General features: G+C 47.6%; 1 protein-coding gene across 1 annotated transcript; it reads right to left on the bottom strand.

Annotated features, from left to right (window-relative positions):
• Positions 1–22,857: 22,857 nt before the first annotated feature.
• On the bottom strand, positions 22,858–59,889 carry LOC144163713 (uncharacterized). Its single transcript, XM_077694465.1, has 6 exons — positions 59,850–59,889; positions 58,642–58,747; positions 53,502–53,671; positions 37,620–37,775; positions 34,496–34,610; positions 22,858–23,190 (listed from the first exon to the last, which is right to left on the bottom strand). The coding sequence occupies exons 1-6, from the start codon at positions 59,887–59,889 to the stop codon at positions 23,127–23,129; spliced, it is 651 nt and encodes a 216-aa protein (XP_077550591.1). The 3' UTR covers positions 22,858–23,126.
• Between the last annotated feature and the right edge of the window lie 12,200 nt (positions 59,890–72,089).

The raw sequence follows: 72,089 nt of genomic DNA, 5'->3' as shown, positions 1-72,089 counted from the left end.
TGACGGGGCATGGCCCCAGAGAAGCCCGAACAATTGAAGGTCAGTTTCCGGCCTCAGCAAGAACAGAAAAACCAACCCCATTGTCTTGTTCACATAAACTGGGCACGTGCGAGTGACTTCCAGGATGTCAGTACCAACTTTAAATGACTGTGCTACCTCAATTTTTATGTTGGGTTATGCTGCTGCGCGTTAAAATCCAGTGCACGACAGCAACAGAATGCAGGCGACGGCTAATGGCCGCGTCTCAGAAGTTTTTAAAAGTCAAACGCTCCCATGGTGCAAGCGTAACGTTTAGACGTGGGCATTGCGCCTGCGTCGTGCTCGCCGAAATGGGTAGAAATGGAGGCGAAGATAGACTTTGTTGTTGGCAGAGGCCAAGCTGGATCAGTGTATTTCTCCAACGGGCGTGAGTTTCAGAATCTCGGATTGCAGATGTTGCCATCCAAAAATGTGTTTGCGGAAAACGCTGAAAAATTTCGACTGAAGGGTGAAAAAGTATAAAAAGTATGTGCGCTGCTGCATACAAAGCCAAGGAAGAAGCCGTGGAAAACATGCAGAAATCAGACGCAGGGACATGACCACCAGGAAACTTAATGTAGTTCTCAACATGTTCACAGCTGCAGCGCCATCGGCGTCATCAATTTTGTGTGCGCATTCATGTCCGTCCCAAAAGAGTCACCCACGAAAGGAGAAACGTCTTGTTACCCCCTCCTAAGTTTCGTAAGGGATAACAGTGAACTTTCATGCCACTTGGCAACCCTGGGTAGCAGCAGTGGCGGGCAGCCGTCACCCCGGCTCCAGCAAGAACGTTTGTTTTTTTAATGTAAACCTGTGCGACGAAGATTATAATGACTCACCCGGAGCACATGAAGCAACGAGGACCCCTGAAGAAGAACTAGTTTTGCCAAGGAGCCCCAGGAGTACATCAACCCAGCAACATAAACAAGTAAGGCGGCCACCAAGCCTTACGACCTAATTTGAAGCGATTACGGTACCAAACTGGCTTCCATCGAAAATTGTGCTTTCGAACTACGCATCGGAACTTAAGAAGAACTGAAAGACGCAAAAAACCGCATCGAAATCGACCAGGAATTTCACCAAAACGGGAAAAACGTACCGATAGCGTTTCTTTTCTTTATTTTTTTTTGCTTCTGGGCGCGGCCATCTTGAAGACCACAGTTGCCGGCACAGGTTTGCGCTCTCGCTAGGTCTGGTGGAGCGTGTGCTTTTACGTTTCCTGCGTGCTACCCGCATTCCTGGTGTCTGCGACGGAAGCGTTTCCCGGCACAGAGGCGGAGGTTTCTGTTTCTGAGCCGGTCAACTCCACGAGGTGGCTACAAGTGCAGGGTGTGTGTGTGTCTAACATCTCGACACTCCCGTGTTACAACAGGCCTGTGCACCGCGTCCAGGAATTCAGGTCCACTGCTGGCGTGACTGCGTATTGTCGCGGAACACAGTCATCGTGTGGAAGGAATCAGCGCTGGGAGACTGGTTGAACGCTGTGAAGCTGCCACCCGCACTGGTGACCGGACTCGATCGTCGCACGTGCCGGCACGGTCAACGAGCTCATCGGGCGGCGACCAGGGGAGCGCGATCGGACGCTGGCAACGTGCAACTGCGGCGCCCCCGCATCGCTGGGGCATAGTGAAACAGCCTGCACCGCCCACCGTTTCACTTAGCCGTCGCAACGGCATTTTGCGGGCATCGTCTGAATGTTCTCCCGCCACATCGTTGGCGCTACGCAATTCGGCAGCAGTGCACAAACCGGCCACATCGTAAACCCTTGACTCTGCTTTTGCAGGTGAGAAAAAGTATAAGTGATTTAATTTGGCTGTTGTTGTGCACTGCTGGCGAACAAAGCGTAAATTGTTTTTCCCGTGATGGGGAAAAATAGTGGCAAGGGTGCTTGCAAGGATGCTAACAAGGATACTGGCAGGGATGGTGAAAAGGAGGTGACAGATGTTAAAGAATTGCGGGACCTGCTAAAGATGTTTGAGGATTTTAAGAAGGATTTTCGCGCTGAGATGCGTGATCTTAAAGACGGTATATCTTTCTGCACTGATGTTTGCAATGACGTCAAGGACACTGCAGATATAAAGAACCTGAGGCTGGAAATGCAGGAGCTGCTCAGGCAGAACATAGAGCTGAGAGAGGAGAACAAAAGGCTATCCGAAAGATGTGATGAACTGGAGCAATATCAGCGCCTGAACAATATCGAGGTAAAGGGCGCGCCCGCGGAAAGCGACCCCGTGACCGTCCTGCAGAAAATAGGAGAGGCAGTGGGCGAGAGCATAGACGCTACTGACATCGATATATGTCACTGGGTTAGCACCCCAAAGCGGGGCGTGAAAAACATAGTTGTGCGTTTTGTTCGACGTAGCAAGCGAAATGACGTGCTGGCAAAGTGCAGAAAAAAGAGAGTGGACTGCTCTATCCTTGGATGCGCGCAAAAAACGCCGCTCTTTGTGAACGAACATCTGACCCAGAAAAACAAAGCTTTGCTCTCGGCTGCCATCCAAAAAAAGAAAGAAGTAGGGTGGAAATTTGCATGGACAACTAATGGAAGGGTGCTGGTGCGAAGGGACGAAGACTCGCCTGTGATTCACATAGCTCATGAAGAAAACCTGGCCCAAATCCGCAACTAAATTGGTCGCATGAAAATGGCAATTGCTATTAGATTTCGCTCTGATGGACTCGAATGACTCTTGCAAGTATTACACTGTCTCGGAATTCAACTCTAAAATATCATCAACAAAGAAGTCGTTCTCCATACTACATGTAAACTGTAGAAGTATAAGAAAAAAAGGTGATAACATCACCATTTTCTTGCAGTCAGTATCAATAGATTTTGATGTAATAGCTTTCCCTGAAACCTGGATTAGGGATAAAGCCAATGCACCTTATTTTCCGGGCTACCGTTTCGAACTTCTTTGTCGACAAAAAAAGAAAGGTGGAGGGCTCGCTATTTATTTTAAAGATAGTCTAAACTATGAATTAGTAGAAACGTTTTCTCTTATCAATGAAGACATTGAAATCTTGACGATGCGTTTTGGAAAGACCACAATCAGTCTGGTGTACAGACCACCGCACGGACATAAAACCAAGTTCCTACAGTTTTTAGACAACACGCTAGCATCGGTCACTTTCTGCAATGCTCCCTACATGATTATTGGCGACATAAATATCGATATGAAGTCCGTTGACCCGTACAGCCAAGAATTTCAGACAGTTCTATCAGCTTATGGGTTTACAAATCATATAACTTTGCCTACTAGGCTCTCCAATCTAAGTGCCACTCTCCTTGATATTTGTGCAACAAATATAAGCTCGGATAGCGTTACAAGCGGAATAATTTCGTATGAGTTACGTGACCACCTTCCGGTGTTCTGTGTTCTTCCATCAGCACCTAATCAAAGTAAAGTCCGAACTCGGACCCGCCTTGAACGCAAAAAGAATGCCGAGGCCCAGGAACACTTTTATAGATTAGTAGAAGCGCATGACTGGAGCTGCATTTATAGCCAATCCGATCCTGATGATGCATATGATAAGTTTCTCGGGTTCTTGTGTACAAGCTACACTGCAGCTTTCCCTTTACAGAGGCTCTCCCACCGAACCATTAAAAATTGCCGAAAGCCATGGATAACCACTAGTCTTTACGAGAGAATTAAATCTAAAAACAAGTTATTTCATGACTTTGTACGTTCACGAGAACCTGCAGCATTTCTGAAGTACAAAAAATACAGAAATACGCTCACGTCGGACCTGAAAAAGGCCAAGAAAGATTATTACCAAAAGACATTTGAAAGGATCTACGATAACCAACGCAAAATCTGGAAGGTAGTGAATGCTCTGACTGGCAAAAGTACAAGTAGTGAATGTATCCAAGAATTAACAGTAAACGATCAAGCTCTTGCAGGAAAGAGATTAGCCGATGCTTTCAACGCCCACTTTATAAATGCGGGCACGTACGAAAGACCTAGCATTAGCGCAGACAACGCGTTAACAGAGGGCCCCCGTGTGCCTGAGTCCATCTTTGTGCGACCAACAGACGCAGTTGAGGTTGCAAATTTAATCTGCTAGCTTAAAACCAATGTAGCATCTGGCATAGATGAAATAGGGCCCGCAGAGTTAAAACTGATATCACCATTAATATGCGAAGTTTTATCCTTCATTATTAACCTCACCTTGACCACAGGCATTTTTCCCAGACATTTAAAACTGGCCAAAGTCACTGCTATATTCAAAGGTGGTGACCGTAACAACCTGTCGAACTATCGTCCTATATCGGTGCTTCCAACTCTATCTAAAATATTCGAAGGCGTAATCCATGAGCGACTCACTTCTTTTTTTGACAAGCACCAAATAATAGCAACCAACCAATACGGCTTCCAAAAGCATAGGTCAACTGAGCAAGCTCTGGCATATATCAAGGAAAAGATAATCGTAAATATGGAAAACAGAAAATACATACTCGGTCTTTTCTTAGATATTCAAAAGGCATTTGATTCAATACATTTTGATTTGCTGTTAAAAAAATTATCTAGCTGTGGAATTCGTGGGATCGCATTACAAATTCTGGAAAACTACTTGCATGATCGATATCAAATAGTTGGCATCAATGACATATTATCTGCCGAAATGAAATTGAAACAGGGTGTCCCACAAGGATCCTTACTTGGCCCGTTATTATTTCTTGTGTACATAAATGATATTGTTAAAATACCAGGTTCTTCTGATATTATTATGTATGCAGATGACACGAATATTTTTTTCTCATCAAACAGTTTAACATTCCTGGAATCTATTGTAAACGAATATCTGGTACATCTTTCAAACTGGTTACAACAAAACAAGCTGCGATTAAATGCCACAAAAACCACCTATATAATTTTCCGCCCAATCAATAAGCCCTTAAACGAAGATATCAATCTCAAATACGAAGGTCATCTTATTGCACGGGTACATGAGCAAAAGTTCCTTGGTGTTTGGTTCCAAGAACAGTTAAACTGGTCAGTACACGTAAATAATTTAGTTGCGGCTCTGGCACGAACAGTTGGATGCCTTTATAAAATATCACACTTAGTACCGCTATGGCTAAAAATAAACATGTATTATTCTCTATTCTATTCAAAACTAACGTACGGAATCTTGGTGTGGGGAACAACCTCACGAAATAATTACAATAAGCTTGTTGTCCTGCAAAAAAAGATAGTACGGTGTTTCGAAAATTTTCAAGGGAAATTCCAAGACATGCCAACTTCACCTTTGTTTTCAAAACACTCAATACTTAGAGCTGACCAGCTGTATTACTTTAGACTCCTGCAGATGGTACACAAAAACAAGTTATATGTATATGGTGACGCAGAAAACCGTCATTACTGTGTACGGCGTCCAATAAGACGTACACCTAAAACTAGGACTAATAACGGCAAACAATCGGCCACTTATCAAGTACCACATGTCTTAAACATCCTAGCGGATATTTTAAATTTTAGCACCAGTGCAACCGTATTTAAGACTGAAACCAAGGTGATGTTTATAGAAAAGAAAGTGAGATATGACAATCACTAGGCGTGTCTCACTCTAAGGAATATAAACTGTACTGTGTGAAGACATGATTTTTTCATTGACATGAGGAACAATCAGTAAGGAAACATTTCGTGTTGTATTGTATCTGCTGGCAACAGGTATTGAAGAAAAAAGTTCAATGTATATTGTATAACTTGTGATTCTCATTATAGGAAATGTACGATTTTTTGTATTTTTCACGATTTACTTATTTTTTTTCTCTGTATTGCTGTATCTTATTGCTAAGCACGCATATTTGATTTGAACATGTCTTCTACTGTGAACACCTCTGTTGTGGACTCCAGAGGGTCAGGAGCCCTCGTCAGGCACTCAATGCCTTTAGCTCCTGCCCCTTCAGCAGGGATTGTAACAACGTCTGCTGAAAAATAAAGTCTTCTTCTTCTTCTTCTTCTTAACAGTTCTATTCCTGCGAATGAACGATGAACTCGGGGGGCCCTGAACTGCTGCGCTGTGGAAACCTTGCCATGAAAACTATCGCAATATTTTGCTTTTAAATGCTGGGCGTTGCAGTTTTCCAACACGTGTGAGGGCGTTGTGCGGGTGGGACAAAACACTCCTCAGTCTAATATTTTCATATCAACCACGGTGTGGCTACCGTTGTTCAAACATTGTGCACGCACACGAACAGGTTGCCAACGCCGTGTACGGACGTCGATAGAAGCTTCAATAAGCGCACCCGCAGAATGGTTAACCACACGGTGGAGAGGGTAGGCGGCGATTCCTGAAAAAAATTAATACTTACGTAAATTAAATGTCCAACTCCTCGCCACAACAACCCCCACAGGAACCTCCTCGAAGCGGTTGGCCAACTGTATGGACCCAGATGCGGTGGGCTCTGGGTGTGTCCACCAAATCAGGGGTAGCACCAAGACGCACATTGTAGCCAGCCCCACCCAAAGTACCCGGTTGGAACCTGCGTTAGGAAGCGCGCCACGCTATCTTGCGAACACACACTATACAACAAAGTGGAAATTTGAGCTGGTTGGTACATGTTGGAACCTGCGGAAGACGCGCAATATACTGGAGAGGCAAGGGCTATAAGACGAAGCGCTTCCTTCGACCTGTAGTCTTAATCCTTGTTCCACCCATTGCGCTGTTTCAGCAATTTTGAAGAGCATTTCGTCTTCGTTGGTGTCAGTGTTTATGAGGATGTTCTTTTATATTTCAGTTTTGTGGTGCACTGGGTCTGCAGTATGTGGCGGTTGCCGTGCACTGCGCTTTTCTACCACATTGAATAACTAGATTGACGGATAACTAATTGATTGTGTACGGTGAAACTGTACAACGGCTTCTTCCAAGTCTGCACGAAGAAAAAAAAGAGAGAGAGAGAATACTTTATTCCGATTGGAAAGAAAAGGGGTAACGGGGAGCGGCGGGGGAGGCTAAGAGCCACATCCTTCCGGGTGGCTTCTGGTGGCCTTCACGATGAAGTCCTCCAGGCTCCCCTGCTCCTCAAACGTAGTTGCGGTAGTCAGCCACTCTCTAATGTGGTGTGCCCTAATTGGCTCGGGGTTTGGGATGTCCCGCAGGAAGTGGGTTTGATCCTGCGGTACATTGCAGCGTGCACAGCAGGGAAGGTTGTGTCTTTATGGTTTTAGCGAAGGTGAAGTAGAGCTGCCGTGAAAAGCGTGTTTGTCGTCGCTTGTTTGTCGTCGCTTGTTTGAGGGTTACCCGTGTCCGTCTGGGGTGGAGGGGCGGCAAAACCCTCTTATCTGTTATCGGATAAGAGGCTTTTGCCGTCACCTCACCCCAAACCCAATAAATACGCCTTGAGCGTGAGGGTTGCTGGATTAGGGTCTTCGAATTGGTCACTGCTGTCGGGCGTCCGGGTAAGGTTTTCGCGGGCAAGCAAATCAAATTCTCGATTCCACGACATACCAGTGTGCCCAGAGATCCAGTACACGCTAAGTGGTCATTTCATGTCCGAAAAAAAATGGTATCGCGCTTCGATGGCTGGTATTTTAGACCAGAAGACAGCACGCTTTTTTCTTATCGGTGTAAATACTGGTGGTTCCATTAGCGTGGGTTTGATGAGCTGCGCCGAGGGCTGTGGCGAGAATTTCTACCTCCTGTACCATGTGGCAGCTGCGGACACCAGCGTTCGCTTCTCCTTGGGTGGTCACGTGGTCAAACGCACACGCGTTGCCGCACTTGGCCGCGCCTGTGAAAACATGATTATTGTCCGGGTACCTTGCGAGCTTTTTGCAAAAAATGGCTGGATCGTATGTATTTTTCGGTGGCTGGGGTGTTTTCTCACATCCACATGCCCTAGCATCGGAGGTATACCTGTACGTGCCGCAGAACTTTTTCTAGAATTGGGGTTTCGTAGGATCGGTTGCTCTGCCTTGGGTCATATCCCAATTCAATCATGATGAGGCATCCTGCTTTCGTGGATTCAAGCAGGCGTAACTAATTATATCGGTGAACTGCGATTAATTTTTCAACCTTGTAAACTCTTCCCGTAGCTTCCAGCCTTTTATTGCTACTGTTGATGGGAAGCCCTAATGTTAATTTTGTGGCTTCCTGGTCAGCGTATCAAGTCTATTTTCGAGAGTTTTAGTAAGATTAACTTAAAGGGGCACTGACACAAAAATTTTGCATCTAAGTTTTTTATTGCAATAATTAGCTAGTGACCTACTTATCACCTGTAGAAACCTCGTTTACTTCAGCGTGCGACGGTGATTTAATTAGAGGTATTTTCAGTGCGGCCAGTCGCAGCTTCGGTTTCAGCGGGTGCCACGAAACGATGGATCTTTTGTGAACAAAGCTGACCACGTGACCGCCGGACTCCGATCGGAGGAATATAAGAGAGCAGATCTGCCGTAGCACTGTCGAATCCGCGTCGCCGGCAGTTTCTACAAATGCCCCCACGTACTGATCTCGTGAGGCGCTTAATTATAAAGCGACCGTGGACGTGACGCAGGCGCTGCGAGTGTGAATGCTGCCGCGGCTAGAGAACGACGCGCGACAATAGAGAAAGTGGGTTGCAAGGCGCGCGCTCGGAGAAGCCGGCCGGTCTGCCTACAGGTCCGCCTACAGATGTGTTCGGCTTAGCACTGCGGCGGGTATTCGATTGCCGCTCTAGTAAGCGGTGCAGATAACAATTTTTAATGGAACCCGCTATCGCATCATTAACTCCTTTCTCATATAAGCTGCCATGGTTGGGACCTGAGTCCAATTTCGTGCAGCGGTAACAAGCTATCACTCAAGCTTCGTGGAGTCTGGTGCGATGAACCCTCTTGAAATTCGACAAGTTTTAATCATGTTGAGTGTGCCCTGTAGGCAGGGCCGTAGCCAAACATTTCTTTCGGGGGTGTTATTGGTTATTGTAAGGGACGATTTTTGACGAAAGGAATACTAAGCTCCGTAATAGGTTTATATACCCACATCCAAATCTAAATATGCAAGTGCGGTGTCAATGTTCATACTTGTCAACATTGTTGAACAAGGACAAAACAGTGCAAAAATGTGAGGCAGAAAATCAATACATAAGTGGTATTTGCGATGTTACTGTACAAAAAAACTTATGAATGCTTGGTTTTAAAACACTACATCCACTGATAAAAAAAAATCACTCCGTCGCCTGATGTCACCCGCGCCACTATAACGTCCTGCGGCATTTTAAGAAGTCAACCGGCAACAGTTAGGAAAGGTTCTACTATACATGTTCCCCGTTCCACTTGGAACGCACGTGGAGAAGGGCAAGGTAGGGCGCCTCAGTTCAAGCGTGTCTCTGCCGTGCGGCAGCGCTGGCATCGAGGCACCCGTAAAGCCCCAAAATAAAGGGACTTTATCCTCCCGGCCTGGAGCAGTGGAGCGTGGTAAATTTAAATTGACTTCATCAAACCTCCAGCGTGTTTACCAAGGAGGAGCGCGACGGGAGAGAAACAGCATGAGAGGTGACCGAGAAAATGAAGAGAGGCATTTACTTAGCAAATGATAGTTTTTCGTCGACATTTGCCAAGTAAATGCGATTTGCCACGAAAAGAGTACATACAGGGGCCAATTTTGTTCTTACCAGGTGCGAGCTCTGGCGTAATGGGAAATTCGTTCCCTTCTAAAGTGCTCTCGTGAAGCGTGAAATATTACACAGCCTCAGGCGACTTACAAATATTCGAAGGTTCGCCTTCTCAACATGAAATATGGGTAGCACCACTCCATCACTTGTAAACGTTCTGCGCATTAACGTAAAAAGAAATGTTGCGTAATTGAACCTTTAATTTGAAGGTTCAAATTTTCCCGCCATACTACAAAAAATGCTCCGGAGTGACACAAACAGGGGAAGTGGCAGGAACCATAGATTCTGCGTGCCCTCCTATAGCTGTAGCCTCTCACTATAGGCCTCGTGGGGTGGCGCCACTGCAACTGAACCAGTGGCGCCCCCTGTAGATCCGCGCCGCACCTTTTGCTCGTACCGCGCTTCGCCGGTCCGCATATCCCGTGTGCAGGGTCAGCGTGACTACGGGAAACGGGCGGTGCGTGAACTGTTCTGCGGTTTAGAACAAGTAGGAAGCCCTGAGAAATACTAAAAAAATAACAGCTACTTCACCTGCGGAAAAAAAAAAAAAAAAAACTAGAGGCCAGCAACGCCGTCTATGGCATCAACGCAGAAATTCACACCCAAACAGGACCCGCTATATAGACCTGCAACATGGTGTGATTCAAATGAATAGTTTAAAATGCAAGTGCGGCTGGAGGTAAGCAGAAAATATATAATATAAAGTTTAATCCGTCAGCATTTCTTGCTAATAACACACAATGGGAGATCGAAGTTAACGCGTCGCAATAGTGTAACGGTGAACCATTTGTCGAGTGAAATTAAAAATACATAAAGGAAAAAAGAATAACTACGAACTTGTTATATCGAAAAGTCTACTTGTTCACAACAATCACAGGATGATGAAGAACACGGAAATACAACCCGAACAACACAAAAAATTATTAAAACGTACCAAATGCCAAACGCCTTGCATGTGCACAAAAGGGCATGATTAGCGAAGTTAACAGATTTGTCGTATAATAGCGTAAATGTATGTTGTTTGTGTAAGAAAAACTAAAAATACCAATAGAGCTAGAAACGAACTAATGAAACAAAAAGAAAACCTATTCGCCGCGCTCACCTGTTTATTGATTCCAAAATAACACAAACCAAAAAAGCAAACAAAAACACGAAAGAAGATCAGCAAATCACCAGTCTGGCTGCAATTAAAAGCCTCAAGATGGGCAGAAGCGGCATAGGAATCCATAAACACGTACAAGTCTCTAAATTTCTCAAATTTAGTTGATATTTCACGTACATGATCCCTTATTTCATCAAAGCGCGTTTTCTTTCTTTTTTTTCTTTCGAGGAAGCTCCTGGAAGGCTGTCTGCCGCGGCTGGGGCTAACACACGACGACGGCTATTGTTTACATGAGTAGCCACGAGAGCCGAGCAGAAATTGACCCTGAAGTTGCCGCGTGCGTGGGGTAAGCCATCTGTGCATCCAACGTCGGACTCATTGCAGCAGATAAAACGCTTATTTACTTACATGTTAGCATGACGAGCGCTATTGAAACTGACAATCATCGAAATTAGTGTACACGTCACCCGAAAAAGGTACCCGCACGAATTCGCGACGTGAAATGCGGTTTTTCTGACGTTCCTGCGTGTCAGGGCAGCCACAAAAATGTAGAGTAACCATGTGCTCCGACAGACGCTGTTGACGAAGAAATGCTGGAACCAAGCGTTGAGGTTAATAAGATGCGTTAATAACATGCGCATAAAAAACAACATACTTTATTCTTGGGCGATGTCCCAGACTAGTTTTTGTAACTCTTGAGCCATCGGCAAACATCTTGAGCCATCTGCAAACATGAGCCATCGGTAGGCAGAATGGCTTATTTTTCGCCCGTAAAGGCGCCGTTCTGTGATACCTCAGCCGCTGGGGAGCCGCTGGGGGCAGCTGACCAGGCCGGTCCCGAACGAGCAAAATATGCCGCCGCGGCTGCCAGGAGGCGCTGCCTGTGCCGCTCAAGTAGCAGCGTACTAGCCCTATATTCGGGTACAAGTGAAGAACGGCAATAGCTCATGTAGTGTACCACTCCGCCGAAGCGACGGACCCAGATTTCAACCCGCACGCACGTTTTGAAACGAGATTTCGCTTGAAGGCCAGAATACATGTAGCGAATATCCGACGAAACGACGGCGAACAACGCCCAGTGACGCGCGTCCGCCGCCGATCTAGCCGGGTCAGAAAAGTTTGTCGGCGGCGGAGCGGCAGCGAGCGGCAAACCGAAGGAACCAATAAGGTATTCCGATTTTCCCTCCACGGAGTATGCCATGTACAGTCCGCTGCAGACTGCCGGTTTGGAAGAGTTTGATCGACGTACGCTTGTCCCGCACCTACTTGAGCTAAAAAAATGGATTGTAAATCTGAGATCGTTTGAGGAAAACGTTGTTGCAAGAAGTGAAGTCCGCGCTTTTCTGATAGCTCAACTACCCAACTACCTTGTGTCGCCGGGACAGGCACACGCGATAGCTTTTATTAGGTTAAAGGAGCCATGAAGACAAAATACAAGTTGGGTTTATTAGAAAGACTGCTTAGTCCCGATAACAATGATACCAATATCATCGCAATCTTCGAACATATAACGGAGATATTAAAGAAAACGTGTGAAGCAGTCGCGACCCCCTAGCCACTTTCCCGCAACTTTTCTGTGACGTCACAGAACCTTGTTTCTGCGATTGGCGGCCGCCTAACTGACCTGGCGCGACGACACATGACTGGACGTCTGTAATGGGGCCTCTAGTTCCATTTGACCGCATCACTTGAATGCTAACGTGCAGTTAACGCACTGAAAATTATGTTTTATTGTTGGCCCGTGTGACGTCATTCTTGCTCATAACACGTCACTGTGGCGCAAAATTTGAAAGTTTTTAAAAACTTCTTGCTTTTTTTCGTTAAAAAAACATCTTTTGTGGCTGTAATGAAGCTGAGTGAGATATTGAATCGTAGTTCTTTCAAATTAAACGAAGTTGTATTTTCTCTTCATGGCTCCTTTAAATAAAGGCGATCCGGCTGCATAACTTGTATTAAAGGGACACTGAAGTGAATTTGTCAAGCTCCCGTTTTTGCTTGCGCTGCGTAGACTGGCTCAAATTAGCACACTTTTCATCGTTTATCCGGTTGACAAATCGGTAATTATTTTACAAAGCGCGAAAGAAGAAAAACTACCATGCGCGGTTTGCGGCGGCCGCACCAACTAAAGCTGTGACGTTGGGAGGAGCGGGCACCGTGATTGGACGATGCCCAAGGTGAGCAACCAAACAAGTTTCGGTTTCGGTTTCGGTTCTGTAAAACACAACCGGTGGCGTTGTTGGATGGGCATTCTCAATAACTCAGTAATCATCGTACCGCGCTTCTGCCATGTTGTCAGCTGTAAAAATGCATAAAGATAAGCCTCCCAGGACGGCTTGGAATCGTAGCATTCACTAGCCGAGGCCTATGCAGTGCATGAACGCCCTCCGCGTCCCCGCAGACACTCAAATGCCATGCGCTTTCCCACATATTTGGAGCTTGCCTCACTCATGCCTGTATCGTAAAAAGCGTGTTCGCACCAGGCCAAGGGTCTGTTCATTCTGGCCTGTGCCCACTGCCCGCAAGCAGTCGGTGCTTATGGCAACAGCACGCCAACGAGAACTCGCTAGAGCGCCAGTGCCAGCCTGCGCGCGTTCTGTGAACTAGTTCGTGGAGCCATGAACATTGCGGCCCAAAAAATGGTGAACTCAATGTAGAAAACTTCGGCAGAAAACGAAAACGTTAACTTACAAAAAAAAAAGCACGTACCCGCGGGGACTCGAACTCGTGACTTGCAAAACACTTGCGGCGACATACCTAGCGCCCCACAGCACTCGGCCACGGAACGGGCTCCGGCGGCCTTGCTAATATCAGTTACATATATTACAACAAGTTTACACTTTTATTTAGTTTTGGCATTTCAAGCAGCTTAGGTGACTATTTGTTGTATTGCGCTCGTGCAGTAAGCGTCCCCCGAGTTTCCACAATAGCTCACTTCTAGCAATTGCATTTCGTAGACGGAAAAGCATTCGCAGATGCGTAGTCGTGCTGCTGACCGCTGTGCTTGTACGCCCAGCGCAAAAAAGTGCTTCCCGCGCCCTAGTTTTAAGTGCGAATGCACTTCTTAAGCGAGCCTGAAGCGTCCGCCGCCGTCCGCATAGCAACAGCTGCGGGTGCGCGCGCTCCTCGTCTTCCTTGGCAACGGGGGGAGATGGGCGCGCGCTGCCTGGCCGCTGACATGGCACATACCCACGTGGGGGATTGGCCAGGAATCTCCTCGTCTTCCTTGGCAACGGGGGGAGATGGGCGCGCGCTGCCTGGCCGCTGACATGGCACATACCCACGTGGGGGATTGGCCAGGAATCGGGCGTGAGAAGGGCTAATGTACCCGCTTAAAGGAGTACTGACAGGAAATTTCAAAGCTGAGATCCGCTCTAGCAATCAAGTACAACGACAACACAAATAGGTGTCTGTGAATAAATGCATCTTTCTTTCTTTGTAGTTGTGTGTGTGTGTGTGTGATCTCTCTTTCGCGAACATTACCGAATCGCGCAAATATGCATCTTTCTTTCTTTGTAGTTGTGTGTGTGTGTGAACTCTCTTTCGCGAACATTACCGAACTGCGCAAATTCAACTCGTGCATTCGCACTTTCACATTCTTCCCCTCGGGGAAATTCGGGGAATTTTTTAAGCTGTACGGCAAAAATATCAGTTGATTTTATTTCCTTAAACCTATATTGACTTCGCTGACTCTGCTCCCGCCTTCAAGAGGGCTTATATTTTCCTACTGGCGTACCAGTCAGCGAAGCGTCGCATGTGCGCTTGTGCAGCGCTTGTGTGAAGTGACCTTGACTTGGAGCTAGATACAGTGTACAAACTAACCAAGTAAAGAAAGGCTCATTGTTCCATTCACAAACGTGTCCTGGCTTCGTTTCAACTGAGCGAACGAATTGCAACGACCCGTCGGCGGCCGGCGGACGAAACGCTGGGCCGACTGACTCTGTCTGAAGGCCGGGGAGCCGTGCAGTAGCGCAGCCAATTGCGAGCTCGTCACACGAAAACGCCGCAGAAAATGGGCGAGCGTAAAGAGAGGAGGACAGCATTTTCGAATTAATTTTTCTACTAAATAAAATCGCGTAAACGCGCCCAGAGTGGTCGTAACATGGCCTGGGGACTCCGGACTACAATTAGCGCAAGTAATCCCGCAATGTTTACATATCACTTCAGTGTCCCTTTAACAGGCGATATCACTGCGAGGGCCTCAGATGCAGTAAAATACTAGAAGCAGCCAGCCATATGTATTCAGAAACGGGGTTGACATGCCCTCTGTTGCACCTAAGCGCCATCTGTAGAGATGAAGTGGAGGTAGAACGCCGGTTCCATGTTCTGGGAGTCGCTGGTTCGAATCTCCCCGAGGCGTTCTTTTTTTTACTGCCTTCAGCGCTCTTTAGGGCTGAAAACGAATATTTTAGCAGAAGAAGAGCCCCCACGTCACGCAGATTCGTCAAACGACGAACAACCAAGGCGAGTCAGTAGTATTAAATCTATGCCCAAGCGGGAAGCTCTTCAGTGGGCCTGTTTACTGAACGCCGCCGTCGACCTGGGCATGGAGGTTCAGTTAGCCATACCGAAAGCAACCCAGCGGCGGCGCGGAGGCGGACACCGTGTCTTCCCTCCATGCAGTTTAGCCGGACGAACATACAGCGTCCTGCGTCGGCATTTTCCGCCGCGCGAACTTTGTCGTGAAAGATCGCTCCATGTATTCTATCGTCTTGCCGCGTGAAGTGGAAACTCTGTTTCATCGTATGCGAATCGTGTTCAAAATTAACTGCTCACCATCCTGCGCATTCGGAGAGCCCGAGGAAGGTGTTTCCCATTAGATTGCTCATTCTGCTCCCGGACAAACTGACGTGAATTGTACCACAAACTACCAGTAGCGAACAATCGCATGGTGCATCTAGAGACTCTATTAGGTCCATGGCATGACGCTCGCCGTCAAAATAAGGTTGTCCGTGCTTTAAATGCAATACTTTACACTACAGTGTCAAAATAATAGCTGATATTGTATGCCTTTCACCGCGAATGTGTGAGGACGAACTGGGCACCATAAACCCACGAACTCTGTCCTAAACTTGTGATTTCTTTAGCCGGGTCTACGACACTTCGCTTTGTGAAACAGAGTAGCCGGGGGCATATACTGGCGTCCCACCTCTCCACTGCATAAACCAGTTAACACATCCGCCAACCCCAGCACCCCCAACAACATCGCTTTCTTTTTCATTCCTAGTTATTTTGCCGTGGCTGCAGAAATTTATAAGCAGATTAAGTGCGAGAAATATAGACACGATCTTCGTTAAAATACCGCATTTATTCGAATATAAGGCAAATTTTTTTTCCAAAATCCGTAGTCACAAAGTCCTTCGAAGCTCAGCATATATATATGTGGCAATTTTTTTAACTCCACAAACTGCACCTTCGCCTTATAATCGTGACCGCCTTGTGATCTAATGAATACGGTAGGAGAAATCCGCGCGCGTTAGGAGCGTCAGTCAGACAAAACGGTTTCACCCATTTTGTGCTCGTGATAGAGACGGTGATACTCACATTTATAATGCACATTGAAACCTGTAGTTCTGACGTTTTGTTCCTTTCCGTCGGAGTGCTCGCAGGCAGAATAGTCCTGTTGTTTGTTCATCGCTGAAGTTGCTCTTCTGGACTGTGCGATGAAAAGAACATGCAGTCCTTAAGCGGTGACCCCCTTGCATCAAAAATGTGCGAAAAAGGCCTTCAGTTTTACCTGTGGAGATACGTGCTTTCTCTTCTGTTCCAAGCGTCCCTCACTGCGGGTGACGATGGGGCTGCCTCGTACTCGTTCGGGGGGACAGACGACGAAGAAGTCGCTCAACCAGGCAATATGTATGGTGAATAAAACATCACAAAAGCATAAAAGGTGGGTATTCACACAAGTGAATTTCGAGGGAAAAAATGCAAAAACTACCCAGATGCAAGTCTGGAGGATATTTGGAGCGTTTGCAACAGGGGACAGTCTTGACAGGCCACTTGGCTGTAGGGTCCGCTGGCCTATCCGGCGCGTGTGCGTGTGCGCGTGAGAGTTCTAAATGCCTGTACAGGTCTCTGCTCGCCTCCTCCGCCCTACGTGCTATTTCCGGTGAACATGAGACACTACATCACTTCTTATTACATTGCCGTGGTTTTACAATGATCAGACGTCATCTTATCAGGCCATTACAACGAATCGGACTTCCTATCTCCATGCCCGTACTACTGTCGCTAGGGGGCGCATCACTGGGAAATTGTCACAGAGGGGTGGCTGCAGCCATTCATGAATATGTGTTCGAGAACAGGCATCTGCCCTGTTAGCCTTTATTATTACGGGTATGTTTTCTCAAATTCCGCCGCAACTTTCAAGTTTTAGCCAATTCTACCTCCTAATCTCGCGCTGCTACTGGATGCCAACGGATAGGTATCTACTTTTAAGTTGTGAGCGGGCGAATTAGCCCCCTCCTTGCTCATTCCTGGCAAATCCCCCGCGTGGGTATGCGCCATAAGACGTGGAACAACAACAACAGCGCGGGGCGTGGAGCATGTGCTCCGAAGCCTGCTGTGCTGGAATAAAGGAGCTCCATTCCTGCAGTTGGACGAGTCGGTCGTCTCTCTCGTGGGCTCCGAACATGTTGTCACAAGTGTTCAGACAAGTTTCGCAACCCAGATGTCCCCATCGTCCGTGTCGGCGCCTCGGCACTACAAGCGCCGGCCACGTTCTTCTCGGCGAATCCGGGAGAATGGCTTACGTGGATCGCCACATTCGAACACTACGTCTTCGCCTCTGACCTCGACTCACCGGGTGCGAGTGGTTCGAACGTTACTCTACGTCATGGGACCGCGGACGCGGATCTTGCTTATTTCGCTAGGACTATCGGCACCGCAGTCGCAACACATCGCCGCAGTCAAGCACACCGTGTCGCGTTATTTCGTCCACGCCATCAACGAGATCTACGAGAGTACACGCTACCACCGCCGAATGCAGCAGCCTGGCGACTCAGTCGACCCTTGAGCTTCAGAACCTGGCGAAGCGATACAGACGCAGCAAATCAGAGGTGGAAAGCTGCTTGGCTCGAGACAGATTTCTTGTTGGCTGGTTAGACGAATAACGTTCAGACCAGCTTTGCCGCAGCACGGAGAGAGAGAGAGAGAGAGAGAGAGAGAGAGAGAGAGAGAGAGAGAGAGAGAGAGAGAAACACGTTTTATTCCTGGCCAGCCTTAGTACAGAGGGTGGAGCCGCGGAAGCGCAGCTGTATAGGCCCGAGCCCTGTCGACCAGGGCGCACTGGGACTGGGCGTCCGAGCGGCGAGGAGCACGAAGCTGACATCAGATGAGGCGATCCATCAGGCTCGCTCGCACCGCCGAGACGGAATTTGTTCGCGCGTTAGAAGGAGGAAGAGGAATCACTTTATTGAGCCTTAGGCTGGTTTACGAAAACCTGAATGTTGACGCGGCTAATTAAGCCCAAGCATCGCTGCTCAGCGTTCGGATCCTCAATCGCGCAGCGTGAGTTCCTTGAGAGCTGCGCGTACTGCGGTAGCCAGCCTCAGCCTAGAGAGAGAGAGAATGGCAGCATCTCCACTTCGTGGATGACGGCGAGGGTGCGGAGTACGGGGACTCGAAATGACATCCGATTTGCGCCCCGACCTTCATTCGATTTGAGCCGTGAGTTGCGCCTTGATTATTCCCTAAATGAATTCCTGCAACTCACGGCTCAAATCGAATTTCGCTTGGTTTTCGCTTGATGGTGGTGTGTGCACGGATGGACGCGGACGGACATTGGGAGGTCCTAAGGTACTCCGCACCGTTACAGGCGCGGGAGTAAGCCCTTCGACTCCCGGGTACTAACCCCCGGTCGTAGCCCAATGGGTAAGACGAATGACACTAACTCTGTCCCAGCTGAAAATAACCATTTGCCGACCAAACGATCCAATTTGAAACACAATGGGTCTAAATCGTATCCAAATGGGTCCAAATGGAACCAAATGGGCCAAATTGAAAGCGCAATCGGTCCAATGAACGTAATGGAGCGATTTAAATTGGGCTCATTGGCCCGAATAAGATGGCCGGTTGGTCCAATTGGACCCATTGGCTCCAACCATAGAGTTAATACTACTGACTGCTCCAACATGATCACCAAATCAGAGAGCCATTTTGGATAGTATTTGGATAGTATTCAATTACAACAACCATTTGCTAAAAGTTGATTCTCTCTCTACCTTCTTTTGAAACCTTCAGAAATGTTCAAAACTTCAACCTTTACAGATTTATATTTATGAGGAAATTAATTTTGATATTACAATCAGCAATTCAAGATAAAGTTCTCAAGAAATATAACAAGCAAACAGTAAAGAAAACTTTCCGACACGAGTAGCAAAATTGTTTCGAAATAAAACCACGATCCAATCCAGTCGAACCCAATCCATAGACGTATAGTGGATAAGTGGTATTCAGCGTGGTGTCGGTGGTGTAGGCGTGTTGGTCGATTGCACACGCAGTCTTCTCTGACTGTACATTGCATCGGAAATGTAAGGTGGTCTGCAAGAGCGTCAGAAGTGCGACGATGATGTCGTACACCCATAGCAGTGTGTTTCAAGATGCATCTTCACATTGAACGCCGCTAAGCCTCGCACCGAAGGAAGAGAGTCTCTGTTTATGCGAGTAACCTTGCTGGTTCAGTTTTCCTTGCCATTTTCACTCCGCGTAGCATGAACGGAATTATTAAGAATTAATGTGACTGCCTAAATATATTTCAGGGCTGTTCATGTTACGACTGACGGGTTCACGACATCGCCGCGCAGCGCAGTTCGCCATGCATGGGACGTTGTTGAAAAAGTGAGCTCACGCCACTAAACATTTCAGTGTCTTGTTGTTGTAATGCGCGAAACTGCTGTTTATTATAAACTTAGCCTATTGTTCGCTTTTGCCACTCACTATGTGAAGGTCCAGCCAGCCTGCGGCGAGCGGAGCACGGCATGGACAATGACCTGTAAAAATAGCTTACCTTAAAACTGGCGGACCGCAGCTGACCAGCCCGCCGAGACAAGAACCATTTCATACCCTCCTCCGTCCCCATCTGTAGTGGTTTACAACAGCTTTGCCGGATATCCACTTCCGACCATTTGTTTCCCTTGGGCACATGTTGGGCATACTCTTCCCCCTCCCACGTGGCGCACGGGGACATTGAACCCCTTTGACCCCTCCCCCTACCCACTGTCGGTTTCAACAAAAGACACACCATTCCATCCGTCTGCAGTGTACGCAAATTGTGTGCAACTGGACGCGTTACAACCCCAACACCAAACACAAACAGGAGCCCACTTTCGCCTGAAACTAGATCCAGACGATAAAACGCACCCCAACAGCCGGACAAAAACCTTATTTTGTAAAACCAGACTGCGACGAGGGGGAAGCATGCACATGCGACCCATTCACCGTTGATTCTGAAGAAGAAACAGACTTGTTCCCCACCTTTGCAGTGCGCACAATGGTACTTGAGTCAGTTGATGTACGAAGTGCATCAGGCAATGATGGCATCAGCTCGGTGACACTCGTAAGCTTCCCAGAGAGAAAAAAATGGCAGCATCTCCACTCCGTGGATGATGGTGAGGGTGCGGAGTACGAAGACTCGAAATGACATCCAAGTTGCACCCTGAGTGACATCCGATTTTCGCCCCGACCGTCATTCGGTTTGAGCCGTGAGTTGCACCTTGATTATTCCCGAAATGAAACTGCAACTCACGGCACAAATAGAATTTCGCTTAATTTTCGCTTGATGGTGGTGTTCGCACGGATGGACGCGGACGGACATTGGGAGGTCCTAAGGCACTCCGCATCGTTACAGGCGAGGGAGTAAGACGTTTGACTCTCCGGTAGGAGGAGGAAAAACTTTGTTGTGAGCCTGGTGATGTGGGAGTGGCTGCTCAGTGCAGGAGACCATGGGACGACCTTGCTGTCTTAGCCCTGGACACCAGGAGTTGCTCTGCATCCAAGCCGGTGCTGGACTCTGCGGTACTAACTCGCGGTCGTAGCCCAATGGGTAAGACGACTGACGCTAACTGGTCTACCAGACAGAGGCTCGAATGCTGCCGGTGCCTGTGTAATTTTTTGCGATTGTAAATTCTACGCGCACGGACGCGAACGGACATTGTGCGGTCCTAAGGTACTCCGCACCTAAAGTTGTTAGGCAAGGTCAGCATGTTCTTGACGAGCTGCCCAATGCCTTACAATTGACCCGATACTGTTGCATGAATTTTTCCCAGATCGGGCTATATAGCCCGCTTACGCAGTGGCCTCATTTTGCTCCCTGTGCAAGCTGTTGGAAAGAATCGGGCTCACTAGATCCAAGCACATGTGGGGTACGTGAAGCCGAACTTGTTGGAGCTGGCCAGATGGTAGTACGAATAGGGCTCTGCACGCACAACGGTATACGCCCGATTTGAACGGCTCTTAGGCGTACACGCGGGCAGCTTTGGAAAAAAACTGTCCACCTATAGATACCTTTGTCGGCCTTTGACGCGGTTCGATACGGGATCTGCTTGAGGCTCTAGCGGAGAGTGATACATCCCCACTTACCCAGAAATTCGTTCGAGCATTCTTTCGCCGTGGCACCTTTGAGTTCTTGGCCTTCGCTGCAAGAGTCACCTTACGAAAGTACTCTGTGCTCATGGTGTGGGGCTTCCTCGAGCGGCCCTCATATTCCAAACCCTGGTCAACATCGCGGTGGCTGCGCGTGCAGGAAGGAAAATAACAGACCTATGCCAATGATGGGACATTCACGCGACTGCTACGCAAGCGGGCCTCAACACGCTTTCGGGACACCTAGATGCAATACCTGATCTGAGTGTAGGGCCCAAAGGTACCCCTCCCAAGCTCTTGTCTTGGGGCCACTGTGCACCCTTTTCCTAAATATATACATAACACCGTTCCGGTACTTGTGGGAGGCCATTCCCTAAAACATTCTGAAAGTGTTGTCACGCTGGTGTGTCTCGAACAGCATAGAGAGATGGACGCAGGAAGGTCGATGGTGAATTTACGCTAACGCACATTTATTGCACACACACGGAAAACTCTAAGTACACTAGCCACAAACAGCACAAAGCCGATCAACAATGTACCCCTAAGTAAGAATCACAACCGACAATCCAAACCAAACACAAAAATCTCTCGCACAGAACCCCAATCCTCTCACTTATAATATATTCCTCAAGTTCTAGTTACGGTCTCTACAATGTTAAATGCAATAAGTCTAAATATCTCCTATGATTAGACTGCTCGCCCCTACTTCCCTGCGTGTCCCAGTCTTCGGCGCTGACGTGGTGTACCCGTTGCGTGGTTGCCACGTGGTTGTAGCCATCTCGTCGTGGTGCTGGCATCGCTGCGCGCAGTCGTCGTGTGTACCTAAGTGGCCTTTGTGTGGCTGACCTTGCAGTAGCCGGTGCAGCAGGAAGCACTCCCTTTTCTGGGGACCGTCACTATTGCAGCTGGAGACGCCCGAGAGGATCCTTGTGTGGGGAGCGTCAGAGTACACAGGCCAACGGGTGCTCGACGCAGGCTCCCGATCGTCACCGCTGGGTTGCCAGTGCTAACATTGGGCATGCGACATTTATGCTGGGAACGACGTGCTGCCGACGTGCTCCAACCCAGACTTGAAGGGCGTTCTCAAGACCTGGCCCCGACCGTCTGTCTCTCCTCTCATCGGGCTCTCTCGGAGTGGCCCTTTGCAAAACGTTTTCCGTATTTGGCACTGACGCCGCTTTCTGTGGGGGCCCTTCATGACTGGACCTCTATTCGGTGCGAAATTCGTCTTCATTTTCTTTTCAAGGAGTTTCGGTGCATTCCCTCTAAAGGGAATTCCCCGTTGTGACATAACGAGCACCTCAAGACAATCAAGTAATCATATCGTGACGTACCCAGAGACACTAAAACTGTCTTGAAAGAAAATCATTTTTGTTAAGTGAACTTCTGCTAGCGTAAAAACTCAAAGAATACACAGGCGACGAAGCAGCAGTCAACAGAGGGGCGTGTGCAGGTGAGTGTGGGCGAATCAAATGCCGCGCCGTCTTCCCTAACGGTATTTATCTCTCGGCGTGATTGTTTCTCGAACCGTCGAATTAAATCGAGAGCGCTGAGGGATCATAGAAGAATATTCGATAACCTCTGATGTGCAAAATGACGAAACATGCGTTTCGCTTAGAACAGATAACAGCCTGGCGTGACCGAACTGAAAACAAAAACACAAGTAAACAAATACAATGCAGGGTTTCCGGAAATATGCAAGGATAGTCGCGAATACAATTTAACACAGATTCATCTGCTTATCACGAGTTATTTTTTAAATGTTTTATAAAGTAAAGAAACAAACAAAGAAACAATGTTTAATTAAAGAGTGTAAACAAAGCAAAGGAAAAAAATCAATTAAAAAGCGACGAAGAAACAAACAAACAAAAACAATGGTTTTCGAGCTGGCCGAAGCAGTTTCCTGAAAAGAGAAGAAGAAAGACTTACATTGCAGCGGTACAATCTCAGGTGCAATACAATGACAGCTACAATGACAAGGGCTGTGCCTAAATGAATTCATGCATCTTTGTTACCTACAGCCACTAGCTTCTGCACTTGGTGACACGCGCAACTCTAGTTACTTCAAATTTCAGCAGCAATGGGCTTCACACCGCATTGTTTCTGTTTGTGGAACAGGTGACAAAGGCGGCAATTTTTAATACAGATGAGGCACACAATTTGTCCACACGAATCTCTTTGCACGTAACAATGTCCTTAACCCCGACCGTCTTAAATTTCACACCTTCGCAACTTCTAAAGTTAAAAAAATTCAAATTGTTAAGGTTTCATGTTCTGAAGCTGTGCCTGGGGTGCGCTGTGGTGGAGAATAATTAGACCACCCCGCGAATCAAACGCGTGTCAAAATTTGAACCCCCCAAACGCTTCCACCTTCCACCTCCAACTGAAACAAACGGCTTTCACAGCCATAACGGTACCACCATCCTTTGAACTGGAAGCACGACCAAACCCTTGCAATGTTCACCCCCTTTCGGGGTCAACTTAAACTGGCTGAACTTTATTTTCGTTACCTCAACAGGCCCACGGAAAAGGAGCATTACATGGAGGGTGGCTAAGGCACATAAACGAAACCGTGGCATAGGGAATAAAAAATTCAAGGCATGAGTTTCAACGCATCATACAAGTTGTAGAACTTATAGGTGAGACAGCATTAAGGTGAATATCATACAACGTCGCATGAACTAGAATGAAGCCATGGCACGCAGTGTTGATTTGAACAGGTCGGGTCGCCTATTTGTACATGATAGTTAGGCAGATGATCCGAGAGTTTTACACAGGTTAAAAAATTAGTTTGCGAATGTTGTGGTTCTAGGGCGAGAATTTGATAGTTGCATTGAATTATTACTGCACCAAGAAGTTTGTGGGAGGGGGGTAATGTACTTACTGGGTGAGAGCTAATGATAGTATCTAGAGAACAAGGCCATTTCGGCGAGTTTTCGGTGGTGAGTGAGGAGAGAAAAGTTGGCGGGTTGTTTTCATTCTTTAAAACGTGTGATGGAAGAGAAGTCAGAATATGTTACCCTAACGGCGCAATTTCCAATGGGTGCTCGGTTCTCGATAAGGTAAGTTTGCTAAGGGTCCCAGATTGCTGAAGCGTACTCTAAGTTGGGGCGGACGATCGTGGTATAAGCCTGTAATTTGAGTGGCTGAGGGGCGTGTTTTAGGGTGCATTGGAGGAAGTAAAAAGATTTCTGAGCTAACCATGAAATGTGATCGATATGAGTAGACCACGAAGGTCACTGGTAAGGTGAATGCCGAAATTCTTGTATGTGTTAGCAGCTGTATGATTAAGCCTATGGCTGTATGTGAGTGGTTGGTTACGCCTGTGGAAAGAAAATACTTTGCTTTAGTGACATTGAGAGACATTTTCCCCATTTTTGCACAATTTTACTACTACTAAAAGGTCTGCTTGTAATTTCGTTTGATCATCAGTGCTATTAGTGTGCAAGACACAATCATCGGGGAATAGGTGGATATTGGTGACAATATTGCATGGGAGGTCACTGATATGTATCAAAAAAGGGAAGGCCCCAGGATTGTGCCTTCTGGCACACCTGAAAGGATGGGGTGTGAGTCGAAGGACGCGTTTTTAGCTAATAGGAACGGTTTTCTGTTTGTAAGAAAGTCGCGAATACATGCTAACACATCACGGTTGAGATTAAGGTGTACAGGTTTGGCCACTAAGTGGTTATGTCAAACCTTATGAAACGCCTTTCCCAAAATCTATGAGTATGGCATGGGTTTGTGTATTGTCGAGTTTGACGTAAAGATCATTTATGAACTCGGCAAGTTGAGTTTCACACGATGCACAGTGTTGTGCGCTTGTTCATCACTACCATTATACTCGGGAACAAGTTAAGAACTGCAATAGCTCATGTACGGTATCATTCCGCCTAAGCGATGGACCCGTATATCAAAGGCCGCTGGCGTTTTGAAAGAAGAATGCTATGAATGCGTGATATCGTCTGCTTTTTCTCCCGTCGTTTGCTTGTAGTCGTTGCAGTGCTTTATAAGCATATTAAGTACAAAAAATCACGGAAACAGCTCGCGCCATGCGCAAAATATTTCCAGTAACGCACTACTTGTGGCGCGCGGAGTAACATCCTGCTGCGGTGATGAGACACAGGGGAAACTTTCCTTGCCGTTCTTAAGTTGTAACCGAATATAGCGTTCGCAGTGCGGCACACAAGGTACTATAACATGTAACTACACAGCACAAGAACAGGAACTGCTCCGACATGCCACAATGCCTAACCCCGCTGCTGTTCGTTTTGCAGGTACTTCCTGGAATTTCACCGCTAGCACGAGAATACGGATCAAGTTATCGCCACAACACCGACCCAACCACAGTATCTACCGTGCATCTCGGACCGGCAACGCCTGCCTTTCAACCGAAAGATGGCCCCAACGTCAGTACTCCCTTGATGCTGAAAGGATTGACGCCGCCGCCACCTACATCGACATCAATGTTGCCGCTTGGTGTAAAAGCGCGCGCATCTGGATCGACACTTCGTGGGCTCAGCAGCTGCTCCGACATGCCACAAAGCCTAACCCCGCTACTGTTCGTTCTGCAGGTGCGTACATACGAACACTTATTTACGAAGAAATCTAGCAATCTATGTTTATTGCAACTGGCGAGCTTACAGTGTCTTGCCGCCTTGTTTAGCCACTGTGTAAATAACGCCAGATTACTTATTCTGCTATCCGGAGACGCGGAAGAAAATCCCGGTCCCATCACACGAAGTGCATCTAATGACCCTAGTTCAACCGAACCTACAATTCAGGAACTGTTAAGTTAGAAGCCGACGAGGATTCAATTATTTCTGAATTAGAAGCTATCAACAGCCGCTTAGCCTCTACAGAAGACAGACTTAATCATTTAATCACTCGCATTGCAAAAACAGAGAATGAATGTTCTTCCATTCCAATAATTCGAACCGCCGTTGCAAACTTAATTTCAACTACTACGAAAACCACCGAAGCCATAAAAAATAACGGTGACGGAATCAATGTCGCAACAATTTACTTTTCTATGACATCGAAGAGAAGGAATGAGATAAATGGATTGACAGTGAGAAAGCCGTGATCAAACTACGTGAGACCAATCTTAATGTAACCATCGACCCCAAGGAAATAGCAAGGGCACACCATCTGGGTAAAATCATCCCCGGGAAAACCCGTCCCATAATTGTTAATTTTACATTTGTCAAGACTTGGGAAACTGTGTTGTCCAACGCCGTCAAACTAAAGGCACACATTACAGCATCGCAGAAGGCTTCTCTACCAACACCCGCTGTGTTCGAAGGGAACTCGTTCGATTGGCTCGCGAGCGGGGTGCAGTCTTCAAACTAAAATACAAAAAGCTTGTAATTGGGTCCAAAACGTATCGCTATGACGCAACACACAAAAAGGTTGAAGAATTCTCGTCACCTAGCTAGGCCGGAATATTGCAAGATCTTCATCCCCGGTACCACGACCCCACGACACCAAACGTCGTGCCACAAACAGCAATTTTAACAGAAGCTCATTCTCTGTCTTTTACACTAACATTCGTAGTATCATTCAAAAACGCAAAGCCCTTGCCGACCTAATTCAAACACCAGAATGTGACAGTCATACTTACAGAAGCCTGGCTATCACCAACTATAGATGACTACGAAATTTTTCCGTATTCACCAGACTTCCTTATCTATCGACGTGACCGTATACTACAACTAGGGGGTGGTGTAATGATAGGAATTAAAGCATGCGTCCGTCACAGTAAAATCAAAATTAACACACTTCTAGGGAGGCTCTGGCTATCATGCGAATGCCCGCAAGTTCTTATAATCTTAGGCGTGTGTTACCGGCCACCAAAGCAGGACTTGGATTTCGTTAGATCTCTTAACGATACTCTAAACGATCTGCACAAAAAGTATCACCATGCAGCTTTTATAGTATTTGGAGACTTTAATTCCGCAAATATAAATTGGACTAATGACTGCCAAACTAGCCCGAGGGAATGCAGCGAATTTAATATTTGCATTGAGCTAACACAAATTGAGCTAACACAAATTAACGGCTAACGCAAATGATCGACCATGCTACAAGGGAAACTGAACAAACAGCTAACATATTACATCTCATCCTCATGTCCGACCCCAGTAGCCTTCAATCCCTTCACTACCTTTTTTTCATTTTATTACCCTAAAGGCCCTTGCGGGCATAACATAGAGGGGGGGAACAAGAGATTTGCACAATGCACTCTAAGCAGCAGGAAGTACATTCACTAAAACGGTTAGAAAAAGTACACAGAAGAATACAATAAACAGGTAAAACCTTATACAAAAACAAGCGGAAGTATTACAACTCTCATTAACAGAACAAATGTCAGAGTAAATACACGGGGTAGGTCCGATCAAGAGTAGGACCCAGGCAACAAACGGGAATAGTCTATTTTTTATTGCACACACTGAAACAGTTGAACAATTTCCTCGGTGAATTTTTCGTGGTTAGTAATTGTGGCAATACGCTCTGGGAGGGCATTTCATTCACTAATGGCTAAGGGAAGAAAAGGGCGGTGCAGGTCGGTACGCGAAAAATTCAGACTGCACTTTGTTATGGTGGTGTACACGTGCGGAAATATGTTGGGCTGGTTTTATTCTTGAGGCAGTGAAGTTGTTAGGGTGATGGTAGAGCTGATGAAAAAATGTAAGCCTGGAAATTTTGCGTCTTGTTTTCAGAGATTGAAGATCAAGATTCCTTTTTATCAATATAATGCTTGAATGGGGCGTGTATTTTCCTGATATGAAGAGGGCGCTCTTGTTTTGCAACGATTCTATTTTTGTGGCCAAGTACGATTGATATGAATTCCAGATTATTCCAGCGTATTCAACTTTTGATCTTATAAAGGAGGTACATGAGACCAGTTTGGTATCTTTATTGGCTTGACTTAAGGAACGACGAAGAAAACCAAGTTTCTTGTAAGTGTCACCTAAAATTGAATCTATATGAACTTTCCAAGACAGGTTGCTTGTGAGGTGGACTCCCAAGTACAGTCGAACACGGATATATCGAACTCCAAGGGGATCGCGAAATAGTTCGATATATGAAAAATTCGATATAAAAATATGGGCTCGGAGACCTCACCTGTGGCGGACGACCGCTTACCGATCGGCGCATTCATGAATGACAACTAATTCAGCACTAACGACGCAACAGGATGCTTTATTTGCGTTAAAAAGAAAATGCTGATCGTGGCCTGCTTCTTCGTCCTGTATATGGAATTAAAGACGCTGGTCTCGACCTTCTCGGGGATATCCAGGTGCGACAGCCCAGTTACTTCCATGTCGCAACAACTACGTCGAATGAAGCTGAACGCAGCCGCCAGTTCACCGGTGGGGTACGATCGTGTAGCCGCATCCTTGTCCGATCTTCGCCACCCGAGCTATCAGCCTGAGTTCCTGCTACCGCAGCTACGATATCCTTGTCACCCGCGCTTGATACAGCCTAAGAAAATGCTGTCAGCGTTCACGAAGTTGCCGGCAGACACTCCGGCTGGAACAGCAGCCGGGAAAAGGGACTACAGCTCGCGAAACGTGTCGTCAATGCCCTCTTCTTCGTTGTCGCCGTCTTCGCAAGCTTCCGAAAATTCAGCCGTCACGAAGCCTGCCCTCCGGAAGCAGTTGGCCAAGCTCTGCTTTACACTGTTCCAGGCACCCGTCATCATGTGTATGGCCCCCTGCTGGTACCCACGGTACCCAAGCGGAAGTTCGTCAAAAGCCTATCGAGGAGTCGCCTCCTGTACCCAAGCTTGAACGACTTAGCCGAGCGGTCGAGCGGCTGCAGCCTGGCTGTTGTGTTCGGAGGCAGAAACTTGAGCTCGATGTTGTCGAGCTCGCAGGTGGTTTGGTTGGCCGAGCAGTTATCCATGAGAAGGCAAGCGTAACTCTCCGAGGCCCCGACTTCGGTCCCTGTCGGGTTTCGGCGAAGGCACTAAGCGACCGCGGAAATCGGGGGTGCAGCGCCCGCCGAAGAGCACCTTTCAGCTCGCGCGGCGTTCGATATACAAAATGTCGGGGAAAAATACCGTTCGATATAAACGTACGAATTCCTATACTTTTACACTGAATTTTCAAGGGGATAATTCTTGAGTTCGATATAGACAATAATTCGATATACCCGTGTTCGATATATCCGTGTTCGACTGTATTTAAACGAATTGACAGGTTCAAAAGTCACGATATTCAGTGTATAAGCAAATGAAACAACTTCTTTGCGTGTGGTGAAGCGCATGAGTTTAGTTTTTTTAACATTAATGTTCATTTTGCAGTCGGAACACCACTTTTGCAAATTGCACAAGTCGGTTTGAAGTTTAGCACAACTAGAATGGTTCGATACACGCCGATAAATTACACAATCATCTGCGAATAACCTAAGAGAAGAATTAATGCCAGCACGGATGTCATTTATGTAAATTAATAGGAGAGTGGGACCAAGCGCAGACCCCTGAGGGACCCTTGATTTAACTAGCTGAAATCTATATCTATCATCTATATCTATATCTATTATCTATATCTATATCTATATCTATTACAATATCTAAATCTATATCTAAATCTATATCTAAATCTATATCTATTACTATCATCTATAGTAACTGCCTGTTGCCTATAACGAAGATATTCCTTAACCCACCTAATAAAATTGCGTTCTATTTTAATATTTTACATTTTATGAATGAGGAGATTATGGGGGACACGATCGAATGATTTTTCGAAATCGATGAATATGGCATCCGTCTGCTCAAGGTGATGAAGGGAGTCATGAATATCAGTTGTAAGATAAAACAGCTGGGTTTCACAAGAGCGCCCGTTCTGAAATCCGTGCTGTTTCGGGTATAGAATGTTGTAATTTGTCACGTATTTCATTATTTCGGACGATAGGATATGCTCAACAAGCTTGCATACTAGGGAAGTAAAAGATATTGTCCTGTAGTAACAGAATTAATTTCTATCCCCCGATTTGAAGATTGGTACCACATACGCTAGTTTCCAATCCTTAGCTATTACACCAGTATCAAGAGACTGTTGCAGATAAGTGCTAGGATTAGTGCGGAGAACTCTTTTGTAACTTTGAGTAGTTTAGTGCTTATGCAATCAGGACTGGGACTTGAATATGTTGGCAATCGCTCGATCGCTTTTATAAGTCCTTCGGAGGTAACTAGAATACAAGGCATGCTGTGCGGAAGACTAGTGAATAGGCTTTCAGAAGGTATCGGACTCTCGTCCACAAAAACACTGCAAAAATAAGGGTTGAAGGTATTTGACACCTCTAGACAATTCGAGGGAGATTCGGAGACAAGCTGAGGCGTTTCTTTTGAAGGTGGCGGAGAAAGGACTTTCCAAAATTTTTTAGGGTTCGTTTTCATAAAATTTGGTAAGTCGACATTGAAAAATCTGTCTTTGGCCTCTCGATAAGTTTTTTGCGCACTTTTGCATAATCAAGATAATCGCTCAAGTCCTTGTATTTTTTGCGGCGCCTGGCCTTGACGTACAAGCGCTTCTTTTTATTCAAACATCGCTTTATATGTCTAGAAAACCAAGGCCTATCAGTAGTTTCAAGAAGACATTTTTTGGGGACATATTTTTTCTGTACCGATCTCAGCTTATCTCGGAACAGCAGCCACTTTTCATGTACCGAACACGCTTTATATGTTTGAGAGAAAGATGTCAGAAACTGTTCCAAGCCTCCGTTTATGTCCGCGAAATTGCTTTTAGCAAAGTGGGTACACGAAGTTCTTCCGGGGTACCTTCTTTCTTGTAATTGACCTAAACAAACAATGAACAATGCGATGGTCACTGATGCATTCTAGTACATGCACATCAGCTTGATCAGGGTGTGCAGTTAGAAGAAGATCAAGAATAACATCTGCACGTGTTGGGGAAGTCACCAGCTGGGTTAATTTGAAAAACGATAAGAAATCCAAGAAGGCAGTACGTACGTGCGCTGGCCTTATGTTATCAGTTGATGCGTTGGACCAGTTCAACAATGGAAAATTAAAGTCACCGGCTAAGATGATTAGAGAGTTCCTATACGTATTCTGAATTCCGACGAAAATGTCGTGTAGTTCGTCGATCAAATCTGCAGGTGAGTCAGGCGGGCTGTAACATGCTCCAATAATTATATTGTTGCGCTCGGTAGGTAAACAGCAACCCATAATGTTTCAAGAACGCTGTCCACATGAATCAGCCGCACAGGAATATGTTTTTCCGTCACTATCAAAACCCCTCATCCCCGCCTACCATCACGATCCCTACGAAAAATAGAAAAAGATTTGGAAATTTCTATTTCGCCACTGTCGATCTGCGATGTGAGCCATGTTTCCGTCCCAACAATGACGTCTACATTGCAGGTATGAATAAAAGCAGTTAGTTCATCCTGCTTGTTCATAATGCTGAGAAAGTTTGCCAATGCCAATATCAGTGAAAGATTCGGGTCAGTGTCTTGAGGTTTAAGTGTCTTGAGAATTAAGTGACCACAGAGTAATTCTAGCCTCGTTTTCCCTAATGTTGAAAATGCAAAAAGCCAGCCCCAAACAAATTAAATTGTGTGACCGCGAAAACTACGAAGCATTTAACACTGAACTTGAAGAAATGTATACAGTATAAAAACACGGATTCTATAGCCGTTCCGTGGAAACAAACTGGGAAATGTTTCGCGACAAAGTAAATGAAATAGCGAGCAAATTCATCCCGTCAATTACGATGAAAAATAAAAAGTATGCGCAACAGTTTAAGACTGCTATAAAAAACTAAACAGTAAAAGAAAATGTCATTTCAGTAAAGTCAAAGAAAGAAATAGAGCGGAAATTTGGCAAGCTTATCATTGTGCTGATAAAGAAGAGAATAAGGCCATTCACACTGCTAAAAAAGCGTTTTATCGAACAACACTTCCCAACATGCTTAAAATAAACCAGAAGCAGTTCTGGAAAACCATTAATCCATCCGTTGTTCCCCAGGTTGCCTCATCAGACAGCTCTGGCGAACAACTCAGCGATAGCAAAGCTGCCAACTTATTCAACGACGCTTTTTGCGCAGTATTTACCAAAAAACAACACGGCTCTTTTCCACCCACTAGTGACACAGCTCAAGGTGAACTCATGCCACCCATAACAATAGCTGTGAATGGAATAATATGCATCATCAATAATATGAAACTTTCATCAGCTGCTGGTTTCGACGAAATCACCAGTAAAATATTGAAAAACACAAAATAAATAACAAGTGATATTCTAGCATTGCTATTTAGGCAATCCCTTTCCTCTGCGTACCTCCCCATTGACTGGAAAATCAGAAAAATCACCCCAGTTTTCAAAAGCGGCCATAGAGCATGCCCATTCAATTATTGACCCATATCATTAACGAACGTCCCATCAAAAATAATGGAACATATCGTATTCACGAACATCATCAAACACCTTGAACGAAACCATTACTTACACCCTGCGCAACATGGATTTAGAAAAGGCCTATCGTGTGAAACTCAAAATGTCGCATTCAACACGATCTTCACGTCAACCTCGACAACAATACACAAACAGATGCCATATTCCTAGATTTTAAAAAGGCGTTCAATAAGGTTTCACATCCCCACTTAATGGTCAAATTTGTACAGCTTAATCTGGACCCTGACGTGTTAGCAAGGCTTAGCGACTTCCTTATCAACAGAAAAGAGTTCGTGTTAACAAGTCCTCACACACACACTACGTTCTTTCAGGTGTACCACAAGGCAGAGACCTGGGCCTTCTCCTCTTTTTGATATATATCAATGACCTCCTATGCAATATTGTAAGCCAAATCCGCCTATTTGCAGATGGTTGTGCCTTCCACACTAAAATCAATAGCACTGAAGACCAAACAAAATTACAAGCACACCTTTTATAAGTAGAAAAATGGTGCAAAATTGGAAAATGTCTCTCAATGTTACTAAATGCAAAGTCGTCTCCACAAGCGTACCCAACCACTCACTTACAACTATACGCTGAACTCAATCCTACGAGCAGCTAACACATCCAAGTAGTTGGGCATTCACCTGACCAGTGACCTTTCATGGTCTACTCATATCGCTCACATTTCATCATTCGCTTGAAAATCCCTTGGCTACCTACAGCGCACCCTAAAACACGCCCCTCCGCATCTCAAATTACAGGATTATACCACGCTCGTCCGCCCCAAATTAGAGTACGGTTTAGCATACTGGGACCCTTACCAAACCTACCTCATCGATCAACTGGAAACAATTGAAAATCGCGCCGTTAGGTTTACATATTCTGTCATCTCTTTATTCACAAGTGTCACAGAATTAAAACAACGCGCCAACCTTCCTCTCCTTAGTTACCGCTGTAAACTTGCCAAAATGGCCCTATTTCAATGGAAAAGATGCTACAGCGCGAAATAAAACACGGACACAGAAAGACGACGGGGCGAGCGCTGGACACGGACACGGGACGGGACGAGCGCTCGTGCCGTCGTCTTTCTGTGTCCGTGTTTTATTTCGCGCTGTAGCATCTTTTACAATAAACTACCAACTCGCCCAACAGTACACTTTGGCCCTATTTCATAGATACTATCATTCCCCCTCACCCAGTAAGTACAGCCCCCCCCCCCCCCCGCCAACAAACTTCTTGCCGCAGTATTAATTCAATGCAGCTATCATAGCCTCGCCCTAGAACCACTACATTCGCAAACTCATTTTTTATAACCTGTGCAAAACTTTGGAATAATCTGCCTACGTTATACAAACAAGCAACACTGAACTTTTCAAATTACCACTGCTTGCCATGACTTCATTCTACTTTATAAGAAATTATGCTATATTGATCTTGGTGCTATGTTTTCTATGAATTCTGCAACTTGTATATTGATTTGCAACTCATGCCCTGTATATTTTTCTTTCATTCACTGTACTACTGTTTCTTTTTTATATGTGCATTACCCAGCCCTCATGTAATGCCCCTTTTCCATTGGGCATTTGAGGTAAAATAAACGAATAAATAAACAAATAAATAACTAAGTCAATAAATAAATAAATAAATAAATAAATAAATAAATAAATAAATAAATAAATAAATAAATAAATAAATAACTGGCTAAATAAATAAACAAATAAATACGAGCTTGCCTTCTTCCACACTCCCGCCCCTGGCCCCCAAAAGGCTGTCAACTTACACGGCGCACTCTCTGCTCCACTGGTTTTCCCAGGGGGTGAGCGTGCTCTCCGCTGCACAGCGGGCTTCCGGAGCCCCCAACGACATCTGGGTTGGAAGATCTTCCTTGCCCGACGCTGCAGTGAGATGAGGCAAGGGGAATCCCAGTGAGACACTCGCCTTGAAATACACCAGGTCTTGGCAGCTTTCAGCAAAAGGTGAAAATTTGGAGTTCCCTACTCTCGAAAAATGGTAAGAACGTGCTGCCTATGCCACTAGTGGATTCATTCGCGTACAAGGGCAGACAAGAAACCATTGAACGCTCCTAAAAAGCGTGACTTGTCGCTCATCCATACCGCTGCCTGGCTGCCGAAACAGCAAGCCTCGGTTCACTGGCGATTGTAATTTGTAGAACACCACGTGCCTCCTCAACCACATCAGACAATTCGTTGTGAAATATGGAATCTCCTTCAAATTCTCTCCAGTAAATCCACGTCCAATTGCTGCTTCGCCCTGACTGAGGACAAGCAGATGTTTCACAATGCTCCACAAGTCAGAGTAGCTTGAATTGAACTTAAAGAGGTCCGGTTAGAATTCTTTCAGCCAATGGTTGTCTTGTCAGACTGTCAAAGTTCATGGTTCAGCTCGTGTACGAGCTGCGTGTACTCAGCCAACAGAGTGCCTCGAAGGTGATCACCACTTCTAGCCACACTGACGAGCGTGTCCAACACTTTTGTGAAAACAGGATGGTCTGGCTATGAACACATCTGTCTGGGATCCAGTAAAGAAAGGCCCATAAACAATTCAAGGGGCTTCTCTCTAGATCTTCGTATGTGGCATTGATCAAAGGTGTTTACATTCCACCCGGAACTAAAACACAATTTTTGCGAACTATGGTCGGGGGTGTAGAGATAGCAAAGGGGACCTACTCGGTGAGTTTGCAGAATGGAATAACCTACGCATAATGAATACCTTCTTCTCCAAATGGGAGAGCCGGAAGTGGACATGGAGAAGCCCGAATGGGGACTATAAAAATGAAATAGACTTGTTATTATGCGATAACCCTGGCGTCGTGAAGGATGTGGAAGAGCTCGGAAGAGTAAGGTGTAGTGGCCACCGTATGGTGAGATCTCGAATTAGGCTAGATTTGAGGAGGGAACGTAACAAGCCTGTACGAAAGAAGCCGAATAATGAGCTAACAGTAGGACGTAAAGTAGAAGAATTCAGGATCGCGCTGCAGAACCGATAGTTAGCTCTTACCGAGGAAGGAGAGTTTACAACACAGGAAGCCAGCGACAACCTTGCACGCATTGTCACGGAGTGTGCAGTAGAAGTCGGGGGCACTATGGACAGACAGGATACTGGTAAACTTTCACAGGAGACGAAAGATCTAATCAGGAAACGGCAAACCATGACAATCTCTACCGCAGCTGACAGAATAGAACTAGCGGAGCTCTCGAAGTTAATCAATAAGCGTAAGACAGCTGACATACGGAAGTATAATATGGAGAGGATCGAATACGCTGTAAAGAACGGTGGTAGCCTGAAAGCAGTGAAGAGGCGTCTTGGCGTGGGGAAAAATCAGATGTATGCAGTTAAAGACAAGCAAAGCAATGTCATCACAAATTGGGATAAAATAGTCACAGTAGCCGAGGAGTTCTATAGGGATCTTTACTGTAGCCGGGACGTCCAGGATAATGCCGAACGAGAAAGTAGTTCAGAGGAGATAGACATCCCACTAGTAACGGCAGAAGAAGTAAGGAAGGCTTTGAAAGAAATAAAAGGGGGCAACGCACCTGGTGAGGATATGCTAACAGCAGACCTCTTGAAGGATCGCGGAGAAATTGTACTTCAAAAACTGGGAAACCTGCATGCGCAATGCCTAATGACCGGAAGTGTACTGGAATCTTGGAAGAACGCGAACATTATCCTAATCCATAAGAAATGCGACATGAAGGACTTGAAAAATTACTGGCCGATCAGCTTACTGTCAGTCGTCTACAAGGAGCTTACCAAGGTAATCGGTAACATAATTTCTGAAACCTTAGATTTCAGTCAACCTAAAGAACAAGGAGGGTTCCATAAAGGCTATTCAACAATGGACCCTATTCGCACGATCAATCAGGTGATAGAGAAGTGCGCTGAGTATACTGAACCCGTATGTATAGCCTTCACAGATTATGAGAAAGCATTTGACTCGGCCGAAACCTTAGCAGTCATTCTGGTATTACAAAACCCGGGAGTAGGTGAGCATTATGTAAGAATACTAGAGGAGAGCTGTAAAATACCTATAAGGGAGGGCGTCAGACAAGGAGACACAATCTCTTCCATGTATTCACAGCATGTTTACAAGAAGTATTCAGAACAAACTCGGGTCCGGTGCTCAGCAGCTGAACGCCGTAGCCACTGAGCCACATCAGCGGGTCAAGACGGTCAAGGGCTTGTTAGAAATGCAAGGGTATTCAACGGCTTCAAGGACCTGTTTCAACGACCGTAGTTCTTGGTGTTGAGAGTTTCAGAGACCTTGAGGGATTTAAAAATACTGGCCACAGTTTGCTAGGCTCCAGAGTACGCATACGGGATTCAGAACAAGAGAACCGGTTTCTTGTGGTCGACCTCTCATACCAGTGCTTGAACTTTAATCAATGCAGTGCTTCTTACAAAGGGTGCAGGAAAATTCACCAAGCAAGCAGTGCGCATTGCAGTAGTCTAGGTTAGATTACAAAGTGTTGTCCAACACCCCACCACACCATCACAGGTAGCTACAACTATGCATGCGAGCCGCTTTGCTATAGTTTACGGGTGGGGGGGGGTGGTATACTGTAAAGTATGTGCCGGAGACGAGTGTTGGGCTTTGAGGCCTTGTTTATACTTGTATGTGCACACTTTTTGAGTAGACGGCAGCATGATGTCACAAAATAGAACGAAGTGTGCCATTAGGCTCGACGTTAGGAAACCCGAGCGTTGAGCCTAACTGCATTCCCTGTGACGTTGCACATCAAGCTGCAAGTACCGGTTCACGATGCTGGGCCTAACGTTGTACGACCGTCAAATACGTCTTTGCGGAAGCGGGAAATTACAGAGCCCTCTGGCACGGTGACGCTCGCAGACGCTAAAGGCAAGCGAGAGGAAGAGGAGGCACTCACACGAAGGGCTGAGAGCCATGGGATTCGCCGTGGCGGCGACCGACAGGTGCGCTGGCTCCGAGGGGAAGGAGAAGTGGTAGCAGGTGGCTCGGAGTGACTGCTCTCCTCCAAGCTCTGCGACACCTCCTGGCAGATGTCTTCGGTTTGAGAGCAGCCCTGGGAACAGGTAAAAAGTGCCTTTTGTAGCAAGCATGGCGCAGCCAGAAGGGCAGCAAGGAGCAGGTGTAACACCACTTCACAGCATTACGGTGCCTCTCTCGGTGCCAGCCCCTGCCTATTGGGTTTTATCGGCATTGTACCGAGGAGCAGAACCTACTCAACCATGAACGCCGTCCTTGCACTATATCTGGAGGCACACACTATGCGGAGTTATCCACCTTCGGCCGCAGCAAACACGCCGCTATCCCCGTTCAAAGGTCAAACCTGCCGCGCAGATTCTGGGAAATCAGATAAAAGGCCTTGCTTCGTGACCGGTAAACGGCAGTGTTCAACGGACTCGATGCGGCATTCTGTAAAACAAGGAGTTTGCCTCAATTTTTTCCATCGAACAGTGGTTGCGGTAAGTGCAAAGCGGAATATGGCTCGGTATTCACCCGTCCCAATTGGCGTATCCATTATCCCCGCCAACTTCTTGATCTCATCTGCCCATCTAACTTTCTGCCGCCCCCTGCAACGCTTGCCTTCTCTATGAATCCGTTGGTAGCAGAGTGGATCGCTAGAGAAAGCAAGCGTTGCAGGGGGCGGCAGAAAGTTAGATGGGCAGATGAGATCAAGAAGTTTGTGGGGATAAATTGGTCGCGTAAGCCCAAGACCTGGATAATTTGAGATTAATGGGAGAGGCCTTTGCCCTGCAGTGGGCATAGATAGGCTGGTGATGATGATGATTCGCCCGTCACGGGCTTTCGAAAATCGACGAACGTACGTGGAAACCAACGGAACGAGAGCGGAACCGATATTCTGCTCTTACCAAGGAAGCAGAGCTTACGACACAGGAAGCCAGCGACAATCTTACACGCATTATCACGGAGTGTGCAGTAGAAGTAGGGGGCACGATGGCTAGACAGGATGCTGGGAAACTTTCCCAGGAAACAAGAGATATAATTAGGAAACGGCAAACCATGAAAATCTCCACCACAGCTGACAGAATAGAACTAGCAGAGCTTTCGAAGTAATCAATAAGCATAAGACAGCTGACATACGAAAGTATAATATGGAGAGGGTCGAATATGCTGCAAAGAACGAAGGCAGCGTGAAAGCAGTGAAATAGTGTCTTGGCGTTGGGAAAAATCAGATGTATGCACTTAAAGGCAAACAAGACAGTGCCATCACAAATAGGGATAAAATAGTCACAGTAGCCCAGCAGTTACATAGAGATCTGTAGAGCAGCCGGGACATCCAGGATAATGTCGAAGGAAAACGTATTTGAGAGGAGAGAGACATTCCACCAGTAACGACAGTAGAAGTAAGGAAGGCTTTGAAAGAAATGAAAGGGGGCAAAGCACCTATTGAGGATCAGATAACAGCAGACCTCTTGAAGGATGGCGGGGAAATTGTACTCGAAAAAGTGGCAAACCTGTACAATGACCGTGATTGTGCCGGAATCTTTACAGGTATAATGACAGCGGCCTAATGACCGTTGGAAGAACGCGAACATCATCCTAATCCATAATAAAGTAGACATAAAGGACTTAAAAAATTAGAGGCCGATGAGCTTGCTGTCAGTCGTCTACAACGTACTTAACAAGGTAATCGCTAACGTAATTTCCACCACCTTAGATTTCCGTAAACCTAAAGAACAAGCCGGGTTTCCTAAAGGGTATTCAACAATGGACCGTATCCCCACGATCAGTGAGGTGATAGAGAAGTGAGCGGAGTATACTGAACCCCTATATACAGCCTTCATTCATTCATTCATTCATTCATCTTTATTAGATTATGAGAAAGCATTTGACTTGGTCGAAACCTGAGCAGTCATTCAGGCATTACGGAACCAGTGTGTAGATGAGCATTATGTATGAATACTGGAGGATATTTGCAATGGGTCCACAGCTACCTCATCATCCATAGGGAGAAGTAAAATACCTGTAAGGAAGGGCGTCAGACAAGGAGACAATCTCTCCAATGTTATTCACAGGATGTTTACAAGGAGTATTCAGAACATTGGATTGGGAACAAGTGGGAGAAAGGGTTAATGGAGAATACCCCAGTAACCTCAAATTTGCTGATGACGTTGCCTTGCTAAGTAACTCGGGGGACGAATTGCAAAACATGCTTTCCGCACCGGGCGAACAGAGTAGAACCGTGGGCCTGAAAATTAATAAGCAGAAAACTAAAGTAATGATCAATAACCTCGGGACAGCACAGCGGTTTGAGATAGGTGGCGAGGCAGTGAAAGTGGTAAGCGAATATATCTACTTAGGCCAAGTTGTGACCCCGGATCCCAACCATGAGGCACATATAACCCGAAAGATAAAAATCGAGTGGAGTGCATACGGCAGGCATTTTCAGATAATGAATGGCAGCGTAGACTGTCCCTGAAGCAGAAAGTGCATGACAGCTGCATTTTACCGGTACTCACCTACGCGGCAGAAACTTGGAGGCTCACTAAGAGGGTTCAACTTAAATTGCGGATGACTCAGCGGCAAAGGAACGGAAAATGATAGGTGTAACATTAAGGGACAAGAAGAGAGCGGAGTGGGTCAGGGAACAAACGTGTCTTAAGGACATATTAGTAGAAATTAAGAAGAAATGAAACTGCGCAGGGCATGTAATGCGAATGCAAGATAACCGTTGGTAATAAAGGGTAACAGAGTGGATCCCTAGAGAAGGCAAGCGCTGTAGGGGGCGGCAGAAAGTTAGATGGGCAGATGAGATTGAGAAGTTTACGGGTATAAATTGGTCGCAGTTTACACAGGACAGCGTTAATTGGAGATTAATGGGAGAGGTCTTTGCCCTGCAGGGGGCGTAGATAGGCTGGTGATAACGATGAAGCTAGAATCGTCAAAAATGGTCGAATAAATTGAAGCTCACCTCCAGTACACGATCACCGTTCATGCGAATAATAATAACCCAAGCAACGAAAGGATTTGGCCTACGCCGCGGTGACGTCTGAGGGCCACGACGAAAGGAATGACTAGTGTATAACAGAAGAGAACATTGTACGTGTCAATGGTCTTTGCTTTACAGTGCCGCCCAAAACGGTTTTTCACTGCTAGAGTCCGGCTACTTCCCTCTCCCCTGTGATTCTTTCTCAGTGTGGGGAGAAGCAAGGCCTAACCCCCACTCTGCTGAAGCTCCCACTTTGCACCAATAGTGCAAGCTGCACCATTTATGCCTGCTTCCGGTTTGAGACACTACAAAGTTTTGCTTCCCTTTGTTCAATTTCTAATGATTATGGCACAGCGTCCGGCAACGGCAAACAACACCAAATTCGACACATATAAATCGCCTGTGGCCGTATGGCTAAGCCAAAATCACTTGCATAGCCACTCATAGTTTTGATGAACCCGAAACTAAATTGCCTTGGTGAAACGGAAAATGCGATGTTTCAGCCAAGTTTGGCCGCACAGGGCATCATGGCGGTTATTTCTCGCGGATTCCTCCGGGCGCTGTCGCACAGGACGGCGTTGATAAACACGTTGGGGACAGCAGGGCTGATGTGGTGCAGGATGGCGCTGATAAACTAGTTTGGAGCTTCATGGCGCAAATATCGTAGCTGCTCGTCTGTTCGCCTTGCGGCCCGCCTCTCCTGCTGTCCGCTTGGCGCAGCTGGGATGGCGGAAGCGTCCCTTGCTGCGCAACCGGCTATCACTCCTGCGGTGGACTGACCTCAAAATTGACTCAAACAGTTAGCGCTGGTGGGAAGTGCTCTCCCTCAAAGGTAGACCATTGGACGGCAGCACGGCTCGGCCGCTCTTGGCCTTTGGTGCATTGGCCGTCGCTCCTTACGGCACGCACCCTGCCTATTTGCGCATGCCTCGACTGCATTAGTTCCTTGTCTAGACCGTCCGTTGTGTCTCCGGGTATTTTCCTCCTTTCGTCGACATGCGCCGTTAAGATCTTCGAACAAGCAGCAATGCCTCCCGATAGGCTGGATACCTGCAATGCATTGCGACCAACGTGAGCCCCCTTCTCTGACCTTGGCAAGTGTCACGTCAGCATACGATGCCGGGCTGGGCACACGCCGACTGGTGTTACTCCAGGGTAAGGTGCGTAGTGCAGTATTGTTTTTGTCGTCACAAACATTTGGGCTACAAAAGTTATCGCTCCCATTTGGAGTAGCAGACGTATACGCACCGCGAAAACCGTGGCTTGCGCGAACTTTTGCTGGGCAGTTTCTCCGCATTTCGGTGCTGTGCGAGAGTAATGAGAATAACAACAGCGCCTTATTAGAAAGTTTTAGCGTATTGTACGGAGGAGTACGTTAACAAAAAGCGTACATCATTTCCTTCCGTTCCTGCACTACGCATGCTCATGATAGAAATAGCCTAGGTTCTGTCCTTCCGTTCTTGTACTGCGCATGCTGATGATTGATTGTAGGGTTTAACGTGCCCACACAACGCAGGCGATGAGGCGCGCCGTAGTGGAGGGCTCCGGATTAATTTTGACCACCGGGGGAATCTTTAACGTGCGTCGAAATCTCGTACACACGGGCGTTCTTGCTTTTCGCCTCCATCAGAAAAGCAGCCATCGCGGCTGGGAATCGAACCCGCGACCTCGCGCTTAGCAGCAGAACGCCTTAGCCACTGAGCCACCCCGTGCACTGCGCATGCGTCATAGGCTACGTTATTATTGCGCGTAGCTTACGTTCGTGATACGTACGCTATTTCCGCAAAACAGCGAGCTTACGTTGTGGGGCTTGCGTGCCTCTCTCACTAGATCACGGAGAGCGAGACCCGCTGCAAATAGCAACACGGCGACAAAAGTGGCGAAAGCGCAGACCTTTCGATTTTCGCCAGGTGACGACGTGAATCTTTTGAGAGGAGTTTTAAGCACAAATCGTTTTAAGGCCCCATCGAAGTGGCAAACGATTTCCGCATGCATACAGGTGGCGTCAAAGAAACAGTTCTAGCTGTTACGACTGGTCAACCGCGGATCTGCGAAATGTAGAACGTGGATAATACAGTTAGACGGATTTCGCGATGCGCACGAATCTTCTGATGGATCGGCTTGGTGTCTAATGCTTTATGTACCCACCCGTGAAGCGCTTCCTCTTTGCTCTTGCAGATGGCGCCACCACAGTGAACGAACGTTTACGAAGCGCGGAAGATCCCTTTTACTAAAACTCCTTTCGCGTATCGCGCCGCTGCGTTCCGCTATTCGCTTACCTTATGTGTACGGTAACGCCCTTACGCTAAACTGCGGTAGGGTGGCGTAAGAGCAGGTAGCAAGCACACATGCCTGACCGCATTATTCTGCTACACAGAGGAAAGCAGCTTTATGACGGTAAGTAAATGAGCATGGGGCGTTTGGTGCATGAAGAGTGGTCTAGCGATGGAATGGCGAACTTTCGTAGTTCGTATATTTGGCGGACGACTCCCTGACAACGCTTGATGGCGCTACAGTCTTCCACGGTACCAATGTCAGACACCTGGAAATGACCCAGGATGTTGTGGTGTCACCTGGGTTCAGCCAGCCGTCTGGTGGCGCCGCCCGTGACGGGGATACAGAGTGGCGTGCCTGAATAACGGACTTGTTGTTGTGACGCTCACGGCTGCGGTGGTGCCTGTTCTGGCCCCGACGAACACAGCGTCAGGGTCAACCGAAACACAACATGGTGTCAGAAGTTGGCGAACAGACGCCTTCACTTATCCTTACCGCGGCAGAAGAAGAAATCATAGCCGACGAGCAACAGACTCCTGAATGAAAGTGGCTCGGGATTTCGCTTCGGCAACCCGACGCGTTCGACTTCACCAACGCTGCGTCTTGGCCAGCGTGTAAAAAACGTTACGAGGACTACGCGGCGGTCTTCGCAATATGCCACGCCTCTGTCGAAGTGCAAGTGCGCTCACTTTTACACTATATGGGCCCCGAAAGTCGTCGCCTGCTCGACACTTTCTGCGCACGAGCTGCTCTCCTACGAGACCGAGCACGCTAAGTACATGGATGTCACGGTATACAATTACGCGGCCCCTGTCAAGGTGGACCCCGGTGCTGAAGTTTCGGCAGTGCCAGCTGATTTCCCTGCAGTTCCCCTTCAGCTCGACAAAATGGACAGCGTGTTGACAGGTGCACGTTGGCAGCCGCTTCATGTACTGGGATCGTTCGTCGCCCAGCTCTTGTGGTGCAGTCTATGTGGTGCAGTCACTCACAACTACACTACTGGGTTTCCTCGCGCTGCAGGCACTAGAGGTCGTCAAATGTCTTGGTGACGTAGCGACCCCCGCTTCGAACCATTATGCGGAACTGTTTAAGGGCCTCGGCACGCTAAAAGATGACTACCAAATCAGACTCAAACCTGACGCCGTACCAGTTTCACTCAGTGCACCTAGACGCGTCCCTATCCAACTGGAAAGGGTGGTTTGAGAGGAACGTGACATAATGGAGGCTGAAGGAGGCATTCGTCGGATAGATGTGCCAACACCTTGGTGTGCGGGACTCGTAGCAGTTTCAAAAGCTTCAGGTGGTTACCGACTTTGCGTCGACCTGACTCGTCTGAATGTGGTTGTGCTTCGAGAACACCACATATTGCCCACTGTCGAGCAAGTGCTTGGTCTGATAGGCGACGCAAGTTTTTTCTATGCTAGACGCTACAGCCGGGTTTCACCAGGTAAAGCTTGCTCCTGAGTCTGAAGAGTTGACATTTGTAACGCCTTTTGGTCGATGCTGTTTTTGCCACCTGTCGTTCGGTCTAACATCGGCTCCAGAATATGTTCAGAAGCAGATGGCAAGGATCCTAGAGGGTCAAGAAAATGTCGCAAATATGATTGACGACATCCTTGTCTTCGGTCGCGACAAGAAAGAGCACAATGCCCGTTTGGAGCAAGTCCTTTGTCGTCTCTCCAAAGCCGGAGTAACTCTAAACTAAGACAAGTGCTGCTTCGGTGCGTCCGAAGTGCCTTTCCAAAGGGTGATTGTCTCAGCTAATGACATCAGACGAGATCCAGAAAAGTTCGAGGTTATCAAGAATGTTGAAGCACCCGAGGACATTGCCGAACTTCGCCCACTTCTCGGGATAGTTAACCACCTAGCAAGGTTCCTCCCTAACAGCGCAGAAATTACGACACCCCTGTGTGCTCTTTTGAGCAAGAAAACGGCCTGGTCCTGGCACCACGAACAAGAGTCAGCCTTCAGCAAGATCAAACAACTGCTGGTATCAGATAGGTGTATGGCTATGTATCACCCCTCCTACGCCACCTGGCAATGTACAGTGAAACCTCGATATATCAAACAGCGCGGTGCCCGCGAAATAGTTCGATATAACCAGAATTCGATATATAGAATTACGTACAAAACGCGTCATGAACTGGTACAAATCAATAAATGAACGAATTGTGCAGTAAATACTGACTTGGTGCTTCAAAGTATTTGTTCTTTTGGCTTAAAGTACTGCAGCAGGGTAGCCTGGCGTGTTATACACGACTTTCTCAACGTAGTTCAAACGTTGCACAAGCGACAGGCCGGTGCCTTCTATAGCGCTGCTGTAGCGGTGCGGTAGGGCCAAAACCGCTGAAGCCTCGGTCGAAGTCGGCAGCGGGGCACTATCAGCACTTGCGAGTACAACCTCCGCAGCGTCTTCGTTTGTGCGCTCAGTAGTAACCTAGCTCCGCTAGGATCTCCACATCCGTCAACTTCGCCGTCGTTCCGGTGCTGTCGTCACCGCCAACAAAGTCATCAATGCACATGCTTCGTGGCTCAGCACCAACAAAGCGCTCCAGCTGGCCCCAGGTTTCTTCAAGCTCGCATTCTTCTTTTGCACCGTCCAATTCTGCTTCGGTGCAACCGATGCGCCGCAGTCGGGAACGCCCATCGCGCCACCGCTATCCTCGAGGGTACGGCGGGATAGCTCGCCGCCTGTCAACAGAGCGCGAGCGGTCTGGGCAGTCTGGGGTGGCGGAGTTCGATATACCCATTTCATGTCCGTCGCAGTTCGAAATAAAAAATTAAAAATGCAGGTGATTTTCCGCGTGATATAGAAAGTGTTCGATATAGGCAATAATTCGATATTCCCGTGTTCGATATATCGAGGTTTGACTGTATCACCCCTCCTACACCACCACGATTTCGGCGGATGCCAGTTATTTCGGATTCGGAGCGGTCTGACTTCAAACGCAACATTAAGAAGAACGTCGACCGGTGGCTTTTGCTTCTCGCTTCATGACGGTCACGGAACAGAGGTATAGTCACACAGAGGAAGCTCTGGCGGCGACATGGGCAATCCGCAGGCTCGATGAGTTCGAACGTGATAAACTTTGCCATGGAAACGGATCATTAACCACTAGTCACTCTGGTTAGCAAAATAGAACTGAATATGCTCCCTCCTCGTGTTCAAAGACTGCGCCTCATGTTCATGCACTGCCAGTTCAGCATGCAGTATGTCCCAGGCAAACTACTAGTAACTGCCGATGCTCTCTCAAGGATACCATCGAAGGTTTCTGCTCCCCTTTACATGGTCGAGTTGTGCGCAACCGAAGCTGTGAGCAACGCATCCTCAAATTTGCTATTGCATCCGGACGACGTCAAGAGAGCCTGGCGAGTGCACATCTCTTATTTCTTTTGCCCAACGTGATTGGCCTCATAAGAAGCTGCCCTTACATTTGACGAGTAGGCTGCGGTAGCTGACGAGATCAGTCTGTGACGGGCTTCTGCTCAAAGGTGCATGCATCGTAGTTCCTATTTCCTTGAGAACAGTAGTCCTGCATGTGTTGCATGACGCCAATCAAGGTATAAACCGGTGGAAAGCGAAAGCTAGGGATTTGGTGTGGTGGCCGGGGATATTTAAAGACATTGAGTATGGCAGCCCGATGCGAACAGTGTGCATGGAGTCGTTTTAATCTAGCGGAGCTACTTATTTTCACACCCTTATCGAGCCCCCATGGGAGGTTCTGGCCATGGATTTCTTCCACAGCAAAAGACAAACGTTTTTGCTCGTCGTGAATTAATACTCCCGCTTCCCTCAGGTTATTACCTTACGGTCGTCTACAGCTTCTGCAGTCGTCGCAGTGCTCAAAAGCATATTTCCTCGACATGGTATCCCAGGAGTTGTGAGATATATAATGGGCCGCCATTTTCCTCCCATGAGCTCAAGAGGTTTTCCGACTCCTATGGTTTCACCCTTGTGACCAGCAGCCCCCATTTTCCTCTGTCAACCGGAGAGGCTGAAAGGATGGTCCGCACGGTGAAGGAACTGCTTGGCAAATCGAGTAACCCACATATAGCTTTACTCAGCTACAGAGATACCCTGGGAGTGAATGGTTTCAGCCCGGATCAACTCCTAATGGGGAGGCAACTCAACCCGCTTACCGAAGACGAAACAGTTGCTGCAACCGTCCTGACCTGCTAGAGACACAGTGGCCACAAGTAATGCGTCTTACAAGACGAAAAGTGAGTGCAACTTTAACTAGCACCATCAAGCTAGGCCGCTGCCTCTGCTGGAGACTGGAGAATGAGTGTGGGTTCGACCTGAAGGAGTTCGAGCTACAGTGTTAAGTGAGGGCAAACGACCTCGCTGTTATATTGTAGAGACTGATCAAGTTTCAGTCCTGCAGCGTAATCAGCGAAACCTGTCGGGACCCTGGAATTCCTACGGACACAACGCAGGGTGCGTCTTCTGAAAATCCGAAGGCGGACATACCGGACACTGCACCACACGTAGTACCAGACGTCGGCAGTGACCATCGCGACGATGGTGTTATGAGAACACGTAGTGGCCACCGTGTAGTTCCACCAGCCCGTCTGAACTTGTAAAGCTACACAAGTTCTTGAAGGAAGGAGGTGTTGTGGTGCCACCTGGGTTCAGCCAGCCGTCTGGTGGCGCCGCCCTTGACGTGGAGCGGAGAGGCGTGCCCGAATAAAGGACTAGTTGTTGTGACGCTGACGGCTACGATGGTGACTGCTTTTGCCCCGACGAACACAGCGCCAGGGTCAACCCAAACACAACACCAGAGAGCACGTGCGATGAGATGATTTTAATCAAGTGCAAAACCCAGCGAACACAAAAAGCGTTCACTTTCACCGCCCCATTGGGTGACAAAACAAAATGAGGTATCCTCAGGTCTTCGCACTTCCAGATACCCTTGCGTAAGTGATGAAGCCACGTGATCAAGAGCTTTAAGGGAGTGATAAAGGCACAAACTGAGAGCCTCACTAGATCGCTCTTCACGCATTGATTGGCACATACTCCTGGGTTTACTATCATAAAGCCTTTGGCTGTGCATTGAGCAGTTTGTCACATTGTGTTGTGCACCATACGCCTAAGCACAGCTACTACAGAGGCTGTTCCCTCCCACGGGCCAAGAGAGAGAGAGAGAGAGAGATGAAACGTTTATTATTAGGAAAAAAGCACGTGGCGCGATTGCCTTTAGGGGTGGTGCCCTCCTTCCAGGGCCCCAGACTCTTCTGCTCCTCTCCGGGCTCGAAGAATTAAGTCCTTCTGAATCCCAAAGTCGGAGCTGGCCAGAGCTGCCTCCCATAGCGCGACCGTATTTGTGGAATTGTTTCTTGAAGGCCAGATGATAGGGCAGGCCCATGTTGCGCGAAATAAGTTGGAAGGGTTTCCGCATTTATTGCATGCTTCTGTGTGTGTTTGAGGGAACATTTTGGATAGCCGGGATTTGTTAGGATAAGTGTTCGTCTGGATTTGCCTCAGCGTTTGAGCTTCTGCGCCTGAGAGGTTCTTGTCCGGGTTGGGGAAAAGGGCTCGTTCACCTCTTTGGATAGTGAGGCGTTCGCCAAAGCCACTTGGGAGGGGCTGCAGAAGGCTAGGACTGTTAGCAGCGCGGTTTGTAAGATCGCGCGCAGCCTGGTCGGCCCTCTCGTTTTACTCCAGCTCCTCGTGTCCCGGAGTCCAGACAATGCGGTGGAATTGATTCGACATTTTCGACTCTAATTTTTTAAGTCGCTTGTGAATTCTTCCATTTATAAGGTTTTGCGTGGCCTTTTTGGAATCTGTGACTATTTGGAGGCTTTGGTTCTTATGCTGCCAATACCTGATTGCCAGGAGGAGAGCACAAGTTTCGGCTTCGTCGGCAGTGGTATATTTTAACGTGAGGCAATCCTTGATGGCTCCTTCGTGATCAATTATAACTATGGAGGCATTTTTCCCGCTGTAGAAAGCAGCGTCGGTGTAGATGACATTTTTTTTTGTTTTCAAGTTGTTTCCGTAGGAAGGCTACTCGTGCTATTCTTCTCTCTTTGTGCAGGCAGGGGTCCATGTTTCGAGGTAGGGGGAGCACTTTCAGTCGTGTTCGTACTTCTCTGCTCATGTCCACTTTGTCAATAATCGAGTGTACGTCCGCGGGGGACCCCACTCTTTGCAGGATAGCCCTGCCAGCTTTTGTTTTTTCCAGGCGTTGTTTTTGCGAGATGAAAAGTGCCTCTCTGATTTCTTCAAAGGTGTTGGATACACCCAAGCTCATCAGCTTTTCATTTGATGTATAGTTTGGGAGACCGAGGGCTGCTTTGTAAGCCGTGCGGAGTATGACATTGGCTTGATCAGTCTCTTGTCTGTTAAGGCAGTGGTAAGGCAAGCTATATGCCAGGCGGCTGACTACCAAGGCCTGCATAATGCGCAGAGTTTCTTCTTCCTTGAGGCCGGCTCTGTTTTTAGTTATTCGTCTCACTATTCTTGCAATTTGCACAGTTGACTTCTTTATCCTTTCTATGGTGAAGTTTGCCTTGCCATTACTTTGTATAAACATCCCTTGGACTCGTATTTGATCTTTTTCGGGTATTGTGTAATCTCCAAGCTTAATGTTTATTGGCCCTGGGCTTACATAGCGGGTGCCGTGGATTCGGATAACTTCGGATTTTTCTGGTGCGCATTGTAACCCATTTTATGCAGCCAGGTTTTCCACCAAATTTGTAGCCTCTTGAAGTACCTCTTCTTTTGCAGCCAGTGATCCTTTAGTAGCCCAGATTGTTATATCGTCGGCGTAAAGGGTAAAGCCTATGTTGGGAATGGTTTGCAGTTTTTTTGCGATTTTGATCATGGTAATGTTAAAAAGCAGGGGAGAGATTACGGAGCCCTGCGGCGTCCCTTTGTTGGGCATAGGAAAGGGATTGGATCGAATGTCTCCTATTCCTATGGACGCGGTGCGATCCGATAGGAAGGCTTTTACATAATTGTATGCTCGCTCCCCACAGTGCAGTTCATTTAGTGCCTCCAAGATGGCCTGGTGTGAGACATGATCGAAGGCACCTTTCAGATCTAAGGCTAGAACGAGGTGTTCGCCTCCCTTGGGGATGTTTTGCAGCACTTCCTCTCGGAGTATTAGGAAGGCGTCTTGTGTGGACAGTCCAGTCCTAAAGCCCGGCATGCTAGGCGGTATCATGTCATTATCCTCTAGATAGTTGACTAGTCTGTTCGCGACGATCCTTTCAAACACCTTCCCCAAGCAGGACGTAAGGGATATGGGCCTGAGAGCATCAATTCCTGGTGGTTTTCCTTGTTTCGGAATTGTGACTACGTCCGAATGTTCCCATTCCGGCGGGACTTCGCCCTTTGTCCATAATTGCTCGTTGAGGTACTCAGTCAGCTCCTCCACCTGGCGATCGCCGAGATTTCGGATCATTGAGTTTGTTATGCCATCAAAACCTGGTGTCGTGTTCTTCTTCGCTGCTAACATTGCACTGTAGACCTCTTCCTTTGAGATTTCCTTATCTAGGAGCTCATTTGGTCTACCTTTGTACGCTCCGGTGAAAGGCATTGGGAGCTGTGTTCCAGTTAGTTTGTTTTTAAGTTCTTCGAGAAGGGCATCACTGCTGCCCTGAAAGGTATAAGCAATTCGTTTCAGTAGGTGATTGCTTGCGTTTTTTGTTGCGAGAGGGTCGAGCATACTTCGAAGCAGTGCCCAGGTTTTGGAGGTGCTCAAGGTGCCTTGCAGAGACTCGCAGAAATTATTCCAATTTTGTCTCGCTAAAACGTCTGCGTGTTCTCTCGCCTTTTTGGTGATTTCTGCGATTCGTTTTTTAAGCTTTCTGTTTTTTTTCTGCCTTTTCCACCGCCTTGTTAGGCCGTTTCTTGCCTCCCACAGATGGGCTAGATGGGAGTCGATGTTTGGAGTTTGTGTCGTTCTTTGTAGTGTTTGGGTAACGCTGAGGTATTTATTCTTGAGCTGAACGCACCAATCCTTGATATCCTTAATAGATGTGATTTTCGGTGAGCTGTCGGTATCGTTGGTTAGTTGTTCTCTGAATTTCTTCCAATCGGTGATCTTGACTACCCCCAAATTTCTCCTGAGTTTGGCTGTTGAGACTGAAATGCTGATAATGGCGTGGTCACTGCCCAAATTTTCTCCTAAGTTCGTCCATGTGGCGTCCTCGTCCGTCTTTACGAAAGTTAAGTCTGGGCATGTGTCACTGGCTCGTTCCCCGCCTGCTCTGGTAGGCTGATTGGGATCAGTGATGAAGGTTAAATTGCAGGCTTCGGCTGCAGAGATAACGCTCTCTCCCTTTTTCGTGTTGCGCTTATAGCCCCATTCTCTATGGGGGGCATTGAAATCGCCTGCAATGATGACCTGATTGCCCTTGGATTTTGTAATGGTTTCTCGGAAGAGCTTCTCGAAATTGTCGTCCCGACTGGATGGCGGACTGTAGATGTTAAGGACGAAGGTGCTTTTTCTCCCTCTTTTTGTCGGGATTAGCTCTACAAGAAGGGCATGTGACGAGGTCGTATCGAGCTTGTGTTCAATAGTTGTCACGTCTTTCTTGACCAAGGTGGCTATACGCGTCGCTTCATTTTCCTTTATGGTGTAGTATCCCTGTAACCTAGGGTTATTGCCAACTTCCTGTAGACAGATTATGTCTGGTTGGATGGGGGCTGCTTCAATGTATTTTTCTAAACTGTGTTGCTTGCGCTGTAGGCTTCGGCAATTCCATTGCCAGATTTCTAGTTTTGTGTTGGAAGTGGGTGCTCTATTATTCATCGTCAGTGGAGCTGAAGTCAGTGTCTTCTGCATTGGGGTCTATTACCTGCATTTTTTCGTTTCTTGGAAGCTCGGGCATTTCCAGTTTGCGCTTGCCGTCCAGATTTCTAGTTTTGGGTGAATCAATTTGTCTCTGAATGGTGTCGAAACGGCTGTTTATTATTTCTAACAATTGAGTTAAGAAAAGCCCTATACCGCTCGGATCTTTCAAAAGAACTTCTGGAACGGTAGGCTGAGGTAGTTGGGACTGATGCCTTGTGCACTCTCCTCGAGCGGGCAAACGTGTGATGAGTAGGAGGAAGATATTCTTCAGCAAGCGTGATACCGCAACTACGATGAAAGTACTTGTCTCAGCTGAACGGAACCGCTTCCGGGCTTTTTTTGCAGAGCAACATCATGCCTTTTGACATCACATAAGCCATAGCTCGAGATGAAGCTGCCAGAGCCACTGCTGCGCTGACTACAGATTTTACACCAACGACTACTTCACAATGCAGCGCTGATGAAGCCGCACGTCTCTCGGCCTGTCGTGGTAAGGGTTTGTGGTTGCGCCAAGGCAGATCGCTGCAAACAATGCAGCATCTGCTCTGGGTGCATGCACAGAAGGTGCGGTCTTCTGAGCATAAAACAGAGCACCTAAGCCGAGGATGAACGACCTTGAAGATACGTGGTCCACGGCCCTCGCTATCGGTGCAAAGCAAAGCGCTGGAAGTGGTGCTTAACTATCGAGACAGGACTAGCATCACTGGAAGGATTTGAAATTTGTAATCTTCATCGCAATGCTTCATCGCACTACACAGAAACCGATTGTTCCCATTATATTGCTTTCGCCAAATTTTATTTCTGTTTCTTGTGACCTGTTTACCTATTAGGCGCTTTCGCACCTCCTCCCTTCCAGCGAACACCTGCACCTCCAAATTGACGTATTGTATCAGCTAGGCTACTACCCACTGGGCACATCAAGCACCGTGCTGTGGTATTGTGGTGGCCTCAATAGTTCTGCCGCCATAACAGAAAAAAGATTCAGCCCCGCTCTAATACTGCTCTCTACTGAACAGCTAGAACACGACAATTTTGAGGGAATACAATAAAAGCTTTCAAAGCACTCAGGTTCTAATTAGTGCAAGTTGCCTAATTCCAGCCACTTTCACTGCCCAGATCTACAGCAAAGTTCGCGGTTATTCAACCTGCTACCTACGGCTGTTCACGCCAAGAGGCCTCGCTAGGTTGTACCTACTAGCTGTGACCACAACTTCAACCTTCGCGTTTCCTTTCGAAGGTGTAGCTAGTATAACCCCTCTTATCCACTTTTCCAACAAGCTTGCCAAGTCATGTTAAAGTGCAGTAAGAAGGTAATTCAAAATGCACGCCCTTTTAGCATTAGAAATCCCTCTGCGATGCCATCCCCCCAAACAATACTGCAGCCAAGTACAAACTGCGCAAACCTAACAAAACACAGCAGCAAGTTGCCTTCACGGTCCCATAAAAAAGAAGTAAAGGCGCCAATTTCAAGTGCCTTCCACGGTGCTTCAGTGTAATTCTTCCCTAAGCACATCTATTATGCAGAAGAGCCCCGGGCCAAAGCAGGTTAGCTGCGAACTACAGTCGGAACACGGGCGGAACGAACAAAAATCTCTACAGTAGCTGCTGAGGCAATTCGGAGATTGCTGTAAAGTAGAGGCCCTACAAGAACATCCCAAGTGGCCACAGTAAACGTCCTGAACGTCTTTGTGTAAACGGGGCTCGGGCAGCGCAATGGCGAGGTCCTCGCTCTGCCGTGCAAGTGCTCAGCACTCACCACAGTCTCCGACGGCCGTGACCTCCGGGGCGACTTTACAGGAGGCTCCAGCAACGGGATCCCTTCGCCGGGTTCGGCCAAACCTCCTGGCAGCGGGCGGCGCCTTTTGAGGGCCTGGCGTGGGGACTCCGAAGCCAAATCGGAGACGCCGGTCGAAGACGCAGCCGCCCCTGCGCACACACAGGAAACGAAGGGGATGCCCGTTTGGACTGCGGGGCAGTCTTTCAAGGGGCAAGTGGGTCCAATTTGAGAGAAGGATCGTTTGGGAACTCAGCTTCATTACAGCCACGACAGACGCCATTTTTAACCTAGGACAGAAAACAGATAACAAGAATTTACAATTTCACAGCAGTGAAATAAGTGCAGGAGTGATGTAGTGTGGGCCGCTACTAAGGATATCCCTGTGCTAACTGCAAATTCACACCCAAGTTGTCCGATCAAATGCAACTGGAGGTCCCATTTTAGTCGAGCTTCTTGGGGGGGGGGGGGGGTGCTTAGGTGAGCGGAGGCATAACGCACAAACAAGATCCTGTGACATTATGGCTTCACGTGCATGCTTCAGTTTTGCCAAGCATCTTGCGTAGATGTAAGTTCACATTACAACTGAGATTCCTTTGAATGAACCAAGTCTGTACTTATGGCCCCTGTAAAAGAACACTTAATAGTTTTTAACATCTCATTTGTGGTTGAATTTTTGAAGTTGAATCGATAACATGACTGCTTAGAGGAAGGTCATCTGTAGTCGAGGGCTGACTCACTACTTTTCTAAACCAAGTTACGATGCACTACGGCCGTGCAACTGGCTGAGGCAAAGAAAATCAAACACCAATTGAGCACCAATTCCAAGTTTCGTAACGCGAGCTATATGCACTTGCAATGTATTTCATATTGTTGTAGTTCACCAGTAAGAATGACGGTGTAGGCAACGCGCGCTCTGAGCAAACACCCGATTATATACGCACTGCTCGCCAAACTACCGCACATTAACACTGCGAAACCCTCATCGTACAGATTTTCTGACAACACAAACTTACTAGAATAACCAACACTGCCACTTATGTGAGCCCGTTTGTAGTCTCAGCCGATACTCCACGACACAATTACTCTACACTGTAACAAGATATGGCACATACAAATGGGATCAGAAGTAACTGCAGTGGTGGCCCTACTGAACCCTTTGGGAAGGCAGTAACCAAGCACGTTTGGACATGACTTTCTGCCAGCTAGAGCTACTGTTCGATTGCATCATTTGGATGCTGCCACGGGGAGTCAAAACTGTTTTCGTACCTGCCTCCAACACATGAAACAAGCGATGAAGAGGGAGAATTGAAGAAGGCGCTTGAGTAAAGTTTCTGGGTGAGTGAAGCCCCTTGAGGCGCAACTGCCCCACAGTCCTCATTTCATGCTACTAAATACAAAGGTGCAGCATTGTCTACCCTTTTAGCACATAAATTGAAAACAGATACGCGACCAAGTTCCAAATGGTTTTCTGATAGAGGCCAAAAGCAAAAACGCCCGTGTGTACGAGATTTCGGCGCACGTTAAAGATCCCCAGGTGGTCAAAATTAATCCGGAGCCCTCCACCACGGCGCGCCTCATCGCCTTCGTTGCGTCCGCGCGTTAAACCCCACAATCAATCAATCAAGTTCCAAATGGTATTTCAAGAGCTCATACACTTGACATCTACCTGATGTGCAGGGCTGAGCGACGTTCCTGTAGCCCATCTCCATGCAGGCTACTAAAATCCTTTAAAGGGTTTACACACGCAAACATGAGAAGAAACAAACAACAAAACACGTCTGTCTGGTCTGTTTCTTGTTGCACCCGTAAACGATGTGCACCAGGGCCTTACGAAGTCACCAATGAAATGCTGTTTAATTTGCCTGCAGAACGCAAAAACGATCTCCTCCGGTATTACAACCACATTTGGGAGACTGGTGCCATTCCTTCTTCGTGGAAACTCGCCCGTGTGGTGCCGGTGGCGGTGTCTTCATACCAGTCTGTTTCCTCACATCCTGTGTGGCGAATGATGAAGAAATTGGCTTGTGCAAGACTAACCTGGGGACTAGATCATTATAAAAAACTAGTATACAGCATGACTGGGTTTCGACGAAGCTTAAGTGCCAAGGATAGTGCTCTGGACTTTATCTGCCATGTCGAATATAACCGAGTGCATGAACTGTCAACGATAGCTCTGTTTTTGGACGTTTCGAAGGCTTATGGCTGTGTCCTGCGACAAGCAGTAGTAAACAGACCACATGCAGTGGGGTTCTCAGGAAACCTTCTTCGCTTCGTTCACGGCTTGTTCAGACTGGTACATGCAAGTACGGTTGGCGAGTGTGCTGAGCGAAAAAAAGAAGCGTCTCAAGGGGGGTACTACAGGGTAGTGTTTTTTATCCTATTCGTTTCAACGTGGCTATGGCTGGGCTGCCTGCAGCACTAAAAGAAGTTCGACAACGAGCTCATGTATCCGGTGCGCTGACGATGTTTGCATCTGGTTGTCCGGATATCAACATAAGTGACTGGCAGTGATGGCTTAACGAGTGTTCACACCATGCAGAAATATTTTCCCTCCGTCGGACTGAGGCTCTCGCCCTAGAAGTGCTTTATTGTTCGTTCCCTGGGAACCGGCGGCGACCTACCCGTGATAATTTAACGTTGCCAAGCCTGCCTATCCGCCAAGCGACTCACGTGCGGTTCCTTGGTGTCACCCTGGACAGCAAACTATTGACGACGGACAGTCGAGATGACTATTTCGGCTCTGCTTCTCCGTGTGAACATTTTGAGGAGGATTGCTGGAGCTAAGTGGGGGAAGCACCCGGCGTCCATGATTAAGCTGCAATGAGCCCGAATTTTGAGTCGCAGTCTTTACCGCTTGCCTTTGATCTCCGCTTCAGAATCCCAGTATGAGCGCCTCGAGGCGTTGCATAGGAAAAGGCTGAGGACAGCAATTGGAGTTCCTCAGGGAGTGGCAAACGAGAAGGTCATACGGGAGAGTCAGTCTGCTACACTCCGCGTGATGGGATCACAAAGGTTACTGACGCAGGTAATGCGTCTAGGGGAAAGCAGTGCTGGAAGAGCAATGATAAGGGTGCTTCAAACAAGGATGGCCTTTCATGCGTACACTGCTCTTACACTCTGAGAATATTGTGCCGTCAGTGGCCAGGGAAACATTCCATCTCAATGCCGACATGGTCTTACGATAGCCTTGAGTGTCACCTGCGTGTTCCTCAAATGAGAGTCATGCAAAAAAAGCCAGTGGAAGCAGCCAGATTTTTGGTTGAGGAACATTTGAAGAACTCTTATCCCAATCACCTTCAAATTTTTTCGGTTGGCTCAGTCAATGCGGACAGAGGAGTAAGTGCAGCGGCGTATGTCATTGGCCACGTTTCCCGGGCGGCATGCCTGGATCATGTGGTGTCCTCCACCGAATCCGAGTGCATTGCCATCGTGGCTGCGTTGAGGAAACTTAAGTCTGCTAGGCCGCAGGAAGTTGTAATACTGACTGATTCAAAAGCAGCACTAGAACTTTTTCAGAGTGGGATCCGCACGAAAATGCTCCGTCAGTGTTCCTTGCGGTTTGCGGAAGAATTCAGCAGCAAGGGTTTTAATTTGCCGTTTCAATGGACTCCACTCCTTGTCGCATCAAGGGCAATGAGACCGCTGATCAGACAGCACGAAATGCGCTGAAATTTGTACCGACTGTAAATTCCGCCGATCACTGGAACAAATTCAGGCGAACAGTCGTCGGACATTTCAGGTTTCTTGGAGATCCCTATCATCAGCCTTGCGTCACAAAGGGACTTACGAAATCGGCGGGAACATTGCTTTACCGCATACGAACGGGCTCAGCGAAGACCACAGCTTGGCTATTCAAGGTGGGCCTCGTGCGATCGCCTCTGTGTTCGTCGTGTGTAGTTGTAGGGGATGTTCACTATGTAATGTGTTGTCCAGAGCATGATTTAGAGTGGACTGCAATGCTTTCAGCGATTCAAAAGTTGGCAGCCCCTCACAACACTCTAGACCACATTGTCTTCCTGAGGGGACATTAAATGCTGCGCAGAGGCGTGTCGCGCCTTCTACTGAGCCTCTTTCAGGAGACTGAACTTGCAAAATCATGGTGAAAGGATCCCAACATTGACTAATTAGGAGCAGGTTCGGCGGAGCATTTGCCGGCATATCCAGCCAGGCTAACCCAGGCTGATACTACACAACAACCACCACCACCACCGTAAACCCTCGCCCCTAGTTGCCCCTGCTGAAACTCAGTGTTGTAACGCAGAGTTTGCAACATTTTGAGCTGCACATTTGGACGTGGAAAGAAATGCCCAGCCCAGCAAACAAGAAAGGAGAGCCAATCTCACAACGTGTACTCGGCTCCAGTACAAGAAACACAGCGTACAGTAACGCAGGCGCACGCCGAGCCGATTCGCAATGAGAGTGGCCGCAATAGGCCAAACAACTATCTCGCAAAAAGGATATTATTAATTCTGGCGAGGCAGGCTGGCACGCGATGTGGGACAGAACACAGGAGAGCACTCGGCCACAATGCAAGCACTGGGGGGACAGCCAAAACACTGGTTCGAGAGGGAGCAGAGACAATTCAATTTCACAATTCGAGTTGTCTGCTCGTGCCACTGTGGATGTACCAACCAGTGCTCTCCAGTGGTCAGGATTCAGCACAAGTTGCTGTGCGAAGAGGGGCCAGCGATACCCACCTTGCTTCTTAGGCCTCTGTCTCAACGCAAGGATGCCGTCTGCTGGCCAAGTGGGCTGCTTCTTGGCCGTGCTGGGGGTGCGTTGTATTCTGGGCCGGTGGCTGAATGCCGCGTGGTACAAGGAAGGACTGCAGGAAGAGACAACAGGGCAAATTGTGTGGCTCCTTTCGCCCACTAGGCCACCACGGCAAGCGGAAAGGAAACAAGCATTACAAGTCGCATTGGCACTACTAGCGGGAGCATTTGCAGGAGTCTCCTCTTGATGGAGACGCGAGGGAAACGGGAAAAAGTTCCCGTTTTTCTAGCATATTCGCTCCGATTAAATCAATCATTATTCACTAGGCCTCAAAAGGAGAAATCGCTATTTGTTCAGCCTTAGAGATGAAGGCAGCGGAACAGAAGTTGCGAGTAGCGCAGATTACCTCTGTCCTTGGAGGGTGTCAGGTGGCGGCCGAGTTTCAGGTTGGACGACGTTAATCTCCATGTTCAGGACTTTGGACAGCAGGGCCGAAGCATCCTGGTCCACCCCTGAAACACCCAAAGGTGCAAACGCACAATACAGTGCAACGCGACGAGTACAGTACAGTACAGTACCATTCACGCGGTGCTGCGTGCTAGCAATGTCTGCCCCTTAGCCTCGGCATTTTAAACTCCTCCAGTTAAACATGTTGCGGCGTTAGGGAGACTCAAGGAACCGCAATGTTTCTGCCAATTTCACTTCAACTGCACTACGCAAACCACTGCACTGAGGTACCTTTTCTGTTGCTGCAAAATGCGCCCCGTGATTATGATTCAATGCATTCTTGCAAGCAGAGAAAAGAAGACGAAAATAAGGGCGGGAAGGAAAGTTAATATCTGTGCTCCAACTGTAGAAGGCGAAGTCCTAAAAATGCCAGTGCTGGATCGAAATGAAGGGCCAGGTAACCTTCAATATCCTAGGAATGCTGCAGCGCAGCTCAAACAAGTAAAGACAATACTCAGACTCATCAAGCGGAGTGAGCTAGCCACTACCAAGTGTCTCAGCGTCAAAAAGGGTCGCCTAGGATAAGGATAGAGCACACTAAAAAACCTATACGTTGTCCAGTTGCCGAAGGGGGAAGCCCGAGGAAAACATACTTGCAGGCAGACCGTGCTACGGCTACCTCTTCCAGTGTAAGCGGTCGCCGCATTCGCCGCCGTTTTGTTGTTCAACTTACCTGGAGGACTAGCAGCTTCTTCGTACTGTCATTCAGCAGTTTGCTTTTTCTACTACGCAAGCAAGTGCCACACGCTGACGGAGTGGTTATTTCACTCCGCTGCCGTACGGTTGCAGCAATATAGAAGAGCCTAATTCCTTCCTCCTTGCTCAGAAAACAAGACCACCGTTGACTGAATCAAGCTGTTCTAGGCAAAGACAGCGGCTGAATGGATGGTGCAACTGGCCGACATAATGCGCAAGCGTACAAACCAGCAGCGGAAGAGGCGAAAGCAGCCAAGCCAATTGAGGCACTTACAACGGCTCAGCCGTTGAGGAGCTTCTCAAAAGGGCCTCTGCTCCAGGCATTCCAAGGCATCCACCACGCCACCCGAGATGACGCCTGCCCCCTGGTTTAATGTCCCCCCAATAGCGATGCAAAATATGCTGCTTTACTGCACGACTCGCGTATCCTGGATTGTTCACTGCTGAACATGTTGCTACCTTCATAAATACCAGACCTCCCAAAGTACAGACTAGAGACTATCTAGAACGTCTATAAGGAAGCCCATGACGACAGATGACCTCACTAACAGTGCCACGCTACTGCTGAACAACTAGTGCCACTGCCAGCAGTAAGGACGTAGTGAAACGTATAAAACAGTGTGTGGAAGGCTGCTGGCTCTGACAGTACTGGTTTTATTTTCTTGTCAGAAAGGCGTAATTTCGTCAGCCAATTAGGCAAGTTGGACAGACCATGTCATGCGACAGTTTTTTTTCATTTCCCTCCCTACGTAACAAGTTCGACGAAAATTTCTTTTAAAACTTACATCAGAATACGGAAGTTTTAAAAAGATGTGTGTGTTGAAAAGAACCCTTCTGGAGCACAGTCTTCCCTGCCAATTCGCTGGCAACTACACATTCGTGCACATTAGGGTAAACGGAGGATCGTTTGAGCAGATGGTTGGCCTGTTCAATCTCTACGAGGAGGTCCATATTAATCAGGAAACGAGTGCATGTACACACAACTGTGGTGGTTTGCGCAGCGGCCTCGTTGTGCCTTGTATTATAGAAGAACTGGGGCTGTAGGCTACACAGCCACCCTAGGGGCTCTTCATCCTTAAAGGGACACTGAAGTGATATGTAAACATTGCGGGATTACTAGCGCAAATTGTAGTCCGGAGTCCCCAGGCCATGTTTCGACCACTCTAGGCGCGTTTACGCGATTTTATTTAGTAGAAAAACTAATTCGAAAATGCTGTCCTCCTCTCTTTACGCTCGCCCATTTTCTGTGGCGTTTTCGTGTGACGTCAGGGGGGGATAAGCTGGCAATTGGCTGCGCCACGGCTGCGCTACTGCACGGCTCCCCGGCCGACAGAGACAGAGTCAGTCGGCCCAGCGTTTCGTCCGCCGGCCGCCGGCGGGTCGTCGCAATCAAGGAGGTTAAAAAAATTGCTTGGTCGCAATTCGTTCGCTTAGTTGAAACGAAGCCAGGACACGTTTGTGAATGGAAGAATGTGCCTTTCTTTACGTGGTTTGTTGTACACTGTATCTAGCTCCAAGTCAAGGTCGCTTCACACAAGCGCTCGACGCTTCGCTGACTGGTACGCCAGTAGGAAAATATAAGGCCTCTTGAAGGCGGGAGAAGAGTCAGCGAAGTCAATATAGGTACTAAGGAAATAAAATCAACTGATATTTTTACCGTACAGCGTAAAACTAGGGCGCGGGAAGCACTTTTTTGCGCTGGGCGAACAAGCACAGCGGTCAGCAGCACGACTACGCATCTGCGAACGCTTTTCCGTCTACGAAATGCAATTCCTAGACGTGAGCTACTGTGGAAACTCGGGCGACGCTTACTGCACGATCGCAGTACAACAAATAGTCACCTAAGCTACTTGAAATGCCAAAACTAAATAAAAGTGTAAACCGGTTGTACAATATATACCTTATATTAGTAAGTCCTCTGCGTCCCGCTCCGTGGCTCAGTGGTCTGGGGCGCCGGGTGTGTCGCCGCAAATGTTTTGCAAGTCACGAGTTCGAATCCCCGCGGGTACGTGCTTTTTTTTTGTAAGTTAACTTTTTTGTTTTCCGCCAATGTTTTCTATATCGAGTTCACCTTTTTTTGGGCCGCAACGTTCATGGCTACACGAACTAGTTCACAAAACGCGCGCAGGCTGGCACTGGCGCGCTAGCGAGTTCTCGTTGGCGTGCTGTTGCCATAAGCGCCGACTGCTTGCAGGCAGTGGGCACAGGCCAGAATGAACAGACCCTTGGCCTGGTGCGAACACGCTTTTTACGATACAGGCATGAGGGAGGCAAGCTCCAAATATGGGGGAAAAGCGCATGACATTTGGGCGTTTGCGGGTCCCCGGAGGGCGTTCATGCACTGCGTAGGTCTCGGCTAGTGAATGCTACGACTACAAGCCGTCCTGGGAGGCTTATCTTGTGCATTTTACAGCCGACAACATGGCAGAAGCGCGGTACGATGATTACTGAGATATTGAGAATGCCCATCCAACAACGCCATTGGTTATGTTTTACAGAACCGAAACCGAAACCGAAACTGGTGTGATTGCTAACCTTGGGCATCGTCCAATCACGGCGTCCCTCCTCCCAACGTCACAGCCTTAGTTGGTGCGGCCGCCGCAAACCGCGCATTGTAGTTTTTCTTCTTTCGCGCTTTGTAAAATAATTACCGATTTGTCAACCGGATAAACGATGAAAAGTGTGCTAATTTGAGCCAGTCTACGCAGTGCAAGCAAAAACGGGAGCTTGACAAATTCACTTCAGTGTCCCTTTAAGCCCCCCTTCAACAGTACAGTTCAATGTCCCTCCAGGGGGAGAGTCTTATGCGTACCTGGGGGACTGCGACCGGCGCGCAGTGCCTCTTCTTGGTTGCAGTGGGGGCTGGCAGGTGGATTCGGGGAGCCCGGCCTGCATAGCGAGGACACTTGCATCCATCAGTGCCCCCTGAATAAAGGCTCATGGTTGGCCTCTAGGAAATACGCGCACTAGATGGGAACATTGCTGCTCAGGTGGGGGCCACAGCAGCCACAGCACTGCTGCTTATAAACAGCTGCGGCTAAGAATCCACGTTTCGTAGGCAAGGCTTACCAAGCGCAGAGCAGTGGTACGAGGGTGGACATCGTGGCAAGGCTGGATGTACGATAGAGAACAAGCGATCAGACAATAAAATGTTGCTTGTGCCCCTCACAGCAGTGTTCTTTGCTGGGCCACTTTAGCTGTGCCCTGCACACGGCCAGGTGTTCAGGACGATTGCATGCGCATAGCTTGCTTTCCTAGCTGGCCACAGAACAGTGTTCCCAAAAGGGTACCGCACCGGGAGAATGCATACAGCCAGGGCACCAGAAATGGGTGCAGCATGTCTGAATGGCGCCTAGCCACACATCTTGGACGTGACACTAGTGCGCTCCCCGTGGCTCCACACGATCGAATGGAAGAGGAGAAGAAATGGGTGCCGAGGTGAAGCAGAGCTTACTCGCTGCTTGCACGAAATGCGGGGGCCGTCTCCTGGCGCCGGTTGGGAGCCTCGAGCGGGAGGAGGCCCTGGATCCAGGCGGCTGCCCGCTGGTTGTTTATTTCCAGCGCCCGGATGTGGCCCGCATCCTTGTCCAGCCACTGCTCCAAGAGCGGTGCCTAGCATGTGAGGGGAGGGAGGAACGCAATGTGCATACACCTGACCCGGCGGTCTGCCTGAGTGAGTACAAAGCACACAACACAAGAAAGCAGCAGGGAAGGAACAATCCGCTCATTTTCCCGTTAGGCCGGCATGATGCATGACGCGTGGCCATATGCCGCCCACACGTTTAGAAATGATACACCACCCTCCCTTGTGAAAAGAATGTAGCAGGCACTGCGGCGGCTCATTTGTGCTCAGAGCCCATAGGCGAGCCAGGAGGCAGCACAGCGGAGCTTTCTTTAGCATAACGGAAAGCCAGCAGCAGGACATGTTCCACACAGAGTAGAGTTGGCCCCTGCATGTTTTTTCGCAAGAGCAGTGGGCCCACAAGTGGCTCTCTCAATCGAAACAGCTCAGCAAAGCGAGACAGTACACAGGACTCTCTCACCGCCCACATCAGCAGCAAGGAATACCGGCAGGAGCAACCGCTTAGAGGGCAGCATGGGCCAACCTCACGTGTTTGACGATGTATTCATGCTGCAATAAAAGACCTCAGAAAGAGAGTAACAAGAAGCGCGCCTCCAAATGGGGGAGCACCTGTCGGTTGCAGCAGGAAAGCCACAAAGACTCGTCCCATAGGAGTGGAAGAAAGGTTGCGCTGATGCAGTGACAAAATGGAGACAAGGTGTGAGGGGGTCGCCACAAAGGTGAAGTGCCGAAATGTGCATGTACGAGGCTCTAGTTTTGACATGCTTCAAGGCCTTAAATCTGTAGCAGAAAGCAACAGCAGCTAGCTTGCACTACACTTTCAAGGCTTCCTTTTTTTACAAAGTGCAAGGTTCAGGTTTTTTTCGAGCTGTACTGAGCGTACTGTAATTTTGTAGTTTTGCACAAGTCGAAGCATGCACCAGAGAAAACCCTATTTCTGTATATTCCACCTAAACTACTGCAGGATGGAGAGCATTACAGCAAACCTACGTGCATGCAGGGAGCAAATGACCAGTGAACTCTTGCGCTTTTCAAAACAAACTTGTAAAGAAAGCCGCCACTGGGACCAGGCTGATGTGACGTGTTGAAAAGGAATTGAAGACATCAATCACAAAGGCCCTAAGCCGACGTTCAGGGGATCAGTAGAGAAAAAGTATTGACCGCGTATTTGCTTGCTTCGCCGCAAATTTTGTGGAAAGACAATAATTGTCTGCCGCCTCTACTCCTCCCTGTCTCACTCGTGAGTATGAATAGAACGGGGGTTTGCTCAATACTGTGCAATTTGCACGTCTTTGCACTGCTTGCACACCTTCTCCTCTGAAATCTTGTCTTTTATCTTTTGTTTCTTGCTTGGCTGGAACGGCCCGAATGGGAGTTCTCTTTTTTTTTGAGCTCCATTTTATCTCACGCGTCTGGAGCCTTTGTGCCATTTTGAGGCCGTCGTTTTCTTCTTTCGCACATGTGTTTTGCCATAGGAGCTTCAGGAACATAGGAACTTCAGGTTACCTACATGGGCTTTGCCTCAAATGTGTCAAGCCTTCTTTGCGCTAAATAATTGGGACACGCACGACCAATACACGGGTGCGTGATTTGGTTCAGCCTATATAAACCTCTTGTTCAATAATTTAAAGCTGAATCGCGGGACAGATACATATTTCGCGTTTGAGTAGCCCAACAAGCTGTCGCCTTTAGTAAAGTGAACTTTATTTGCAGGCCACACGTTTTGGGAATGCGAAATGTGCGCGCTGGGCATTGCATTAAAACACATTATGGGTATTGTGCTTGCCCAAGAAACCCTTGTGCTATGAAGCCGGCCGTGGTGCAGGGCTCGGGGTTTTTTGATGAAATGAGATCTCTAGTACACACGGAAATCTTAACGCTTGAGAGGTTTCGGTTTTTGCTTCCACGACAGAAATGGCTGCTGCGGATAAGATGGGAACCTCCGCCTCGGAGCTGAGCAGCACAAACACGTGAGCCACCGCGGCAGGTGCCAAGCATTTTATGATATTAGCTGCTGCGGCAGTACAGCAACGCCTAATGGGACAGCGATTTGTATCTATTTGACACCAAATGAGAACACTTTGTAGTGATTCTACAAGGCCCTTACCAACTGAATGTTAATCCCTCCCTCTGCACGTCAAGCACAGATCGAATGGCTGTCACATTGGTACTAGGAGTTAAAAGGTTGAAAACTGGGCTAGTTATACTCTCATTTTGATTGAACAGCGCAAACTAAACGGGACAAGAGAAAAGTAAAAATACGAGCACAACTAACAATTGAAGTTTAATTGAACATCAGGAAAACAAAGGGCTGAGCCTCGGCATTACGCACAGCCGCGACGCAGACCACGCGCCAGACACGCTCACCACCACACAGAAACGAAGCTCAAGTGCTCTGAAGGTACCCAGCGAGGACACCGAGGGCGATCTAATGCACGCGTCAGAATTCTTTATCAGGAAGGCTTCCGAAATCTGTCTCATGTGCGCGTCCTTGTGTGCAAGCAGGACACCACAATGAGCCCATCAATGAGCGCCTGCGGGAACATTGCGACACGTTAAATGGCACCGCCACGTCCTATCTTTCGGCGTGTTGCTCTAAGCATGGGCCTCCCCCCCCCCCCCCCCCCCTTCTGGTTTAACCGTACAAAAGTTCTGCTTGTACACAAAGAGGCGCGCAGAAGGGAGGTTTTGGAAGCCTTCTTGATAAAAATAGAATTCTGACATGCATTTGCTCACCCTCGGTGCAATTGCTGGCTACTTTACCTCAACTGGTTTACTTCATTTGTGAATTAACTACCCACTCCTGCTTGGGCGGCCCGAGGCCAGCAGTAGTGTATAATTAAAATAAATAAATAAATAAATAAATAAATAAATAAATAAATAAATAAATAAATAAACACTGCGATTGCTATCTTGGTAGCCCGTGATCTTCAACGTGTGAGGTGGGGATGGCGTTCGGCGCGTGGTCTAAATCGCGGCTGTGCCTAGTGCGCAGCCTGAAGTCTTTATCTGTTTTCCTCATCGTCAATAAAACTTCAGTTGTTAGAGACGGTCGGGTTGTTACTTCTCTCTCGCCCGCATAGTTAACGCTGTTTAATAAAAATGCACTTCGGATAACATTCAGAAGAGCACTAACGAACAGGGTAAAAAAGCAGTCCCCTTTACCCCACCACCGCTATTCGCAACAACAAAGCAAAAAAAAAAACCCGGGTGATTACCACAAACGGGAAACTTGGAGAGGGTCGAAGCATGCAGTATATAAGTGTATTCTTGGTGCCTTGACGTTTTTGCCAACGGAGATTAAAGCATTGGGAGGTAAAGGTGTACAGCTTTGCTGTAAAAGTCTCTTGTCGTTGAAGCACGAAGCTCCCTTGCGCGAGGTGTAAACGAGTATCCCGGTGCTTTTTTAGTTCATGTTACATTGTAGTGCGAGGCGTAAACAAGTTTCAGTGTTTTAGTGCCGTGACTACTTGATGCGACAAATACGACGACGACGACGACAGGAGACACCAACAGCCCCGTCCCCTAAGGGGCTTCGCCCCCAAAAAGCTAAATGTTCAAGAATAGGCAGACTGAAGGAAAACGAGCCCCATTTCTTTTCTGCCACACGTCGTACATGCACACAGAAACAGAAAGAGTTGTTAAACTAAGAAAAACAGTGCAAACGACGGGACGAAGAAAGGTAAGACTAAACCACAGGCGCTGTCGAACAACTGAGCGCTTTATTGCAGCAGAAAACATATATATAGAAAAAGGAAAACAACAGAAGGACCGATAATGACCTAGGAGATATCACATCGGAAAAAAAAACACGATATCTCGTAAACATGAACCGCCACATGCCGATACAAAGTCTAAAGTTCCAGATAGTTACATCGTTTCCTTTTCCACAAGGGAAACTGATGCCTCACTAATACAAGCACCTCCTTTATTTTTGATCTTGAACGATTCAAAGATTTCCCGCTCTCTTCGTCCAGGATACCGCGCGAGAATCATGCAGTCATGGAAGAGGGGGGCGCAGCCGCAGGAAGCGCAATGCGTTGCCAAGGTGGTACCTGATGACGTCCTTACATTGTTGGCATGCTCCCTCAGGCGAACATTGAGGAAGCGGCCTGTCTGCCCGATGTAAGTGCGGCCACACGGTGCTTGTATTAGTGAGGAGGTGCTTGTATTAGTGCTTGTAAGAGGTGCTTGTATTAGTGAGGCATCAGTTTCCCTTCTCGAAAAGGAAATGATGTACATATCTTGAACTTTAGAATTTGTATCGGCATGTGGCGGTTCATGTTTACGAGATATCGTGTTTTTTTTCCGATGTGATATCTCCTAGGTCATTATCGGTCCTTCTGTTGTTTTCCTTTTTCTATATATATGTTTTCTGCTGCAATAAAGCGCTCAGTTGTTCGACAGCGCCTGTGGTTTAGTCTTACCTTTCTTCGCCCCGTCGTTTGCGCTGTTTTTCTTAGTTTAACAATGTACCAACTGGCCCGTCAGCATACCCTTCTATAAAGAGTTGCCAAAAGCGTAATGAAAGTGTGGGGAAGGAGACGGGCCTTACCAGACGCACGAGCAAACCGGCCTCCGGCCTCTGCTCCGCCCGGCGTGCTGCGAGCACCCGCTTAAGCGCTCTATCCTTGCGCTTGAGTTCAGCTGCATACGAGCAAGAAACTGGGTGGCATAGCAGAACACCGAAAGAATCCCCAACATGCTTTGAAGGTATGCACGACAAAGTCCCTCCCTTTAAAAGAGTTTTCTTTTCCTTTTCCTTGATTCGGCTCCACATATTGGGGTGAAAATATACGCATAGTTCCAACGCTAGATAAGTAAGGCCATATTGGGAATTATAAAAACACACGCACAGAAGATCACCGTCTACTATGTTCATTAAACACCTAAAATCGCCAAAATACAGCGCGCTTGAATAGCCAAACATTCTGATTTTTTTGAACTCGTGTGGATGTGAAAGTTGCCTGAGGAGGTTGAACAGAGGAAGTTTTTGACACATAAATTTGTGGCTGCATTACATCTGTTTCACTCGTAACATCTCTTGCATCACTATAATACTGGCTACAGTACTGCTCACGCAGTTAGGGAAAAAATGGCTCAGCTGGCAGTAGTGGTGCAAGGGTAAAGAAGCTGCAGAGCTGGCGGCCCTACGTGTTAGACCCGGGTGTTGTACCTTACACGGATTTCTGAACTTGCCGCTCAAAGTTCTCCATGACTGGCGGGCCTGGATTGTCCGCGGACTAAAACCTGCGGCCTAGGCCAAAGCCAACGCCCGCGCTACGAACACAAAGGAAATGCGGCGCTCTCGGAAAGCGATAGTATCTGAATTGGATAGAAGGCCGTTCCCGGACGTGAGGGCCCAGGTTCGATTCCCACCACGGGAGGAATATCTTTCTGCTGCGCGTGCTATTGTCCCCTCCCCCCTGATAAACCCGTGCCCCCGGGAACTTTTGGGTGGCCCAGTCGCTTCATGGCGTAAGGTTCCCGGATTCGAGGTTTTTTGGTACGACGGATGGATATGTGTCGGCCTAAACAGCTCTAGTATTAAAAGATCAGAGGCAGCGAAAGAAGGGGTGGGCTCACCACACATCCGTGTCCTGGTGCGGTTCTGTGGGCCCCATTTCAGGTTGTACCTGAGCTGAAAAAAGCGAGAAAAAAACCTTGAAACTGCAAAGCAAAGGTGCACGTTTTAAAAGCACACAAAAGCTGGTTCCAATCTACGAGTGGACTTCCCTCCCTCTCATTACGGCGACGTGTTGGCACGGAATTTTCACTCAGCGCTACTGTGACGGTGACAGTGTCACATTGTTTCAGCAAACGAGTACTAGGCACGCACCATGCTTGATTTATTTATTTACACGAGATTAAGCAAGTGCACGCTGTTTAGGCATCGAGGATCGCCCATTATCTACCATTATTGGTGGGACCATAACCTTAGAAAGCATTGCAGAAAAATTATCCCGCCTCGAACTTGCACATACTGCTATTGAAAATGACCTTGCATCTGTCCGCTCTACCCATACTAGCATAGAAAACCTGATTGGCAGCCTCGATTCTCTTGTTCATGTGCTTGAGAAAAAAATATGAAACAAACCAGTGTAACACCACATCTCTACACCCTCCTCCAACCACCGAAATCGCTTCGTCGTCTTCTGAACTAAAACAACTTGCTGGCAAGTTCGACGATACTGAAAACTTCCCACGCCACCTAAATCTTTTATTCTTTGGTGTTAAAAATTACAATTCTGAAAGCCGGGCCGAATCCGGGGAAAGATAGGTTCATTTCGCGCTAGAAACCTCCGGATTTGAGTCAGTGACGCAGACATAGAACGGGCACACCAACTCGGTCGCTACCGCGCCGATAAGACGCGCCCTGTCATCGCTGGATTTTGCCCATCTAGCTCTGCGCTTTCGTGGACCGGACGCCTGCAGCCAGCGCAGCGGATATAAAAGGACCGGCATCGGGGATCATAGCCGTGCCGTGAGCGACTCAGGCAGGCTTGGGCAAAACCCGCCACTGAGCATTTCATGCGAATTTTCCAGGTACGGCTATAACCCTTTCATTGTAATATTCTGAGTCGCTCGCTGGTATAAGGTGTTGCCATTAGCGATAAAGCACTTTCTACAGTTAGAGACTCTGCAAAAATGGCTCCTTCAAGGGCCCCTGTTTCCTCTGCCCCAGTCTTGGCCCTAAAGATCAGATACTTCTAAACCCCAGGGTCAGAGCTGGCCAGAGTGCCTCCCATAGCTCATATAACTTGGTGTTGGTGTTTACTGAGGGCCATATACTGCGACAACCCCAGGATGCATGGAATAGGGTTGATATTTCACCGCACTTATTACATGTGTGAGAATTTCTCGGGGAACAGCTTCGATAGCCTGAGGATGTTGGGATAGGTGTTCGTCTGTTTTGTCTGAGAGACTGACGCTCTGAAGCTGTTAAGCTTTTATCTGGTGGAGGAAAGAGAGCTCTGGCTTTTCTTTGAATTGTTAAGTAATTACGGACTCTAAGGAAAGCCGTACAAAACATTATAGATGGCCGAATCCCCAAAAGGCTTACACAAATTTACCTCTAAATATCACTAAGTTTCAAAATATCATTTGGACACCGGGACATGAGGAGCTTGAGGGAAATGAGAGAGCAGATCAAGCTGCGCGAGAACTTACTAACCGCTCAGCCAGTAGCCCTGGCTTACTCACCCCTCTCCCCAATAACTTCGGTTGACACTGATGTGCAGGAGGTGAAGAAGTTGATTGATTGTAGGGGTTAACGCGCCGACGCAACGCAGGCGATAAGGCGCGCCGTTGTGGACGGCTCCGGATTAATTTTGACCACCTGGGGATCTTTAACGTGCGCCGAAATCTCGTACACACGGGCGTTTTTGCTCTTCGCCTCCATCAGAAAAGCTGCCGCCGTGGCCGGGAATTGAATCCGTGCGCTCGGGCTCAGCAGCGCAAGGCCTTAGCCACTGAGCCACCGCGGCGAGCAGGTGAAGAAGTCGATTACATTTGTTAGTGACAACTTCGACGCATTCAAGACAACTTTGGAGAGCTTCTGCACTGACGTTCAAAGTCTTCGTAAGGATCATTAATCCCTCAAAAGGAAAAATAATGCACTCATGAAAGAGCTGGAGGCTGCGAAAGCAGTTATCATTGAGCTCAAGCAGTACAGTAGACAAAATAATGTCGAAATTAAAGGGATGCAATTTGATCCTTAAGAGAAGCTGGAGGACACAGTTCAGATGCTTGGCACCAAACTGAACATTGAGCTCCACAATTCTGAGATTGACGTCGTTCATAGGTTGCCGTCCAAAGACAAAGAGAAACCGAACATTATTGTTAGGTTCGTCTCCCGATCTTCGCGCAGCAAGGTGCAAGAGGCTGCCTGGAAGAAAAGACTCACAGCGATCGACTTCGGTTTCACCGAAGACACACCCATTTACGTTAACCAACATCTCTGCGTGGAAAAAAAAAGTGCTGCTCGGGAAAGCCATACACTTGCGTAAAGAACGCGGGTGAAAATTTTCATGGTTCAAAGAAGGGAAAATACTTGTGCGCAGTACTGAGAATTCCCCAGTAATTCACATCGCCAGAGAAACCGATCTCGCAAAAATAGTTCAAATCAGAAGCACCGCTCATACCGCCCAACACGCTGTCAGTCAGGCGTCTGAACAGTTGTTACTATTCCAGCTACAGTTTCAGTCTTTCACATTGCAACATACGCAGTATTAATAAGAACATAAACAGACTTCAGTTATTGCTAGGTGCTCTTATTTTGAAATACGACGTCATAGCTTTAACAGAAACATGGCTCAAGCCTGATGAATCTGTCAACATGGCTGGTAATAAAGTCGTTTGTCACAGTTGTCCAGAGAAAACTACAGGAGGAGGGGTACTGTATTCATAAGGGATAATTGCAATTTTAAAATATGTGCGTCCTTAAATAGCTTGCTACCATCACAACATGACGTGCTTTTGTTGAACTTAGTAATGGCATGACTGTGGGTGTTGCCTACTGTCCTCGAATTTCTCAAATCAATTCTTTTGTTGCAAAACTCGAGAACGTTCTATATAATATTTGAACGAGCAAAAGAAGGGCAGTGCTGTTTTGGGACGTGAACGTCGACCTACTTGGAAAATGTAGCATAGCGTATGAAACAATGTTCGAATCCTACGGTTTCACTAACACCAATAAATTTGCAACTTGTGTGAGTGACACATCTAGCGCACTTATAGACCAAATTTTGTGCAACTTCGACACATCAAGTTCTCTTTCAGGCGTTATCGAGACCGATATAACCGACCATTACCCCATCTTCTTATTTGCCCCTTCAGACCACGGGCGAGCAAAGTCACCTTATCTGCCGATGACTAGAGTCGATGATCAGTCCCTGCGCGATAGCTTGTGCGCAACAAGCAGTGATATTGCCGCGAACCATGCATTGGGTTTGTTTATTTGTGTCCACCAGAGGTCACGAAGCCAGGGACGACGCAGTTGTTTGGAAAAGAAATAAGTTTATTGGAGCGAACTTGTGCTCCCCTAACAACTCAAAAGAATACAGAGG

Source organism: Haemaphysalis longicornis, unplaced genomic scaffold (genome assembly GCF_048455015.1).
Source record: "Haemaphysalis longicornis isolate Haplotype H1 unplaced genomic scaffold, Haemaphysalis longicornis Haplotype H1 scaffold_13, whole genome shotgun sequence".
Taxonomy (NCBI): domain Eukaryota; kingdom Metazoa; phylum Arthropoda; class Arachnida; order Ixodida; family Ixodidae; genus Haemaphysalis; species Haemaphysalis longicornis.
The sequence above is the reverse complement of the archived record's forward strand: the minus strand, read 5'-3'. Positions and strand labels throughout refer to the sequence as shown.

Excerpts from the sequence above, each read along its gene's own strand:
- LOC144163713 (XM_077694465.1), bottom strand. The coding sequence starts at position 59,889 with ATGTTCAGCAGTGAACAATCCAGGATACGCGAGTCGTGCA. Across the intron at positions 58,748-59,849 it reads CAGGATACGCGAGTCGTGCA|GGGTGGACCAGGATGCTTCG; the intron begins GTAAAGCAGCAT and ends TGGGTGTTTCAG. Across the intron at positions 34,611-37,619 it reads CATGGCTCTCAGCCCTTCGT|CGTCGGGCAAGGAAGATCTT; the intron begins GTGAGTGCCTCC and ends ATCTCACTGCAG.